This window comes from Callospermophilus lateralis, chromosome 10 (genome assembly GCF_048772815.1).
Source record: "Callospermophilus lateralis isolate mCalLat2 chromosome 10, mCalLat2.hap1, whole genome shotgun sequence".
NCBI classification, from domain to species: domain Eukaryota; kingdom Metazoa; phylum Chordata; class Mammalia; order Rodentia; family Sciuridae; genus Callospermophilus; species Callospermophilus lateralis.
Genome location: NC_135314.1, coordinates 2,770,306 through 2,832,260, shown reverse-complemented (window position 1 = coordinate 2,832,260; position 61,955 = coordinate 2,770,306). Strand labels below are relative to the sequence as shown.

Below are 61,955 nucleotides of genomic sequence, written 5' to 3'. Positions count from 1 at the left end.
GAAATTCTTGATAATTTTTAAGACCTTACACTTCCATTTTGCACTAGGCCCTGCAAATTTTGTAGTGGTCTTGATTACTGAACTTTCTGTGTCCCCTTGTAATTCTGCAAAAATACACTGGCCGGGCTGGGGATGTGGCTCAAGCGGTAGCGTGCTCGCCTGGCATGCGTGCGGCCCGGGTTGGATCCTCAGCACCACATACAAACAAAGATGTTGTGTCCACCGATAAGTAAATAATAAAATTCTCTCTCTCTCTCTCTTTCTAAAAAAAAAAAAAAAAAAAAAAAAAATTCAGGGAGCCTAAAAAAAAAAAAAAAAAAAAAAATACACTGGCCTCCCCCTAGTGCCTGCTGGAAGCCTTTCCACCCCAGCTACCCTCCAGCCCCGAGTTCTGGCCCTAGGTCTGGTTTCCTCCTGGGGGAGCATGGGGTCAGCAAAGCTGCCCTCCTTCAAGCTGTGTGTGGACTCAGTGCCCGACCTCACGGGGTGAGCCACTGCATAAGTGAATGTCAGCAACTGCGTGTAACCTGTCAGACCAACCACGCGCTTCTTTGAGCGCTGTTCCTACATCTTTGAGTAAAACCACGGGTGGGACTCGTGGGTACACTGCGACAGATGATCTGATTAGGACGATTTTCTTAAGTGCAGCAAGAAATGGAGACGACAATGTCCAACCCTCCTTAGGCTGACATTTCCTGGAGCTGGGGTCACCTGGGCAGGAGGGTGCACTCCAGGGGGACCAGGCGGACTAAAAGGCAGCCCGCAGTCACAAGTGAACTTCACGGTTGGGGGGCGCCTTGGTGTGGAGTCCTTACACCAAGGGGAGAGAGGGCGCACGGGATTAGGTCCATGGTCAGAGACCCAGGCTTGGGGCACACCCGCCGCCAAAGATTGTTGTGCACATTTGCATCCCTGGCATTGTCCTAGCCCGAACCCACCTGGGCGGCAGAACTCCGGCAGCGAGGCGCCGGGAAGGGCGGGAGTCTGCACCCAAAGAGCGTCTAACCGCGCGCGGATAGTCTGCGCCTGACGCCCTGCTCGGCCGGGGCCTCAGATGGTACATTCCTCATCCCCTGCCTAGACCACAGATGGTTCCGACCGGTTCCGCGCACTTCTCGCCGGTCGCCGCGGAGCGCGCAGAGGGACGTGGCCACGCCTCACTGAATAGTCATGAGGTGGGAAGCTCGGCCTCCGGGGCGGGGCAGGCCACTCCTCGCGCCCCTACGCGACCGGCCGGGGCGGGGCCTGGCTGCGGACGCGAGGGGCGGGGCCGGGGTCCGCCCCGCCCCCGCGCAGGCCCCACCCCGCGCCCGCCGCCGCGCAGGGCGGGGGCGGGGCCCGTCGCCAGCAGGCCCCGCCCCCGCGGTGAATATTGATGCGGCGCGCGTCGGCGTCGCCCTCCTCCCATTGAGCGAGGCTGTGTCGCGTGGCCCGGCGTCGGCGTGACGGTTGGACGCGGGCGCGGCACTGCGGGTCCCGATTGCTGCAGCCGCTTGTCAGTGTGATGAAGATTGGCACCCAGGTAAGCTGTCACTCAACCGCTCCGCCGCCGCCGCCGCCGCTCTCGCCGCCGCCGTCCCTATCAATCACACCGGCCGCGGCGGCCGCTGCCGCACCGCTGCGCCGCCTCGGGTCGGGCGGGCGGCGCCCGGGGCCCGCACTTGCCCCGCCGCCCGGGGCTGGGGGCGGGCGCGGGGGAGGGGAGCGCGGCCGGGGGAGGGGGCGCCGTCCGCCCGCGGCGCGGGGGCGCGCCCGGCCTGTTTTCCTGTGTGGGCTCAGGGACGCGGAAATTTCTGGAAGGCGCCGCGGCCGCCGCGCAGGGCCCGCTCGAGGCGCGCGCTGCTAACCGTCCCTTTCGGAGTGCGGCGCGTGCCCCTGCGCGGGCGGCGGGGGTGGCGGGGGCGCGCCGAGCCGCGGGCGGGGTGCGGGCGGGGGCGCGCGGGCCGGGCCGGGGCGGGCCGAGGGTCGGAGCGGGTGCGGCGGGCCGGGCCTGGCCCGGGGACGCGGCGGAAGATGGCGGCGGGGTCCCGGCGCGGTGCGGGGTCCCGGTGCGGGGTCCCGGCGCGGTGCGGGGTGGCGCGGCGAGGTCCCGGGCCGGTGCTGGGTGGCGGGGCCCCGGCCGCGGCGCGGGGGCGGGCGGGTCGCGGTGTAGAGTGGCGAGGGTCCCGGGCGCGGCCGAGGGGTCCCGCGGGCGGCCGGTGGGGGTTCCGGGAGGGGTTCCAGTGTGCGCTGGACGCAGCCGGTCCGAGTAGCTCCTGGGGAAGAGTTTGGCACGGTGTCCCCGCGGTGGACCGCACGTTCCTTGTGAGAGAACTCGCCTGCTTGGTTCCGCGGTGCCCTGCGATGCCCGCCTTGGAGAGTGGCCCCGGAGCGACCGCCGGGCCCCGCCTAGGACCCTCGGATCCTCTACCCCGTAGACGGTGCTGCGCGTAGAGCGGTACGAGCCCGGGAGCGGCGCCTGCACTTCGCTAAATTTGATCGCAGACTTGCAGCCGTTCAAGATGGATTTGTCATAGACCAGGGGCTCTAACGTCATCATTTAGGTAGCTTGTGAGAGTGGCTTATTGTAAAAGTAACCGATTTTTCCTGAAGATGTTGGTACTTTTCGTCAAAGGATAGAAGAAAACCCCAGCTTTAGGCCTCATCTCATGATACTGAAAAAAGGAATGTTCTGTTGGTATTATAAAGATAAGTTTAAATGAATTGCCAACGAGTTTGCCGGCACAATTACTGGTGATGCAGTCGAATCTGGTTGACTTGGAAGGTGGCACATTGACTCTCATCTTCTTCATCTCTTGTTCTTTAATGTATTTAGGTGGAGAGTGATGTGTGGATCATCTAGCTGCAATAGTTGATGGATCTAAAATGTACCCTTGTGTTAGGTACCACTGCTCACAATTCCTATGGCTGCACTGCTTTCTTAGCGGGCCAGTTGAAGTTAAAGTATTGAAGAGTTAAGTGTGCTTTAGAATTGAGTAAACTTGTCCCATGGAGGATGGCCAGTTCTAAAGATTAACAATCTCTGTTTATAATTTTAAGTGTCAGCAAGTTACCTGGTTAATGATCTGAGGTTCCTGTTCTCTAGCTTACATTTAGTTACATTTCTGTGACAGTGTAACCTAATTTTAGGGAAGTCCTAATTGTGAATAGCAGAATTGGTCTTTACTTGAGTAGTAACATTCTGTTTACAATTTTCATTTTTGTTTCTAATTGTTAACTGTCTGAAACTTTAAAAGAAAAGCCTGAAGGTGAGAAAGTGATGCAGAGTGTAGACCTCAGAGACTTTGACTCTCCCAGGCCAAAATAAAAATTTCAAGAATAGAACCAATGATTTTGAAATAGTCATCAAAACATTGAACCAAATTATTGATAGAGTCCAATCTGAGCCTTCTGTTAACACAGTACATCACCCATCAGTGGCTCTGATAAGTCTTTTGGAGTAGTAGTGAGATTTCCCCGATAACCTATGCTTTGTGAACATGTCTGTCACTGACCTGCTGAAACTCCAGGGCTTATTATCTGCTTTCATCATTGAAGAAGTGCTAAATTTCAGCTAGAAGTTATTACAGATAAATATTTTTTCCCTTAGGTTCACATAGCAAGTTCTTCAATAGAAGTTCATGTACTCTGAGCCCCTCCTTTATTAGGAATATGGATGGATGTGTTCTTTTTCCCACTTCCTGACACAGTTTTGTTGATGGCAGAGGTGACTAGGAATTCAAATAGCAGGGCAAGGGAAACAGCCTAGCTGTGTAGGCTCATGGTGAGGCAAGTCTGTGAGGGTGAGAGAAGTAGGAAAGGCTGTCTCCCACTGGTTGTACTGACTGAGTAGCTGTTATGGGTCTGTCTTCAGCTGTTTAAGAAGAAATGTAAAGTGGATGTATGGTGTGCAAAAAGTTCAGTTTGGAGATGGATGAACATTTGAGGACTAGAAGGCATGGTCGGTCATTTGTTGAGAAGTGTCTGTAGGCCTGGCCACCAAAGGTGGCCAAGTGTCCTGCAGATGAGAGTGAGTGCCAGTTACCTAGCTTGCTGCCTGCTCTCTGCAGGTGGGTGTTAGACTTTGTCAGTCGCTGCCAGTTTATTGTTTCTGAAAAATTCACACAGAGAGCAAGCAGTGTGATATTATAACAAATAAGTTGTTAAATCTGTATTTAAAAACTGTTGTTCCTTTGAAGCTGTGTGAGTCTAAGGACTTGCCTTAGGGACTTGCGAAGAGGATGGAGCAGCCTCTTAATTCTAAGAAATTTTTGGGATAAAGGTCTACAGCTTAATCTTGAAAACTGCCAATCTGCCAGGTTGAGAGACTGAGGGTCTGTGAACTAGTACAGCATTTGGATTTATTGTGCCAGGGGTGTTGCTTGGTGGCAGAGTGCATGCTTAGCAGGCGCAAAGCCCCAGATTTGATCCCTGCATTTACACATACGTACTCAAATGGGATTCATTTTACCATCTGAGGCCTTTCCCTAAAATGATGTGGGGTGATCATGCTGACAGGTCAAGCCATGAGGCTGTACCTTTCTTCCCTCCTTGGATTAAGCTGCTCAGCATGAATTGTTAGTGTCCCTGCCTGAGGGAGATTATTTGTGCCCAGGGTGATATTGCTACTCTAAAGGTCTGTGTTCCTTAGCTTATCCTCTAGCAAGCATAAAGCTGTTTCTAGGTGAGGCTGCAGAGGGAGGTCTGCTGTGGTCACCAGGAGTAAGCATAAAGAAATCTAATGGGACCCCTGGAATCAACATATTGCTGAATGTCTGGGCAAGTGGAGCCATGGTTCAGCTCTGTGTTAGCTTTTCATCACTGTGACCAAAATACCTTACGACAACTTAGAGGTGGAAAAGTATTTGGGGTTCACAGTTTCAGAGATTCAGTCCATGGTTGGCAGATTCCTTTGCCCCAGACCTGAGGTGAGGCAGACCTTATGATGAAAGAGTGTGGGAGGCAAGCTGCTTAACTCTTGACAGCCAGGAAACAGAGAGAGTTGTGGGGTGGGGAGAAGATATGCTAGGGACAAAATATAAACCCCAAAGGCATACCCCTACTTCCTGAAGCCATGTACCATCTATCTATAGTTGCCACCCTATTAGTCCATTCAAATTATTAATCCACTGTTAGATTACAGCTTTCATAATTTAATCATTTCTCTGCTGAACATTCCTGCATTAACACAGCAGGAGCTTTGGGGAACACCTTATACAAGTCATAATAGGCTCTGATGGGATCCACCTGCCCACCAGGGATCTTGGCTGCCTTCAGGAAATTAGACTGTTACTCTCAGCTCTGTCCTCCTTTCTGTACACTTGACTTCCTCTAGCTTGGGCCCCACCCAGCTCTACCTTGCAGCCTCTCAGTCCCCAGTGCTACCTGCCTGATCCTCTTCCCTTTCCCAGCACACCTCAGAGAGAGACTGACCAAGCTCTTTTCTCTAACACCCCACACTCAGGCGCTGACCTGTGAGCAGGGGGCTGCCTGGTGCAGTGAGGAATGTTGGGCTTCTGCATCTATCTACACAGTGCCCCTCCTTACAACAGGAGTTGTAAGGGTGGGTTGGGGTGGGTCGCTCAGGTTGTGGATTGCTAGGTACCATGATTGCAATTCTAAAACAGTCTGATCAGATTTGTGCAAAAATAATGCCTTTATAAGAGCTTAGTAGACTCTCAATATATTTAGTTATATGTTCTCCAAGATGTTTTATTAAGATTTGCATTTTTGTGTGTATGCTAGAAGAAATTAAGGTTATAACTATAGGAAAAAGGAAAATTATAAACATTAAATTGTCAAACTTCACATTTAAAAAAATTCAGTTATATGTTTATGGGTACTTTCCCCAAACTTTTATTGTAGAGCTCTATTTGTATAGTTGTATAGATTTTACTGTCTTAATTAATTTTAAGTGCACTGCTCAGTGGCATTTAGTTCATTCATGTTCTGCATCCATCTACCTCCAGAACTGTTTTCATCTTCTTAAACTGAAATTCCTCATGGTTAAACAAACTCCTCTTTCACCCTCTCCCTAGCCCCTTGGCAACCACCTTTCTACTGTCTCTCTCGGAATTTGCCTGTTGTAGGTACTTCAGATAAGTGTAATCACATAATACTTGTCTTTTTGTGATTAACTGTTTCATTTAGCAAATGTTCATCCACATTTCAGCATGTGTCAGAATTTCCACATTTTTAAAAGCTGACCAATCTTCCATTATATGTACCACATTTTTGTTTATTCATCCATTGTCTGGGTACTTGAGTTCTTCCACTGTTTGGTTATTGTGAATAATGTGGCTACAAACACAGGTGTGCAAATAACTAAGTTCCTCTGGGTGTAGATTAAGAATTAGAATTCTATATCATATATTAGTTATATGTTTAACTTATTTCCCCACCACGCCCTCCCCACACCCTCCCACCCCCAGTACTGGGGATTGAACCCAGGGTGTTCTACCACTGAGCTCCATCCCCACCCCTTTTTATTTTATTTCAAGACTGGGTCTTGCTAAGTTGCTGGGGCTGGCCTTGAACTTGGCTTTCTTACCTCAGTCTCCTGAGTTGCCAGAATTACAGGTATGTGCCACTACACATTGCTCTTTTTAATTTTTTGAGGAACTACCATACTGTTTTCCTATAGTGTTTGTTCCATTTTATATTCTTATCAACAATGCATGGAGGTTCCAGTTTGTTCAGATCCTTGACATCACCAGCACCATCACCATCATCATTATTTATGGTGCTAGTGGTCAAACCTAGGTCTCCCGCAGTCTAGGCAGGTGATCTACTATTGAGCTACATCCCCAGCTCCAATTTTCTATTTTTTGATAGTAGCCATCCTAGTGGGTGTGAAATTTTTTGATTTGCATTTCCCTATGATCAGTGTGATGTTGAGCATCAAGTCCTTCGTCCATTTTTGAGGCCAGTGGTTTATGTGCATACATTTTGCAAATTGATCTGTTAAGGTATTTCATGTTGTATTACTAGTCCACATTATGTTTTTCTGTGTATATTTACATAAATATTTCTCATTAAACATTTAAGATCTTAACAGTTTTGCCATTTTTTTTTAATGTGTATACACACACATATATTTTATTTATAGTCAGGTCCAGTATCTCAAAGTCTTTAGCATTTAGGTTTTTTACATTCTCTGTTTTGCCATCTGAAAGCTGACTTGCTGCTAGTCAGGTTGAAAGGGAGTGTGGATCTGAAGGGCAGCAACTGCTGGAAAGAGGGTCTGATAGGGCCATTTCTGTACTACTGCATCCCTGAGCACAGGCAATGCAATGGGAGAAAGACTGCCTTTGGGAAAGAGTTCCTTGATTAAAGGGTTAAGGATCCTATTTTATTTCCTTTTTGGTGGTGGGGATTGAACTTAGGGCTTCATGCCTGCTAAGCACATCCTCTACCACTGAGCCATATCCCCAGCTCCCTAGTTCTCATAAAAAACTCATGCATTGATCTTTAATAATTAGGACGTATGAAAGTGTTGCATGCCAGTTTGTAATGATGTGAGAGTCAAGTTTTAATGTGAATGTAAATTTACCATAATAGGTGTCATCTAAAACAAATTATAAAACCAATAAAATGTTTTTATTAAATTTTGCTTTGTCTTCACTGGACATATATGGACTTTTGGATTAGAGATACTTTTTTGTACAAGTTTTAAAACAATTTAATATCTGTGATTTTATTTGGTATTAAATTTCAGGTGGGACCTCTCCAAACCTTGTTTGAAAAATAAAGTGATTTCTTGGCAAAAGTTTTTCCTTGAATGAATTATTTGATTGAACATCTCTCTGGGGTGGGAAATGAAGGGCTTTTGTCTTTTGAACCCTGATTGGCAAAAACTTGTAAAAGACATGAAAAGTCCCTGAACTGTAATGATGGATAATTAATGTCCCGAAAGGTAGGTTAGAGAAGGTGTCCTTTATGAGTGTGGAGTTTGGGCAATTTTCTTGGTGCCTTGATAGTTTCTGTAGGTTTGTTAATAGACAGTTTGGAAAAAGATCATCAATTAAGTGTTTTAGGGAAAAATAATGAGAAGAAAATCTAGAGAACTAGCCCCAGAACTTTTGCCCTTGTTTCTAGTCCTTTTCTGGTTCCATAATTATCTGACTTAATAATGCCTCTGATCTCTGCAGATACTAGAACTGAGCTTACCCTAGAATCTCCAGTCCTTCTGTGTTGGGATTTTGCCTGCTGGCTTTCAACAGCAGCAGGGAGGTGCACTGCTAGAGTGCTAGTCCTTCCCTGGGTGTGGCAGCTGGAGAGGGGCACAGAAGCTTGGACTTATCAGGTGGCAATGCTGACTATTGCAGTGCATGAGATATGTCATCAGAATGAGTAGAGAGCCTTTCCAAAGGGCTGAAAGAAGTCCATTTGATGTTTTTTTTTTTTTTTTTTTTTTAAGACCTGTTTTTAAATAGCCATACTTGAGGCCAGGGATTGGCAGATGTCAGGCCTGTGGATTCAATCTCAGTGCTCTCTGGTTTTATATGCTTACAGCTGAGAATGGCTCATATGTTTTTAAAGAGCTATAAAGAAAGAGAAAGAATATGTAATAGAAGGAGTGTGTGGTCCTGATGGCACGGGGGCTTGACAGCTCTGCACACAGGGAGGGACTTCCGTAACCCAGAGTCGAAATGGAGTTCTCAGCCTGGCACCAGGAACATGGGCCAGATCACGCTCCATCGAGATTGCCCTCAGAGTAATCTCCAGAAATGCCTCCATCTGAGAACTGCTGATAAGAGGGATTTAAGTAATATTAACATGGTGGCTATGTGGAACTAATGGACATATGCAGAAATTTGTGCCCAATAAACATAAAATGTCGATTCTCATCAGTCTCATAAGACACTGAACAAAATCGGCTGTATTTTAGGCCATAAAGAAAAGTAGATGGGGTAGAGAGAGAAGAGGGGAGGGGAGGGGAGGGGATGGGGGATAGTAGAGGATAGGAAAGGCAGCAGAATACAGCAGACACTAGTATAGCAATATGTAAAACAGTGGATGTGTAACCGATGTGATGCTGCAATCTGTATATGGGGTAAAAATGGGAGTTCATAGCCCACTTGAATCAAAGTGTGAAATATGATATGTCAAGAACTATGTAATATTTTGAACAACCAACAATAAGAATTAAAAAATTAAAAAAAAAATTATCCCAAGTTTTCAAAAATAAATCCTGCTGGTCAGAATCTCAGACTGCAGTGACACAAGCTGCTTGGAATTTCGGAGTAAAAGGATAGCTTGCAGGGTGCAGTGACCATGCCTATTAAGAGACTCGGAGTCTGAGGCAGGCTGGCAACTTAGCAAGATCCTGTCTCAATAATTAAAAAGGGGCTGAGGATGTAGCCCAGTGGTAGAGCACACCTGTCTTCAATCCCCAGTACCACAAAGAGTGAACAGACATCTAAAGGTGTCTATTCTACCTGGACATTTTAAGATCTGTCTATCTCTGGATTAAAGAGGGAACTATCACAAACTGTTTTCTGACTATAAGTGGATGACAGTAAAGGTTTTATATCCTGACCAGTGGGGTGAGGCACAAACTGCTTTCAGGAGAAAGAAACTCTGGAGCCTAGAGTGCATTTATTAGAGAACAAGAAAGTAAGTGAATTGAGTGTTCAGCATAAAACACTAGAAAAATAAAATCACCCCCAAAAGAACAGGCAAATAGATGAAGAAGGAGCAAGGACACAGTATTTTTAAAGGAATGTAATGGGAGACTGGAAGGTACACGTAAGAACGTGCTGTGTATGGGCTGGGGCTGGGGCTGGGGCTGGGGCTCAGCGGTAGACCGTTCACCTAGCACGTGTGGGGCACTGGGCTCGATCCTCAGCACCACATAAAAATAAAATAAAGGTATTGTGTTCAACTACAACTAAAAATCAAAATATATAAAAAAGAAGTGCCTTGTACAGTTTGATGACTTAAGGAGTTCTGGGTAGTTTATGACTGGGCTATAATTAGTCAGAGTTGACCTTGAGGTAGAATACCTGTATAGACCAGAAGTTTGAGACAGAATTGAGAAGGGGATCAAGACGTAGCTCCTCCAGAAGTCTCTAGGCACAGATGGGTGAGTGAGATTGAGTTTTCATGAAACAGGTAATTCCTGTGTTGTACAGATTGTAGCAAGGATTTGCTAAACCAAAAATCTTGAGCACCTGCTAAATTTGAGCACCCCACATTGTGATAGTGGCTGGGCATAATGGTAAACAAAAACAGGGATAAGGTTTCTGCCTGGTCAGAGATCCCTCAGAATAATGGTTGTTCACAGCTGTGCTGAGGACTGAATGGGAGGCCAGTTTGCAGTGAGCTGTGGGTCAGAGATCAAGGGTGTTTCCTCCTTGGGATGGTGGGGGAGTGAAGCCATTCCAGAGAGAGGTGGGAGCTGGAGCTCAGAGGGACCCCAAGAGGCTGGTGTGACTATGGTGCCACAAGGGGCTGCTATTCCTGCATGGGGGACTGGCTAGGTAGACAGTGGTCAATTTAGGGGCAGCTGAGCTCGCTGCAGCTCTAAGCAGGTGTGAAGGTGACCTCCACCTGCCAAGAGGCATCCATCCATAGGCCAAGTGAGGAGATCAAGGCCCAGGGTGTGAGGACTATGCCCTTTACCTAGAGGCCCCAGGCCAGTCAACACAAGGTCCTTGCAGAGGAGGCAGCTGGGGTGGTTTTCCTCCTTCCCACTGTAGGATTATTGCTAGGTCCCCTGGAATCAAGAATAGCAAGAAAAAGGCACATAATTTATTTGATCTAAGTTTTGTGTGACATGGGAACCTTCTCAAGGAAATGAGGACCCAGCAGAGTGTTTAAACCTGAGTGTTTTGGGCTAAGTTTGATTAAGAGTGGAAAGCTGTGGAGAAACACGAGAGGACCAAGGGACTAAATTGTGATCCACTGGGGAAACTGAGCAGGGGCGGTGTACCCAGGTTCCTCTCTGTGTCCCTGCTGTGGGGATAAGGCTGTGCTCTTCCTCCAGTGTAGGCAGGGCACCACTCACTGCCCTAGGGAAGACATGGGGAGGACAATAGTAGACTCCCTTACGTGCATTTTCTCAAATTGCTCAGCTTAAAAAAGTCAATATGCCGGGGTGCCACATTTAGGATAGCATAGCATGTCCTGAGCTCTATCAAAGCCATATGATATTTATGTATGGTTCTTTTTTTAATATTTTTTAATTTATTTTTAGTTGTACTTGGACACAATACTTTTATTTATTTTTACATGGTGCTGAGAATCGAACCCAGGGCCTTGCACATGCTAGGGGAGCACTCTACCTCTGAGCCACAACTCCAGCCCTATGTATGTATGGTTCTTTAAAAATTAGAACAAAAAGAACCTAGGCCGTTTTTTAGTACTTATATTTTTAGTAATAATGTTTGTTTTAGTTTGAAACTATATATCATACAATAAATCATTATGTTGCTGTCATTAGGAAATAAGAGTTCAAGGGTGGGAGAAAAGACATACAGATATGAAGTTGAAGCAAGAAAATAAATACCCTGTAATCCCAAGTTTGAATTGGAGATATCAGTGTTAACTAATTTTAAAGAATTTTTTATGAGAAATATTTTCTGTCTCTGTTCACTAGAAGCTACTCTAAAGGGGGATATGCTTGGGAATAGGAGCCACCCAGTAGCAGATGTGGATTGTGCTCTCTGTCTCACCCTGAGGAGTCAGCCTCTGGGGTCAGTGACAGCATCTAAGTTTGGTGCAAGATAAACCTGGATTATCTCATTTATCTAAAAGCAAGAAAGTTATTAATTACTAGCATTGTGGTAAAGGCTATAGCGGCTGGCTGAAGAGGCTTGTGTTGGCTGTGATGGGATAATTTGTAGGATTAAAAATTATATATGCAGCTATGATCTCAGCCACTTGGGAGGCTGAAGCAGGAGGATCCCCAGTTTTAGACCAGCCTGTGCAACTTGGCAAGATCCTGTCTCAAAATAAAATTAAAAGGGCTGGGGATGTAGCTCAGTGATAGAGCACTTGCCTAACACGTATATGAGGCCCTGAGTTCATCCCCAATACAAAAAGAAAAAAAGAGGAATGTATATATTAAGAAGGTCTGTTCATTTAACAAAATGTTCAAAACCCATGAGATCATAACGTGCTAAAAACAGCCTCACTTGTCACTGTTTGGAAACACCAGGGAACCAGTATATTGATCTGAAAATCAAAGGGAAATATACAAGCATTTAAAAACTCCTGTATTGCTGGGCATAGTGGTGCAGTCCTGTAACACCAGCAATGTGGGAGGCTCAGTCAGGAGGATTCCAAGTTCAAGACCAGCATCAGCAACTTAGTGAGACTCTGTCTCAAAAAAAAAGAAAGGCTGGAGATGTAGCTCAGTGGTAGAGTGCCTCTGGGTTCAATCCCCAGTATCGAAACAAAAGGAACAAACAATCCAAGAAGTCCATTGTTGAGGCTGCCAAGTGGAGAATGGCCTTGGGGTTGTTGGAGCGGCATGGAAGAAAGGCCAGTGGCTGATCTGGTGTTCAGAGATGGAGAGGTGGTGGGGAGCCTCACCTGCTCTGCAGTGAAATGATGGGGTGACCAGTAAACTTGGTATCAAGTTACAGCTGACTCTTCTCTAGAGTGTGAATCTAGAGAATACCCTGTAATTGCAGTCAGGGTCTTGGTCATCCAGAGCAAGCCTTTCTCTTCTCTCGAGCAGTGTCCAGTGTCCTTCGTGGCCATTGGTATTTGGTGCTGCACCTGTGTTTATTATGTGAACAGGTTAGGTGGAAGGAATGCCCCTTCCTTTTCAGGAACTGTGTTCGGCTGTGGAGATGCCCTACCTCCAGGTGACCTTCCCAGTTCCAACAGATGAGCCTGTTATTCTCCTGGGAGCAGAATCACATGTGGGTGCAGCGCTGAAAATTCGTCCCGGTCCTGATGGAATCAGTCATGTTGTTTACCTGATGGGTCACCTTTAGCTGCTCCCTGTTTATAGATGGAACAGAAGTCAATAGGCACCAAAGTTGTGCTGATAGTTGAATATGCTCCTGATTTCCCCGTGAGTCCCACATACTCTTAGAAGCAAGTCCATCTTATTCTCTGACACAGTGTCGTGTAGGAAAAAGACAGGGCTTTGGTGCTGGCAACCTGAGCTGAGACATCGCTCAGCCTTGGCGCCACTCTCCTCTGCAGAGTGAATGTGTGTCTCAGAGCACCTTCTAGAGGGCCCGGTCCTTCCCACTGTGAGACCAATAACCCCATCAGTGGCATAAAACAGCCCTTTTATCTTGTGTGCCTGGAGAAAGGAGGGGATATGAGGAAGTAGCCTTTCTCTCCTCCACCATGTTTGGTTCCTTGGCTGGGAATACAGGGGCCAGGGTGGCTTGAGGACTGAGGGACAGAATCTTTTAATCTAGGATTACAGGTGTGCGCCACTGTGCCCAACAAGGGACAGAATCTTTAACAGGCATTTTCTCAAGTTTGGCAGTTGATGGCTATAAGCTGGAAGATGAGTGGGCATGTTGAACAGAGCAACTGCGCGACTTGAGTTTCTCACAGCCTTGGGATCCTCCTTAAGCATTTGGGTATTCCTCAGGGCTTGGGGTCTCCCTCACAGCCTTGGGGGTCTGCTTCATAGCCTGAGGATCTCCCTCATAGCCAAGGGGTCTCCCTTACAGCCTGGGGGTCTCCCTCCCAGCCTGGGGGTTTCCCTCACAGCCTGGGGGTCTTCCTCATAGTCAAGGGCTCTCCCTTACAGCCTGGGGGGTCTCCCTTATAGTCTGGGGGTCTCCCTCACAGCCTGGTGGGTCTTCCTCACAGCCTAGGAGTCTTCCTTACAGCCTGGGGGTCTCCCTCACAGCCTGGGGTCTTCCTTACAGCTCTGGTCTCCCTCACAGCATTCTGGGCCTCCTGGCAACTAGATGCCCTCCTCACACTGTACGGCCTGCGTGTGGTCAGTCTTCTTTCCAGGGGTCAAGAAGTGAGTCCTCTTGCTAATAAGGAGCTGCATCCCCATGTGGCCCAGGCTGGAGTCTCGGCTTGGCCTGGCTTCTGCCGTAGCTGAGTGCCACTGAGCTGGTTTGGAGGAGTGATGTCCTCCAAGGCTCCCACATTGATGACTTGGTGCTCAGTGCATCTGGGCTCCTGGGTGAGTCTTTGGGAATCTTTGGATTGTGTGGATTCTGATCCCCTGGATGGAGTGCTGGAGAAAGGGGGCCTGCTGGCTTTGGCACGTATACAGTAGGCACTCCAACACAGCTCTCCTCCTGCTCCCCTCCTCCACTCCCTTCACTAAGCCCCCTTCTCCTGACACAGGACACGAAGATGTGGCCTCTTGGGAAACTCCTCTCTGAGTCTGTCATCCATATGAGCTGTGTCACCAAGACTGTGCTGGAGGCCTTAGAGACACGTTCCTTCCGAGCCTCAGGAGTTCACTTCTCCGGCGCCTGTGCTGTGCACAGCCGAGGCCAGGACATGGCCGGTATCCATGATTAAAGAGAGGAAGTGGGCCTGGCCTGCTTGGTGCAAGTGCAGACAGCACCAGACCTGTCTCACCAGAGCCTTAGTTGTGCTGGAGTTGGTTGCATTCAGTGGGATTTTTTCTAGGGGATGGGGTAGATTGGGGATTGAACTCAGGGCACCTGACCACTGAGCCCCATCCCCAGCCCTGTTTTGTATTTTATTTATAGACAGGGTCTCACTGAGTTGCTTACTGCCTTGGCATTTCTAAGGCTGGCTTTGAACTTGTGATCCTTCTGCCTCAGCCTACCAAGCTGCTGGGTCAATGGGATTTTTTGTAAAAACAAAAATTTCAAAGTTGTGTGTATTTTAAATACTTATAAAAGCTCTCCCAAGTCCAGTGTCTCATTTCTTCATTTCTCTTGACTTTTTCTCTGTTCTTATGCTATTACTTTTTGTTGTTGTTACTATGGTCTTATGTTTTGAAATCTGGTATTTTTAAACTGGTTTTTTTTTTTTTTTTTTTTTTTTTTTTTAGCAATTTAGCTACTCATGGATCTTTGCTCTGTTTACATTTGAGAATAGTTGGAGTTTGTCAAATACAACAGGATTTTTGGGGTGGGGGAGCAGTGCTAGGATGGAGCCAGGGTCCTGAGCATCTTAGGCCAGCACTCTTAGCTCTGAGCTAGGCCCTGAGCCCAGCAGCAGGAGTGTGGATGGGGATCACATCTGCATGACTTACAGATGATGATATCTACTGAGAAAAACCAGCAGAATGTGCACCTACTGCTAGAATTAAAGGAGAGTTCAGCAAAATTGGCAAGTGCATTGTGCGTATGCCAAAAAGTGACATATCTCATTAATAACCCACCAAAAAGTGTGATCTCACTGAGGTACTTAAGACAGCCACAAGAAAACCCATAGGTGTTGAGGGACTGAGCATCTCGAAGGCCTCCCTACAGAAGACCTCGGACTTCACAGTGGGGAGGTGGTGGCCCTGAGTAACAGAGAAGACTCTGCGGTCTTGGGGAAGACGACTGGGGTCGAAGACGCCTCTTCTCCCCATGGCCCATAAGTAAGCCTCGCAGCAGTGCTGTTTCTTGACAGCAGAGACTGCGTCTGTCTGCTGCTCTACGTCAGCACTAGGATGGACCCTGGCAAGGAGAGAGCTGCAAGAGAGCGGTGGCGCTGCCGAGGGCACAGACATGCTCGTGGGGCTACGCACCTGCCTTTCACTTGCAGGCCACCACTTGCTTCTCGGTGCCGCCTGCGGGTCTGGCCCTCGCGTGTCACGATGGCGTGACGATGGTCATTGCTGACTTCACTGTTCCCCCGAGGAGAGGGGTCTACAGGCTCTGGTTCCATTCTTTATTACTGTGAATTAAAAGGTATCTGGCATCCAGCTTTTCTTGTCATGGTGTTTCTTGTTTTGCTTTTGGTGCTAAGGATGGAGCCCAGGGCTTCCAGTGAGCTAAGCACATGCTCTACCACCGAGCTCCACCCCAGCCCCTGGCCATGATTTTTAAATGCCCTTTGGAATGAGGCTTTTAAGCACAGAAAAGATTGCTCTACTTTCAAATTAGTATTTCTTAGGGGTACACTTATAGGCCTGGTTTTTCCCTATGTTTTTATGTAGGTTTTATAAATTTTATAATTTTTGTAAATTCAATAAGTTTGAACTTTTAAGATGACATTTGAATAACTCAAGTTTATCATATTAGATACTCTCTTTAGAGTATCATTAGAAAATGATCAGTTCCCTTTACAACTTGAACTTTAAACATTTTTTTAATAGAGATTGAGAATTTTTTAATATTTATTTTTTTCTTAGTTTTTGGCGGACACAACATCTTTGTTTTTTGTGTGTGGTGCTGAGGATCGAACCCCGGCCATATGCATACCAGGCGAGTGCGCTACTGCTTGAGCCACATCCCCAGCCCGAACTTTACACATTTGAACTATATTTTTTTGTTGTTGTTGTTTTGTTTTGGTATCAGGAATTGAACTCAGGGGCACTTGACCACTGAGCCACATCCCCAGCCCTATTCTGTATTTTATTTAGAGACAGGGTCTCACTGAGTTGCTTAGTGCCTCGCCATTGCTGAGGCTGGTTTTGAATTCGCGATCCTCCTGCCTCAGGCTTCCCAAGCCACTGGGATTATGCACCATGGTGCCCATCTTGAACTATAGTTTTAAGTTTAGTAGGCATAATTGTTTTTTAAAAAAATGCCTTAGTATCTGACTAAAGAAAAGTGGATATAATAATTTGGAAATACACGTACAGTGGATCTCAGTTCTCAGACTTTGTAAACCCATTTACCAGAAAGTGAGCTCTGTGGAACCACTTCCTGGCCCTGCCCACTGGGCACCCCCAGTTTGAGAGGAGTGCTTGTCAGTCTTATCAGCTTGGAAAAGTAAGGGGAAGTAAGCAGTCTTAGTAAGTTTCTCTCAAATCTTTTGACTGAAAAAGAGCTAATTTCTAAAATTTAGTAATACAAGTTCTCTTAGTCTTTTTTTCTATTGCTAAAACAAAGTATCTGAGATCAGGTAATTTATGAAGAATAGAGGGGTTTCTTTGCTTACAGTTCTGAAGGTTAGGAAGTCCAGAGTGTGGCACCTGCCTCAGCTGGGCACTGGCGGGCCCTTCTTGCTGCATCATGCCATGGCAGAGGGCGTCACATGGGAGATAGCAGGTGTGCCAACTTGGGTCTCTTCCTCTTCCTATAGAGTCACTGATGCCATTATGGTGCCACCTTCATGACCTCATCTAATCCTAATGGCCTCCCAAATTCCCTCTCCATATATCATGAAAATATGGATTAGGGATTACTTATAATACATGGACTTTGGGGGAACACATTCAAACCAGAGTGTACCTGCAATACCAAATACATTGACTATTCTGAAACTAAAGACTAAAATGTTAAAATTGAAACCTTCCATTAGAGTTAAAGACACCACTAAGATAATTACTAAATCATTCAGACAAGTAGAGGTTCCCCTCTGAGACTCCCAGTAGGCCCCGTGGTGTAGGGATGAGCAGGGATGGGGCACTGCCACGTCCAGCCTTCCCACCCGTGTTGGGCTTCATCTCTCTGGGACTTTATTGAGTCAAACCTGAGCAAAGTGCGGACTTCATGGCTGGACTAAATCAGTCTGGTCACATTTCAGTTCTGGAAAACTTGCTGTGTGCTTCCAGTTGGCCGGACTAGCATGCTTAAAAACAGTAAATGGCAGCCTGCTAGAGCCGGCCCGCATTCCGCGTTTCTGTCAGCCTTGAAGGTCACAACCCCAGAGCTCTGTTCTTGGGTGGATTATGAGACGTGCAACATTTTCCATGGCTAAGCATGTAGGTGGTCAGTATGCTTTCCAAACCAGTGCACCGTATGATCTGGGGCCAACTCCCTTGAGTTCCAGGTTTTACTTCAACTTTGCTTTAAACATATTAATTGGCAGATGAAAAAGGACATGTCTGTATCTATATCTATAGCACTCTTCCACTGAACTGTATCCCCAGTCCCCGATTCATTCATATTCTTTTTCTCTTTTGGGGTACTGGGGATTGAACCCAGGGATGCTTCACCATTGAGCTTCATCCCTAGTCCTGTTTTTTGAGTCTGGGTCTCTCTAAGTTGCTGAGATCCTCCAGTCTCCCAAATCTCTGAGATTACAGATGTGTACCACTGCCCTGGCCTCGATTGTCTCTTAATCTGAAATCAGCATTGAGTTTGTTTTTTTAAATAAACATGAGATACTCTTTATATATGTGGTGCTGAGGATCCAACCCAGTGCCTCATACGTGCTAGGCAAGTGCGCTACAACTGAGCCACAACCCCAGCCCAGCATTGGGTTTTGATGTAATGCCTGATAGAATAGTTTTTGGTGAAGGTGAGCCGGCTTACCACCTTTGTAGGTTGGGTGCTTTTAGTCCTTTCCCAGTTAATGATAGGTTTCACTTCATGACTCGGGTTCTGTGTTGGGCCCTGCCCTGAGTTGATGGACAGAGGTGATGGCCTGAGTTTAATTAAGATCACGGCCTCTTACAGACTAAGAAGGGGAGCTGCAGCAAGAACTGGGATTCTGCGGGAGCTGTTGGCGCCCAATTGGAGGATGGAGGAACAGGCAGCATTGCTACCAAAAGGTGGTGTGTCATTCTGCTGGGGAGTGGGGTTTAATGAGCAGTTCCACAAATGATGAACAACTTTGCAAATGGCTTTTATGAGTGGGGCCATCTTGAGTGGGAGGTGCCATCTGCAGGCACTTTCTCTCTGGCTTCCTTTGTTGGTGTCTAGCAGGAGTGTTGTCCATCTTGGTACTCTGCTCCTCTGTATTTACTCACAATATTTGTTATAAGGAGTTGCCTTTAAAAAAAATTCTTTGCATGGTCTTCTGATGTAGGGAGAACACATGCTTTCAGAGCTTTTGACACAAATTTCAAAATTTTGCTTTAGAATATTTTAATAACTATATCAAATTTAGAAAAATTTTTAAATATTTTTTAGTTATAGTTGGACACAACATATTTATTTTATTTATTTACTTTTATGTGGTGCTGAGAATTGAACCCAGGGCCTTGTACATGCTAGGCGAGCACTCTACCACTGAGCTACAATCCCAGTGTTACAGTTAAAGCTTTGTCCCAGGGTTTCATAAACTGACTTCCAGACCACTCACGTATAATCGAATCAAGCCTTTATTGAAGCACACCGGTGGCGACGGACCAGAACATGAAGCTGTTCCCCTGATCAGCCCCGAACAATTGCAAGGGCACTCCTTATAAGCCTGAAAACCGCAAAAGGGATGTTCGGGGGGTCTAGCCAATGCAAGCAAGTCAGGTTACAGAAGGGGACAGTGCAGTCAAGCAGAGGGAAGCCTAACCAATCACAGTTAGCCAGTCACCCCAGTTACAGAAACAGAGCCCCGTTACCCTAGTTACAGAAACAATACCCCATTAGGTAGTTCCGTGTTCTTAAAGGTTTCTATGCAAAAGGAAAAGAACATCTTGCTCCAGTCATGACTCTTCTACTTGGCCTGGTTGTTTTACAGGATGAAGTCATAAAACAAAATGGAGTCACATTTGCTCCTACTATCACACCAGCCCCAAATTTAGAAATTTTTAACCAGTTTTAAAAGAGAGGATCACAAATATTTAAGCTTTAGAAATAAAATTCTGACTTTCCCTTAATATTTATTATGAACATTTGGAAACAAAGTGTTGAAAGAGAAGAAGTGTGATTCCCTGCCACCTGGAGTCCACCGTGGTTGATGTCTGGCCCAAGTGTACTTAGTTATGTGTGTATTTTTGTTGACCCAGATGAAATAAGTTGTGGCTATCATAACCTAAATCGACATGCCTCAGCCCAACCCCTCAGAGTTAGAGGATCATGCAGTGAACACACAGCATTATCAAACTGTCAAGGTAACACTCTCTAATACTGACTTTATTTCATATCTCCCCAAATGTCCTCAAATTGTCTTTTACAGCATTTTCCTCTCCTTTCTTTTCTTTTGTTATGGTGGGTTGTGTGTTTTTGGATTTTTGAGACAGGGTCTTATTACGTTGCCCAGACTGTTGTCCAACTTCTGGACTCAGGTGATCCTCCTCCCTCCGCCTCCTGATTAGCTGGGACAGGAGGCATGCACCACTGTTTCTGGTCAGCTTTTGTTTTGTTTCTTTAGTTTCTTTTAACCCCAGACACTTCCCATACCTTTTATAGAATTTGAAACTTTAAAAAGCTCTGTTTTGAATTTCAGACACACAAAGAAGTCGCAGAAATCATACAAAGATTTTCTGTATGCTTTCTCCAAATTGCAGCGTTACCAAACTCTAGCTTTATTGTGCTTGCTTTCTCCATCTCTGATATTCTCTCTCTCTGTATAAACACACTTTGTCTCTCCCTCTCCAACATTTGAGAAAGTAAGGCATAGGCATGATGCCCCTCTTGGCTACATACTTGACCATGCATCCCAAAACCAGAAGACTCCACTAACTGACCCTAGTACAGTGGTCAGGTAAGGAAAGTAGCACTAATACAGTACTAAAATCCACTCTGACTTTGTTTGGGGATTCTGCCATTTGTTTTACTAATGAGCTTTACAGAAAGAAAAGAACATTGGGGGCCCAGACCCAGTTCAGAGTCACACTGTGGTGGTGTTCCTCTCTGATCTTTTGTGATCTTGACACTTCTCTGGCCACTGGCTGTCTGCTTTGTAAAATGCCCTTGCTTTCATCAGCTTCTTCACTGCCATGACCAACAGACCTGACAAGAACAGTTTTAAGGAGGAAAAGTACTTGGGGCCTGAGGTGGTGAGATGGATGTGGTGGAGGAAGGCAGTGAAGACAGGGTGCTGGGAGGAAGAGAGACTAAGCTCAGCTCGCACAGTCGTGCCCAAAGGCACACCCGCAGTGACCCGCTCCTCTAGGCACATCCCACCTGTCTGCAGCCACCTGTCAGTAACCCTGTCTTGCAGCTTGGGGTCCCAGGTGATGAGGGTCTCAGGGGTGATGCTGGGCTGGAGTCCACAGGGGTCAGAGGGGCAGGTGGAAGTGAAATTGGAGAGAAGACAGGATTTGAAGGAGGGCCAAGTTTTGATCAAGGAGAAACCAGTAAGAGACACTCGGGAAAGTTTGCACATGTGTGGTGTCTCTGCCCTGAGAGTGGGATTGAGGGTGGGTGGAGCACAGCGTGGTGACCACACAGTCCGTGGTGCATGAGCCTTTCCCTGTGTCTTCACCATTACACACACTGTTCCCTAGTGTGAGTGGCTCTTGCTGTTGGTAGGATTGTTCCCAGGGGCAGAGTTTCAGGTGACAGCGCTTCTTCCCGTCCTGCTCCCCTTTGCACTCACCAGCTGTGGTGCTCAGCCGCCTTCTCCTTGACCCTCAGCTGTTCTTTGTGTGATTGGTACCCCGCCTCCAGGGCTTCAGTGGCGCTGCCTAGTTCTTCTCTTGTCCCCTGGCTGCTGCTCCTTGTCCTGTACTGCGTCCCGTCTTCCTGACCTCCAGACTGACCTGGCATAGCTGCCTCCTGACTCTTCCTGGTGGTTTTCTCTAGTCTGGGGGTTTACACACTGCATTTGTTGGCAAGAGCAGCTGTGACAAACTGCCACAAACTGGAAGGCTGAGAGCAGTGTGCTCTCCTGGCAAATGTGAGGCCTCGGATGCCATCCCAGGCCCTGTAAAACCAAACCAAACCAGAATACCGTTCTGGAGACCAGAAGTTCAGGGCTTTGCTGCCCCTGCAGTCTCCAAGGGAGGGTCCTTCCTTCCCTGTTTGACCTTCTGGTGGCGCCAGTCATCTTTAGGCTCGTGTTGCTTGCAGATGCCACCACAGTCCCTGCTTCTGTCTTCTGTGGGGTCCCTGGGGTGCCTCAGATCTCCTCCTCTCTTCTGAGATGGCCAATCCCTGGGCTCTAAAACCTGGGATGCTCTTACCTTGAGACCCAAAGTCATCCCATTGTAGTTCATCTCTCTCTTTTTTTTAAGTGTTTATTTTTTTAGTTGTAGTTAGACACAATATCTTTATTTTATTTTTATGTAGTGCTGAGGATCGAACCCAGGGCCTTGTACGTGCTAGGCGAGCGCTCTACCGCTGAGCCCCAGCCCCAGCCCTATAGTTCATTTCTTTTTTTTTTTTTAATGTTTTAAAAAAATGTTTATTTTTTAGTTTTAGGTGGACACAATATCTTTATTTTATTTTTATGTGGTGCTGAGCATCGAACCCAGTGCCTCACGCATGCCAGACAAATGCGCTACCATTTGAGCCACATCCCCAGCCCCCTATAGTTCATTTCTAAATCGGGTCCCACATGCAGTTCCTGGGCGTAGGGAGTTAGACATGTCCACACGTACTAGCTGTACCCTGATGGTGACCAAGTGTGTTTTCAGCCCAGATGTCTGGGTGGTTCTGAGAAGCCTCTCCAACCTGAAATGTCTCGTCTTGTTTTCCTTCCCAGGCTAAGAAGCTGCTCTTTACCTGTCTACTTGTCCTGGGACCTACATATCTGCTCCTCCAGGTGCTCAGGTGGGAAGCTCAGCCTGTTCTGATCCCTTCTTCCACACTCCGGACTGCCCACAGCCCCCTTGGCTCACCTCTGTCTGGATTCCCAGTGCCTACACCCCAACCCCAGCTCTCCTGGGCTCCAAAGGTACACAGTCTGTTTTACTCATGAAGTCAGAGCTTGAGTCACATCATCAGCTGTGTTTTCCATCCTGTGTGGGACACCAGCATCCTCACTGTGGCCATAGTCATCTCTCATGTACCTCCCTGCTTCCTCCTCTGCTCTGTCCAGTCACCCTGTTTCCTGCCTTCTTTTGGCCCCGTCACTTCCTGAGTGTACTTGTGTGCATATCAAGGCCTGTCTTGCCATCAGTTTGTGCCTGTGCCCCTGCCTGTGTCTTGTTGGCCTATTTGTTTCTGTGTCCCAGTGCCCAGAACTGCCCAACACAAGAAGCATTTGCTGAAGGAGGGAAGGAGTGGCCTCATGTACCCCATGGTTTTCGTGAAGTCCTGTCTTAGCCCTTCCACACACTAGCTCCTCAGCCTGGGACAAGCCCTGTCCCTGTGACAGCTGCAGAGCCATGCTGCTGAGGCTGAGACCAGCAAACCTTTGGCTAGCTCTGTGGGCCTGGCCACATTACTCGATGCTCAGCTCTAAGTGGGCATTATGTGAAGAATCCCTCCTGGGGTAGCTTGTCAGGAGGTGGCCTGGCTGCCGAGTTAGTGGTCAGAAGACAGAGACAGAGACACCTGTCACCTGTCTCCATTAAGGCTGCTGCTGATTCCTTCCCTGGCTTGCTTGGCTCACGCTTAGCATCGTCCCTGAAGTGCTGCTGGACTTCCCCTGGTGACTTTATGGTCCTGCTAGTGCAAGACAAGTGGCATGACTATGCTTGACTTGCGTGTGGCCTTCTTGGCAAGCCCCAGCCCGCCCGACTCTCAGTGGCCACATTGTACCCGAGCAGATCTCGCTGACTGGTTGGACCCACACTCCTGTGCAGCTCTGCAGTGCCTCTCGCAGCCCCACTGCAGGTACTCCTTACAGCCACACATCCTTCCAGCTCATCAGGGTGGAGGTTTTATGTATCTTGAGGCAAGTGGCCATTATTTACGTATTTGTGTTACATGTGCAGCTTTATAGCAGTGCCATTTTGGCCACCTTCATCCTGTCCTTTCATTCCTTGTTCACTGTTCCTCCCTTTCTCAGTGCATCAGGGCTGGTTTAAATGGCCTTCCCTGGGGCCTGCATGAGCACATGGCTGTGAGCCACTCCCACCTCTGCGCTTCACCCTGTGCCCACGTGTCCTTGCTGCCCTCCTGTTGCTCTTCTCCTCCACACCTGTCTACTCCCAGAAGATAAGGGCTCTCGAGCCAACTTGCTCCTTGCTGCATCTCAGGCCTCCTGTGTTAGTTGGCTTTTGGTCACTGTGACTGAAATACCTGATTAGGACAACTTAGAGGAGGAAACTTTATTTTGGCTCCCAGTTTCAGAGGTTCGCTCCTTAGCTCTGGACTCAAGATGAGGTAGCACATCATGACGGAAGGGCATGGTAGAGAAAAGCAACCCAGGACAGGGTGACCAAGAGGGAAAAGAGAGAGGGGGAGAAAGAAGGCAGGTGCGGGGAGGAGGGAGAAGAGAGAGAGACAGGGAGATTATAAACCCAAAGATATATCCCCAGGCTCTACCTGCCTACAGTTACTGCCCAGTTAATCTATCAGTGGATCAATCCTCTGATTAGGTCAAGCATCTCATAATCTAATCATTTCACTTCTGAAAATTCCTGCATTATCTCACACATGAGCTTTTGGGGGACACCTCATATCTAAACCATAATAGCCCCTAACACTTGTCTTGCATACGAGGCAAATGCTGGTATCTTTGGGTGGTGGGCCAGCTGGTTGACAATGCAAGGGCAAATCAGGGACCAGTGCAGGTGGTTGATGGCTCAGCAAGTGAAGTGCTATCCAGGAGGGTCTTGGTCATAGCAGGGTGTCAGGGTCAGAGTGTTTTTTCTATATAAAAATACGTGTGCACAGGTGGTGTAGAATAAAGAACATTAGCCAGGTGTAGTGGCACATGCCTGTAATCCTAGCGGCTTTGGAGGCTGAGGCAGGAGGATCACAATTTCAAAGCCAGCCTCAGCAAAAGTGAGGTGCTAAGCAACTCAGTGAGACCTTATTTCTAAATAAAATACAAAATAGGGCTGGGGATATGCCTCAGTGACCAACTGCCCCTGAGTTCAATCAATCCCTGGTACCAAAATCAAAAACAAAAAAACATGTTGCATAACTGTTAATGCTCCTCTAATGCTCTTCTCCTTTTGTTTTCCCAGATATCATTTGCTTCTGACTCAAGATGATCTGATGTCTTAAATAAAACTCTTTTGTCAACCATGATGGCCACACAGACGTTGAGTATAGACAGCTATCAAGATGGGCAGCAAGTGAGAACTTGAGCTTTATTCTGCATTCTGATTATTGCCAGTCATTCAGTTTCTGTGAGGTTGCACATTCAATTTTAAATATATTATGCATTTATTATATATTGGTGTTCAGAAAGATAAGCCATAGAATTATTCACATTATATCCTTAAGTGATACATTTGGAGTCTCCCTCCATCATATGAATTCTTTGGGAATTTACTTTTTTAAGGTCAGTGTTAATTAGTTATGTGACTTTTAAAGAAAAGCTGGGTGCTTGCCTAGCATATGTGAGGCCTCCACCAGCTCCACAAAAATAAAAATAAAAAGAGAGCTGGATGTGCTGGCATGTGCCTATAATCCCAGCCACTCAGAAGGCTGAGGTAGGAGGATTCCAAGTTCCGGGCTAGCTTCAGCAACTTAGCGAGGCTGTGAGCAACCTAGTGAGAGTCTGTCTCAAAATATATTAAAATAAAAGGGCTAGAGATATGGCTCAGTGACAAAGTGCCCCTGGCTTCAATCCCTGGTACCAAAAAATAAAATAATATTAATTAAAAAAAAGAAAAAAGAAAACCCAGGTGTTTTTTTTTTTTTTTTATTTGTTTGTTTATAATTCTGGGGATCAAACCCAGGGTCTTCTGAATGTTAGGCAGCTGCTCTGCCATCAAGCTACAGGTCTGTTTTGACAACCAGATTCCTACATTGACAGTCACTAATCTGAGTTCACTGGATTAACTTCCCTAGTTTCATCTCCCCACTTACAGGTGTGGGAGGGCACTGACCCAGTAACCAGCCCTCCCAGCAGAGCTTCAGAGCAGACCCGTGTATCTGGTGCATGCTGCCACGGGCGCTTCTTGACTGTCCTCCCAGTTGGAGGAGTCTTCCCCCTTAGAGCTGCAGTGTATGTGTTTGTGTATCTGGTGGTGTGTGCTCTGTGACCAGCAAGGGTTGGGGAGGGAAGGAGGCCAGCTGAGGCATAGGCTGAGAACTTCCCAAGTGCCCTGCATGCTCCACATCCTGCTGGGGTTTGGCGCATTCTCCATTGCGTTCCTGCCCATCAGAGGGGAAATGGAATACACGCGCTGGATGCCCCTGCTCCCCATGAGGCTCCATGCAGCTGGGGAGGCTTCTGGCGGTGAGGCGAGTCGTGCCTCCCTTATCCTGGTGGCCAGTTTTGTACCATTTTTATTTGGTTCCTGTTGCAGAGACTTTGTTTTTTGTTTTTTTTAAAGAGAGAGAGAAGAGAGAGAGAGAATTTTTTAATATTTATTTTTCAGTTTTTGGTGGACACAACATCTTTATTTTATGTGGTGCTGAGGATCGAACCCAGTACCCCGTGCACGCCAGGCGAGCTCGTTACCGCCTGAGCCACATCCCCAGCCCAAGAGACTTTGTTTTTTGTTGCATGTTTTTGCATCTTGCAGGCATCGAAAGAGGGTCATCCTGGATAGAGTTTCAGCCTGCTTAATCTTGACCTGGAAATCCTTGGATATTTCCACTTGATTTTTTTTCCCCCTTGAAGTGCAAATCTGACAATATGCCCCCTTCTTAACCCCTCCAGGGACTCCCCATGGATTTTAGGTAAAGTCCAAGCTGCCCCCCGACCCACATGGCCTGGTTTCCGTGGACCCTCAGGTCACCCTCAGCCCCTCATCCACACTCACCTCTGCCAGGCCCACCTTGGCACCTCTTGCCGGCTGGGGGGCTGGCCCTGGCTATTCCTGGCAGTCTTCCCCTCTCATTCTTCAGTTTGGGCTCAGATGAGCCTTGCCACCTGCCTCCCATTGTGTGTTCTGTCAGAAGGAGCAGTGATGGTCCCCTGGCCTGGCCTGGGCACACTGCTTCATCCTGCCCCCATGTGTGGTGCTCTTTCAGTAGCTGAAAGTATCCCCAGGACTTGAAGGGCCTGTCATGAGCATTATTTTAAATTAACATTTCATTGTTTCTAGTATAGACATATCATAATTACTTAGCCATTTCTTTAAGGTCAAACTCTTAGATTTCTCTTTTTTCACTCATTAATAAGAAAATACTGAGGGCTGGGGTTGTGCTTTAGTGGTAGAGCACTTGCCCAGCATGTGTTGAGTGCTGGGTTTGATCCTCAGCCCACATAAAAATAAATAAATAAAATAAAGGTATTGTGTTCAACTACAACTAAAAAAGAAAAAAAAAAAAAAAAAGGAAGAACAAAAAAGGGCTGGGGCTGGGGCTTAGTGGAATTGCACTTGCCTGGCATGTGTGAGGTTCTGGGTCTGATTCTCAGCACCAGTGTAAATAATAAAAGTCTATCAACAACTAAAAAAATTTTAAAAAAGAAAAAATATTGAAATAAACCTTTTAAGGCTTTTTATACTACTGTGAGATTGCCCTCCAGAAGGATTGTATTTGATTGTACTTTAGTTGCTTTTTTTTTTTTTTTTTTTTAAGAGAGAAAAATACATTCTCAAGATGTAAACTTATCTTAAAGGCAGCAGAATGGACATCCTAGAGCACCTTTCTGGACTGAGAGAAGAGAGCAAAGGGCCAAAGAGAATTCCATGGGGGTGGGCATGCCTGGCCACCTTGGAGGGGCAGAAGCCTGGCAGGCTCCTCAGAATTTCTCAGACCCCTGGTCCTGAAGAAGCTAGGTTGGGTAGTCCAAAGTTTACTGCAGCAATTTTGGTTTTTTGTAACGTGGAATTCTTTGAGGATTTAACTATATTTTACGCAAGTGACAAACACATGGCTTATCTAAAGCAATCTATGTCTCTAAGCTTTCAGTAAGCATGGCTGGTCTTTACTTTCTAAATGCATGACATTTTATAAATTTGCATCGTGTGTGTGTGTGTGTGTGTGTATGTATGTGTGTGTACGTGCTCAGGGATCAAGCATGTGCTCTACCACGGAGCTATACCCAGAGCTTGGGTTAAATTTTCATAGCTTATGTATTCCTGAGGGATAGGGTGGACATGAGAAAATTTAGTCCTTTCACAAATATGTAGCATATTGGTTGAGTCTGAGTCATTCGTGTGAGAAGGTAAGAACTTGTACTATTTGTTTATCCCTCTCATTATTTTATTAAATATGGGGATATATATATAGTAAGAAGTTACAGAAGAGTAAGGTTGCATATGTATAATTACTTCAATTGTACGTGGTCATTATGATTTTTTTAAATCCTAAGCCTTTCACAGATTTAGAAAATCTCAGTTCTTAGGCACTTTGGAGATTTGGCTTTTATGTTATTCACTTTTAAAGCATTTTAAATTAAAAGGAGTTTTCTTGAAGGTATTCTTTATGTATAATTTGCCAGTCTGAAAGCATTTCTGTTTGACAATAGAATACTTGGTAGCAGTGTGTTTTGTGTTTGATAACAAAATTCTCCTTTTATAGATGCAAGTGGTAACAGAATTAAAAACGGAGCAAGATCCAAACTGCTCTGAACCCGATGCAGAAGGAGTGAGCCCTCCTCCTGTAGAGTCGCAGACCCCAATGGACGCAGACAAGCAGGCCATTTACAGGTAGCTCCTGGGCGTGGAGGGGTAGGTTTCCAGAGGACTGAGAGAACACAAACCTGTGAGGTGGAACACCAGAAGTGGTACCTGGGCAAAGTGGGGGGCACCATCCTGATGCTATCACTGCATCAGGAGTGAGATCTTTTCAGTTTAAGATGTCATTTCTTAAAATTAAAAGAGAACATTTTGTACTATAAATCATTTTGGGTAATCTTGCAAAAACAAATCTTCAAGCCCAGATGATTTTTGGTAGTCTGTATATACCATATGTTGTTTATCTGTCTGTCAGTGGATACCTGGGTTGCACCTGTAGTTTGACTGTTATTTTGGGAGATTTTTGTTCTTTTGTGGTGCTTGGGATGGAACCTAGAGCCTTACATGCCAGCCAAGCGCTCTACCACTGAGCACATCCCCAGTTGCTAAACATAGGTGTACAAATACCTGTTCAACTCTATGCTGATGTAAATAGAGTCTTTATTCACAATTGTCAGAAACTATAAACAGCCTAGGAGTTTCTTGGCTGATGAACTGATAGACACACAATGATATATCCATACCATAGAATGTTATTGCAACTGGAAGGAAGGGATATGGGTATGTGAACATCTAAGTCAGTCTAGCTGCAGTGTGCTGAGTGAATGAAGCCTCAGAAGATCACATACTGTATGATTTCATTTGCTTTTATATGGATATAACACTGGTGATGATGACCAGGTCAGTCATCTGGGGGTAGGGGCTGGGCTGAATAAAATTATGTAACAGCCAGGTGTGGAGGATCACAGGGTTGAGTCCAGCCTCAACAACTTAGCAAGACTCTGTCTCAAAAAATAAAAAGGTCTAGGGATGTGGATGTACCTCAGTGGTAGAGCATTCCTGAGTTCAATCCTTAGTATTAAAAAAAGAAAGAAAGAAGTAAATAAGAAGTTTGGAGAAAACATAGAAAGGTATGGGAGTAACCTCCAGTCCAGGATACCTTCTTAAATAAGCACAAACTCACAAGACAAAGCAAAAAAGACTAATAAATTTAATCACCACAAATCAAACCCTGTATGTGAACAAAGATGGCATAATAAATAAGAAAAAGACAAATAGCCGAAAGTAAAAATGACAAAGTAGGGGCTGGGGATGTGGCTCAAGCGGTAGCGCGCTCGCCTGGCATGCGTGCGGCCCAGGTTCGATCCTCAGCACCACATACCAACAAAGATGTTGTGTCCGCCAAATACTGAGAAATGAATATTGAAGAAATTCTCTCTCTCCCTCTCCCTCCCTCCCCACCCCTCTCTCTTTCTCTCTCTCTCCCTCTCCCTCTCCCTCTTTCAAAAAAAAAAAAAAAAAAGACAAAGTAGGCAGATTCCTAAAGGGGTCAGCAGATGATGAATGTGAAAACAGCACAACAGTGAGATTTGTCTTCTGGCTCTTGGGTTTACAAATGAAAAGCTGAGTAGCCAGTGGTGACAGCAGGTCTGGGGCGCTGATGATGCCTTGTCACCCCTAGTGAGCAGGTAATTAGGATACTCCTTTTTGGAAATTAGTTGGCCCTTGAATAACTTCTTTTTATGGTTAATTACTGACTTTTTAAGATTGTAGTTAAAAAAGAAACCAAATATATAACATACAATTCATTTGTTTTTTGTGTGTTGATGCTGGGAATTGGACTCATACCAAGCACATGCTCTACCACTGAGCTTCATCCTAAGCCCCTACAGTTTATTTATCATCTTAATTTTTAAGTGTATGGTTTGGTAGTGTGAAGTATATTTGCATTGTTGGGAAACAGATCTTCAGAAATTTTTCATCTTCCAAATCTGAGACTCTACCCATTAAATAACAAATCATCTTTCCCCTGTCTTTGCTTTCAGTCTGGTGATCACCATTCTCCTTTGTTTTTATGGATTTACTTTGGTAAATAACTTATATAATGCTTGGTAAATAACTTACATAATGATGGTAATAGTAACTTTCACAGTGTTAGTGCAGTTCTATTCTAGGCAGCTTCCTAACAGGTGAATGCAAGTGTACCTTAAGGCTCTCCTACACTGCAGATACTGTTAACTTCAAACAACCTAAATGGTCAACAGGCAAGTGGCCACACTGTTGAGATTTCATATTACAGGTTACCATCTATCATTTAAAGAATAACAAGATTACCATACACTGACATGGATGGTATCTCTTTTAATTTAATTTTAAAATTATTACTATTATTATTACTTTTTTGCAGGACTAGGAATGAAACCCAGGGCCTTGTTCACACTAGACAAGCACTCCACCACTGAGCTACATTCCCAGCCCAGCCCATGGACAGTCTCTTAAGCAACATTGGCTGCATAATTTGTGAGGCTCAGTAAAAAAGAAAACACAGGGCTCCTTGTGTTGGTCATCTTTTTGTCACTGTAATTGTAACACCTGACAAGGACAATTCAGATAGGAAAATTTATTTTGGCTCATAGTTTCAGAGGTTCAGTACATGGTGGGAAAACCTATTATTCTGGACCCAGGTGAGACAGAACATCATGGTGGAAGGTATAGCGGAGGAGCCTTTCTCTCTATTCATGGTGGCCAAGAAGCAGAGAGAGAGACAGACAGACAGACAGATGGCAAGAGGCCACAGGGAAGATGTGCCCTTCCAGGGTATGCCTGCAGTGATCCAGCCATGCCCCAACTACCTGTAGTTACCACCCTGTTAGCCCAGTGAAATCAGAAGGCACTGATCAGGCTACATCTCTCATAATCTCATAGTTCCACCTCGGTAGATTTCTGCGTTAACATAGGAGTTTGGGGGGCACTTTATATCCAAACCACAGCATTCCTTGTTCCAAACTAAGAGTTTTAATCTAGCACTAGCAGGGCATTGAACTAATGGGGCCCTGGGCAGCTGTCCAAACCATATACCCTTGTAGCATTTGTTTGTGTGACAGAATTCAGAGGTCAAAGCAAGTTTCCAGAACCATGTGAGGGTACAGTGTACTCTGAAGAAGGGTACACACCAAAACATCAACACCTTTGGGGAGAGCAAGGAAGGATCACAGTGTCGTATCCCAGAGGGCTACGGTTGATCAGGTGGTCTGAATTTTTTCCAAGAGGTATTTATTCAGTTATTATGTAATTAAAAATAAATACCAGAGATACACACTTTGCACCCATTAGGATGACTATGATTAAAAAGAAAAACAGAAACTAGAAGGTGTTGATGAGAAGGTAGAGAAATTAGAATCCTCTTACGTTGCTGTCATGTATGCGGTGCAGCCGCTTTGGAAAACTTCGGCAATTCCTCAGAATGTTGAACATAGAGTTCCATTTGACCCAGGAATTTCACTCCTGTGCATATACCCAAGAGAAATAACAGTGTATGTTCCCACAAAAACCTGTACATGAATGTTCATGGCAGCATTATCCATAATAGTCAAAAGGAAGAAACAACCAGATGTCCATCAACTGGAAAAACTAAGTGTGGTATCACCTTACAATAGGATACTATTCAGCCGTGAAGGAATGAAGGACCGATACTTGTTACAACATTGGTAAGTCCTTGAAACATGCTAAGTGACAGACACCAGAGACTTCATGAGTCCCTTTATGTGAAATGTCTAGTAAGCATAAAGATAGAAAGTAGGTCTGTGGTGGGCTGAGGTTTGTAGAAATGGAGCGACTGCTAGTGGGCATCAGATTTCTTTTGGGGATGATGATGCTCTAAAATTGTGGTTATGGTTGTCCTACTCTAGAATATACTAAACCCCACTGAATGGTACACTTTAAATAGCAACTTCTGTGGCATGTGGATTAGGCTCCCCAGAGTCACTCTCTGAGGCTGTGCACCCTGAGAGCCCGAGCATTCTTGTGGAGATGGAGAACGTACCTATATTCTTTGTTCTTTTCTCCCCTAGGCATCCACTGTTTCCATTATTAGCTTTGTTGTTTGAAAAATGTGAGCAGTCCACACAGGGCTCAGAAGGCACAACTTCTGCCAGTTTTGATGTGGACATTGAGAACTTCGTCAGAAAGCAAGAGAAGGAAGGGAAACCCTTCTTTTGTGAAGATCCAGAAACTGACAACTTAGTAAGTAAAGTGACTGCTTTTTTAAAATTTATTTTTAATAATTTAAAATCAGATCATGAAATTTTAAACTTCTCATTATAGCTTTAAGCTGCTTGTGGTTCTGCTAAAGGGGAGAATAGTGTAACTGTGAAGTAGCTTGTCTTCCAGTGTGTGTAACTTGAATGTCCCCAGGTCTTCCCCTCTAGTTACATTTCCTTTAACAAGCCAGTGAAGCAATCCCTGCCTCTGTCCTAAATGCCTGGGGGCCAGTTCTCTCCTGAAGGTCTAAAGGCTCCCCAGAGCTAGGGTGTTCCCTGACATGTCTGTGCCCAACTTCTACTCTTGGCATACTCCTAATCATGGATACAGGACTTGGACTATATCCTTTTTTTTTTTTTTTTTAAGAAAGAGGGAGAGAGGCAGAGGGAGGGAGAGAGGCAGAGAGAGAGAGAGAGAGAGAGAGAGAGAGAGAGAATTTTAATATTTAGTTTTTTAGTTATTGGTGGACACAACATCTTTGTTTGTGTGTGGTGCTGAGGATCGAACCTGGGCCGCACGTATGCCAGGCGAGCGCGCTACCGCTTGAGCCACATCCCCAGCCCTGGACTATATCCTTAAGACAACTTTGAGTCTTGAGGCTCATGCCAACTTCCTCCTGTTTTCAGGGCTCCAAAATCCAGGGATTTCCGAACTCTGTAGAGGAAGTGAAGAAGTTCTTGTGGCTAATGTCCCTGGTGCACCCACAGCCAGCCATCCCTTACAGGACTTGGGTGGTACTGGCAGTCTTTGTTAGGCTCTTGCTCCCTTGGCCTTCTCACCTTAGCATGCTACTTGTTTTCATCCCTCCCAGATTCAGATTGACATGGATCCGGCATCAGGGTACCATTGCTGGGTCACAAATGCCTTCTAGGACCTGTATCAAACCTTAGTCAGGCTCTGAGCATAGAAGGGTCTTTGGAAAACTGCTTCTTTCCTAGGTAAATTGCCCATTCATAGCTTTCCTAAGGTTTTCATTGTGTGTTTCCTCTTTACCACCTCATAGATTCTGTAAGTGGTCAGGCTTTGACCTTTGACCCTGCCTGCTCAACTCTGAAAGGAGACACATGCCCTTTTGGGTAAGGGTCGCAGCTCTCTCTGCTCCTGGGACTGGGATGCAGTCATCTCTCTGGCCTGGCTCAGTGAGTGGGGAGTGGGCATCCTCCACACCCCCCTGGCTGCAGGGAACACAGTCCTCCCACCCTGTCTTTAGCACTGGCAGAGCTTGTTGCTTGGTAATTACTGGTATTAGTTGATTGATTCTTTTGTTCCATGAATATGTATGAATTATTTTATGTTAGCTTAGCACTGAACTTTGGAGTTGTTGATTCACAGGCATATAGTACTAATGAAAACAGATTCATTATTGGCATTAATGATCTATTGTTTTGGGGCAGATTACCTCAAAACTTAGTGACTTCATATAAAACTACAAAACTCTTGGAAAAGTCACAAGAGGAAATCTTTGGGATTTAGGGATAGGAAAGCGTTCTTAGACTTGACCCCAGAAATATGATCCAGAAAAGATGGAATTAGTTGATAAGTCTAACTTCATCAAAATTAAAAACTGCTGCTGGGTGTGGTGGCACATGCCTGTAATCCCAGTGACTCAGGAGGCTGAGGCAAGAGGATTGCAAGTTCAAGCCCAGCCTTAGTAACTTAGCAAGACCTTAAGCAACTTTGTGAGACCCTGTCCTAAAATTGAAAAATAAGAAAGAAAAAGGGCTGGGGATGTGGCTCAATGGTAAAGTGCCCCTGGGTTCAATCCCTAGTACCAAAAAAAGAAAAAGAAAAAGAAAAAATTTAAACCACCTATATAGATTTGTCCCTACTTATAGAAATAGAGTGAGGGTAAGAAACCTCCTAGGCCACAGAGTGATCTGGTGGCTGGTGAGACAGCCCAGCCATCTTCAGGCAGAGCTTCACTGCCAGCACAGCCTTACCAGCGCCGGTCCAGGGCTCCCCTGTCCCTATACACCAGGATGGCCAAAGCCCAGGTTAGCAGTGCTGTGGCAGTCACCTCTTTGATTTCTGACATCATTTCACTTCTCTTGCTGTCACTGAAGAGGTTTCTGATAACTAGGAACCAAATATGTATGATAATGATGACTATACTAGTACCTTTTTCTTATATAAGTCTTCATTTTCTCTGTTTCTAGATGGTGAAAGCAATCCAAGTCTTGCGTATTCATCTTCTTGAGCTGGAAAAAGTTAACGAACTCTGCAAAGATTTCTGTAGTCGGTACATTGCTTGTTTGAAGACGAAAATGAACAGTGAGACTCTGTTGAGTGGAGAGCCTGGAAGTCCATACTCGCCCGTGCAATCCCAGGTACCTGCCTTTGGGGGGTTATTGTGCCTTTGGCATCAACCCCAGATCACCAACCCTTTCAGAATTGCTGGGGCTGTCTCCATGACTGTCTTGCTTGAAGGACCTTCTAGGTCTCTGAAGCTGGCTTATTTTAGGAGTAAATTCAGGCCAGAGAAAATCTTTCTGGACTTCATGTAGGGAATGGGTGAGTCCTCAGTCTGCATTCTGGTTCCCGCCGACCCCACTCCATGTTTATGGAGAGTAGAGTACCATTCATTCCTTTTTTTTTATTGGGGAAAAACACACAGTATTTTTTTATAAGTTATAAATGGAAACAATGCCTGTATTTTGCTATATTTTGTTTATGTGTTTTTATGTGGTGCTAAGGATTGAACCCAGTGCCTCACGTGTGCTAGGCAAGCTCTCTACCACTGAGCCACAACCCTAGCCCAACGCATTCTTTTTTGGGGGGTGGGAATAACTGGAAATTGAACTCAGGGGCATTCGACCACTGAGTCATATCCCTAGCCCTATTTTGAATTAGTGACAGGGTCTCACTGAGTTGCTTAGCACCTTGCTTTTGCTGAGGCTGGCTTTAAACTCACAACCCTCCTGTCTCAGCTTCCCTAGCCGCTGGGATTATAGGCATGTACCCACTGCACCTGGCAAAAAAATTTGAATTTTTAAAAATTGAATAATATATACATAAATTTTACCATCTTAACCATGTTTTTTAATTGCAACCATTTTAAAATGCACATTGTAGTGGTTTAGTTCATTCCATTGTTATGCATCCCTCAGCACCATCCACCTCCAGAACTTCCTCTGAGCTCTGTCCTCAGGAAACCTATCCCTCGTTCTCCTTCCTAGCCCTGGCACCCACCAGCCCACACTTTGTCTCCACGACTTAGACTTCTCTGGGGACCTTGTATCAGTAGAATCATGTAGTATTTTGTCCTTTGTGCCTGGCTCGTTCACTGGGTACAGTGCTCTGAAGGTCTGTGTGTGATGAAGCAGTGTTCTATTTCAGCCATTCTAATGACGTGTAGTGGTAATCCATTGGGGTTTTTATTTTGTGTCCCTGCTGACTAACAGTGTTGATCTGTGTATGTCCACCACCTGTTTATCAGCTCTGGTGAAAAGGTCTGTTCGTGTCTTTTGCCTGTTTTCTAATTTGATTTTCTTTAAACTGCTGTGTTTTGAGAGTCCGGCCCTATTCTAGATACTAGTCCTTTTTTGGATATAGAGTTTGCAAATATATTTTCCAAATTTGTAGCTAAGTGTCCTCTTAACATCCTCTTAATATGTCTTTTGTAGAGCAAACATTTTTAATTTTGATGAAGTTTAATTTTTCAGTACTTCCTTGTATGGATTGTGCTTTGGGTATCAAGTCTAAGAACTCTGCCTACCTTTAGATCCCAAAGATGTTGTCTTTCTTTCTTTTTTTATCTCTGAATGTTTTGTAGTCTTTTTTACATTTTACATTTTACATTTAAGTTCACTATCAGTTTTGAGTTAGCTTGTGCAGAAAGTGGGAGATTTAATTGAGGTTTTTTTGTCGATGATGTTTGTCGGCACCAGGACCTTTGGTTGTAAAGCTTTCCTACTTCCACTACATTGCTTTCTGCACCTGTGTCAACATCAGGTGGGCATGTTGGGGGCCTGTCTCCTGTGTTTTCTGTTCTGCTCCATTGATCTGTGTGTCAACCACTATATAGTTTTGATTGCCATATCATATGATGAATCTCCAACTTGAGTAGATAGTTTCCTTCCACTTCAATGCTTCTTCTCAAGATTGTTTTAGTTGTTCTGGTTCCTTTGCCTTTTCATATAAATTTTAGAATGACTTTGTCTAGGTCCATTTTTTAAAAATCTTATTGGGATTTTGATAGGAATTTCATCAAATCTGTATATTGATTTGGGAAGAATTGACAGCTTTACTATATTGAGTCCTCCAACCCACACATATGGTTATGTCTCTCCATTTATTTTTCATCTTCTATGGTTTTTTTCCCACCAGTTTTCAAATACAGGTCCTGTGCGTGTGCTTTTAGAGTTAGGCCTAAGTGTAACCATTTTTTGAGTGATTGTGAATAGATTATTTTTTTAGTTTTTGTTTCCATGTATTCATTGCTGGTCTACAGAAATACAGTTGATTTCTGTATGTTTATTGTATGTGCTGTGACCTTGCTGAACTCATTTATTAGTTCTAGGAGCTTTGCTTTTGTGGGCTATTTGGATTTTCTACCTGTTGAGCAAGTGGCACACCAGCGGGGACAGTGCTGTTTGCCTCCTTTCTGACCCCCTGCCTTTTACTTCCTGTTCTTGTGTCACTGCATTGACTGGACCATCCAGCGTCATCTTTGAGAGTATGGAGAGCAGACTCCCCAGCCTTTCTCCAGCCTTAGGGAACCTGTCAGTCAGTACCTTGCTCATATTGGTTGAGGTATTTAAAGATGCTCTTACCTGTTGGAGGACACTCCTCTCTGAGAGTTGTTTGGCTTTTGTGGGGGACGGAATTCAGGGGAACTCGACCACTGAGCCACATCCCCAGTCCTATTTTATATTTTATTTAGAGACAGGGTCTCACTGAGTTCCTTAGTGCCTCGCTGTGCTCAGGCTGTCTTTGAACTCACGATCCTCCTGCCTCCCAAGCTGCTGGGATTTCAGGCCTGCACCACTATGCCTGGCTGTTTTGGTTTTTTTTTTCTTTCCCCAGTACTGGGGATTGAATCTAGGAGTGCTTAACCACTGAGCCACTTTCCCAGCCCTATTTTTTATTTTGAGACAGGGTCTTGCTAAGTTTCTTAAGGCCTCACTAAGTTACTGAGGATGTCTCCAACTTGTGATCCTCCTGCCTCAATCTCCTAAGTTGCTGGAATTACGGGAATGTGCCACCTTCCCTGACATTCTGAGAGTTTTTATTAGGTTGAACTTTTTCAGATGCTTTCTCTGTATCAGTTGGTATGGTCGTGTGATTTTCCTTATTGGTCTTGTTGGGAGATTACATGGGTTGGTTTTTCTAATATTGAACAAGTCTTGCACTCTTGGAATAAATTCCATTGGCTGTGGCACATAATTATATATATTCCTCAATTGTGTTTGCTAGTATTTTGTAAAGCATTTTTGTGTCTATTCATAAGGGATTATGGTGTGAGTTTTGTTTCTGTAGTTTCTTTGGCTTTGGTATCAGGAAAATACAGGATTCATAAAGTGTTTGTGGCTCTTGTTTTCTGGGAGATTATAGAAGAGGTGTGGATTTTTCTTTAGATATTTGATAGATAGAAGTCCTTATTGAAAATGCACAAACCTCTAGAATTCTTTTCTGGGAGATTTAAATTACAAGTTTAGTTTCCTTAATAGGTGCAGGGCTGCTCAGAAGGTTCCATCCATGCTGCGTGAGCTGTGGTGGCTGAGCTTTGGGCTGCCGGTCTGCCTCCCTTGCACCAGGCTTAGGTGTGAGGCTGTGTTCACTTCTTCTGACCTCTGGCATCTGCAGGATTGTAGCTATCCCATCGTTGGGAATCTGGGTCTCCCCTCCCTTTCCCCCACCCCCTTTTCTCCTTCTCCCTCTCTTTTTGTGTCTTACTAGAGGTTTGCTTGCTCTTTTTAATAAGCAAGCATTTCATTTCTTTTATTTCTTCTTTTTTTTTTTTTTTGGTGGAGGTGGGTGTCATAATGGCAAAAGGTGCAACTTACGCAGTCAAGGAGAGAGATGAAGAATGCCTATGTGCTTCTGCCTTTGTCAATGCTCTATTCACTCAAATCACTCAATACAATTTCATTCTATAGGTTCTTAATCAAGAAAATGACAATCCTTAACTCTGGGCATGGCAATAGACATAACCAATTCACAGCAAACAATTCTAGATTAATTCCAAGCACTGCAAACACACTTCATCATGACAGGCTCATGACAGGCATTCCCTCTGCATGCTAAGCTCAAGTGTCAGATCAAAGGTCTCAAGTCTTAGGCTCTGAGACCAGCAGATGCACAGTCAGACCATGGTGACCAGGTCAGGCTTCTCCTGGGATGGAGCCAACGGCTGATTAAGGAGAGGGTTGTGGGGAGAAGTTGTGTTCTCACAGGGTCAATATGTGGCTGTAGAGTTTGAGAGTGGTGAGGAAGATGCCGAGGATCAGGCAGATGAGAAGATTTGGGATATCAGTCCAGGTCCTTATCAGGCTCTCAGGCTTGTGTGAATGTCTGTTCATCTGCTCCATCACTTATACTAAATTTGGGGGCTTTTGACCACCTTTCAGTCCCTGTGAGCTGCCACTCGGTTCTCAGTGAGGTCATTTACCCTGGGGTTAAAGCATCTGGTCTGGTGGTCCCCACCCTGATTTTCTTGCCTTTCCCCTTTATGGGGAGAGGTCAACATGCCAGAAACTTCACTCTGAGTTTGTCAGGGTGAGGAGAAGTGACTTGTTTGTGCCTGAGGGCCACAATGGAGGGCTCCACTAGGTGGTGAGACTGCAGGTTAAGACTGCATCCTTACAGTGGGGGTGTGCCAGGGATTGAACTCAGGAGCACTCACCACTGAGCCACATCTCCAGCCCTATTTTGTGTTTTATTTAGAGATAGGATCTCACTGAGTTGCTTAGTGCCTCATTGTTGCTGAGGCTGGCCTTGAAATCTCGATCCTCCTGCCTCAGCCTCCTGAGCCTCTGGGATTACAGGTGTGTGCTATCTTGCCTGGTGGGAGCTTGGGTTATTGATTTTTTTTTTTAAATATTTATTTGTTAGTTGTAGTTGGACACAATACCTTTATTTATTTTTAAGTGATGCTGAGGATTGAACCCAGGGCCTTACACGTGCTAGACAAGTGCTCTACCGCTGAGCCACAACCCCAGCCCTTGTTTTTGTTTTAGTTTTTTAGGTGGATACAATATTTTTTTTTTTTTTTTTAATTTTCATGTGGTGCTGAGGATTGAACCCAGGGCCTTGCACATGCTAGGCAAGCACTCTACCACTGAGCCACAACCCCAGCCCTAGGTTATTGATTTGGATGGCTTAACTTCTGTTATGACCAAATTAATGTGTCTAACTTTTAAGTGTACCTACCAGTTGCTTCCAGTCACCTCTAAGCCCATGGTATGATCTGATGTGTACGTCCTGTCCAAGAGGCTTTAGTTTTGGAGAACTCAGTTATCTTAGCAAGATCTAAGGAAAAAGGTGTGTGAATAGGTAGCAGGGTTTTCCTGGTCCCTCCTGGGCTTTAGGGAATGTAGATAAAGGTGATCTTTTGGAAAGCACATTGCTACCTAACATCTCAGCCTCGGTCTTGTGTCGAGCAGTCAGCCTTGCTGCTCTTGGTTTCTGTCTGTGAAAGCCTTGGCATCTGACTTGGCATCTGACCTTTCCTGACATGTCATCATGCTGCTTGCTTTGAGGTTTCCACAGGGGTTCCCGTTTTCTAATAATTCCCACGACATGTGTGTTCTGATTTCAGCAGATTCAAAGTGCCATCACAGGCACACTCAGCCCACAGGGGATTGTGGTTCCTGCCTCCGCCCTGCAACAGGGAAATGTGACCATGGCGACAGTGGCAGGTAGGGCCGTGGCAAAGCAGGTGCTTTCTACACGAGCTTGTGCAGAAAACAGGTCTATTGTATTAGAATGAGTATATAATTTTTAAATGTTTAATTTTGTTCTTGATTTCACAGTATTTTAACTAATGTTGGTTCCTGATTTGGTAGTGTTAGAATATAGAGCTTCTTGAATGCCTATTTCTTGTTAATTCTCCACAAATACATTATGCAAAATGTGCCTTGGAAAGGAAAAAGGTTTTATATCAGAGTTGGAAATATAAGGAAAAACCAACTATGATTTCCGGATAACATAGTTTTTAATTGTGCTTGTAGCAGCACCTGGAAAATCCTAAGTTATAGCATGAATTGATGACAGTCAAGTGAAAATTTAGCCTTGATCTCAGTATTATTTGTATAACAAAAGCATTACAGGAGGGTGCAGATTCCAGTGTTCCTTGGTATGTGTAGAATATTAGAAAAACAAAACATCATGAACATGAAAAGGGCATATAGAAAGAGAGAGCATTGTACTCACAATGGTGTTGTGAAAAACTTCACAACGCCATTGGTGGGAACCTCCGGAGCAGAGCTAGGATGAAAATGTATTATCGGCACCTTTGGCCAAGTCCTTAATACGTGCAATTATAGGAGAAAGCAGAAAGCCATGGCCACCCGGCAGAGGGAAAGGGTGCCTAGCTGTTCGTCGGCTAGTGCTTCCCGACACTGCAGGACCCAAGGCACCTGAGCGTGGCCTGTCAGTGAACTTGGGTGATCATGTATAGTGACAAGTCAACTTGCAAAGTATTTTTGACTGTTTGAAATGATTACAACCTCCTCAAACTAAAGATTTTATTCCATAAGTTATATTCCATAAGCATATCAATAAAAATGTTTTAAATCTCTAAGACTTGAAAGTAGTTTAACTTTTAAATTTTCTTCTCCCTTTTGAGGAGGCACAGTGTACCAGCCTGTCACAGTCGTGACTCCACAAGGCCAAGTGGTCACACAGGCCTTGTCACCTGGGACAATTAGGATCCAGAACTCCCAGGTATGTCTGCCCTCCTCTGGAGGGTTTGTGGGTAGGTGCTGCCCTATGTGCCGCATGGTACAGCAGGCTGCGCTGGCCCTTCTGGGTGAGCATCATCCTCCTGGAGCCCTCTCTAGTTGGTCTGCACATCAGTGTTTCTTTTCATTCCTCATCTCCCTCAGAGGAAAATTTGCAGAACTCAGGAGAGTCCAGAGAAGCAAGAAAGTCATTCATGACCCCAGAAGCAGCCCGTGGCCCCGTGCTGAGGCAGGCTTGTGTGCAGGTTTACTTTGCATATCTATCTGGGGTCCGAGGCCCAGCAGGTGCAGAAGAGGTGGGCAAGGTTTTCACCCCTGCAGGGCGCGGCCTACACCTCCAGCAGGGGACCTCCAGTAGAGGCTGCTCGTGTGGTCCCAAGCACAGGAGTTCTTCAGGCCTCTCTGTTGTACATCTTCAGTGTGTCTGATGAGAGATGGAGGGGTCTTCTCGGGTGGCTCTCAACCCCTCCTCTCCCAGGGCTCCTGCCTTCGGGTGTTCAGCTCCCAGAACACTGAAGGTGACTGTGCAAGCAATGGGGTCAGAGCAGAGATGACTCTGACATAGTGTGACCTTGAGTCATGCTGCCTTTTCCTGTGCCTTTGTGGTAAAGTAAGGAGTTTAGATCTACTAGGCTGAAGTATCCCTTTAAATTCTGCCGATGCATACACATTTTTTACTTTGATCAAGTTAGGTAATCAGAAAGACCAAGTTTAATTTACAGTTCTTATTTTAAGAGCATTGATTCTTTCTTTGTGTTAGATCTTTGTGACCTGCATGGACATTTTCCACATCCTTGTTAAGAGCTATCTGTGTCTAGCCTTAGGGATGTTGGTGTTTTACTGAATGCACAAAAGCAAGTTCGAGCAGCCCTGGGCAGCACCCAGCAGCGTAGGCAGTCTGGGGCTGCCTTCTTGAACTTAACTGGTCTTGTTGGACATAGTGGACTAGAGCCATAGGCCATGAGAAAGGGACCACTGTGAGGCTGGGGGACTTCAGGGACCATCTGGGCTGTGGTGGCTGCCCTGGTCCAGACCTGCCTAGGGGAGGAGCTAGATCCCACTGGGGCTGCTCCTTGATTCTCTGGCCAGTCCTCTTTCCCTCTGGTTTTCTTTAAGATGTCTGTGACAGTAAAACTGTGTCTGTTTGCAGAATAGTTTCCTAGGATCACATTATTGTTTTTTTATTTGTAGATGGACACAATACCTTTATTTTATGTGTTTTTATGTGGTGCTGAGGATCAAACCCAGTGCCTCACACATGCTAAGCGCGCGCTCTGCCGTTGAGCCCCAGCCCCCTGGATCACATTATTTTTTAGAGGAAAACGTTTTCAGGTCCAGTGCCTTGTCTTGTTATTTAAGAAGGATGTTTTCTATTTAACTGAGTTTTTTTCAGCAACAATTTAAATAGCAAACTGCACAGTGTGTAGTGCTTCAGTAGAACTCTCCGATCTTTCAGCTAGACTTTGGGGACTGTGACTCCCTTTTAGTTCCAATTGCAGAGCCCCTCTGTCCATGACATTGCTTGTTCTCTACTTCTGCTTACACCCCCTTGTTAGTTTTCCACCACTGTGACCAAATACCCAATGAGATCAACTTGAAGGAGGAAAGGTTTATTTTGGTTCATTGTTTCAGAGATTTTGGTCCATTGTTTGGGCCCCTCACTGAGGGTTTGTGGTGAGGCAGAACATCATGGCAGGGAGGGCGTTGAAGAACTCAGCTGCTCATCTCCTGGCACAGGAAGTACAGAGAGAGACAGGAAGGGGCTGAGGACATAGCATAGTCACGAAAGGCATGCCCCCCAGGACCCACTTCCTTCAGCTGGGCCCCGCCATCTGCCAGGAGTCCATTTGGTTAGCAGTCCATCCATGGATTAATTCATTGATGAGCCTCAAGCCCCCATGATCCAGGCACTTCCCAAAAGCCCCACCTCTCAACATGGCTGCACTGGGGACTGGTCTTCAACACCTTTGGAGTCTTTGGGTTGGGGGACATTCCAGGTCAGAACTATAACATTCTAACCCTGACCCCAAGACTCATTCCTCTCATAATGCAGAATACATTTGATCCATCTCCAAGAGTCCTCAAGTCTCCAGAACAGTTCCAACATTTCTCAAAAAGTCCCAAGTTTCAAATCTCCTCTGAGGCTTACAGCAACCTCTTAGCTGTGAACCCCTGTGAAAATCAAAAAGCCAGCTACATGCATCCAGTATACAATGTCACAGTGTAAACATCCTTATTCTGAAAAGTAGGAATAGAATACCTAGGAAACATCAGACCAAGATAAGAGTGAAACCCAGCGGAACAAACATTAAATCCTCTAGTTCCATCCAGTAGCCAGAGCATGTGTTGGTGTAATGTTCTCTCCAGAGGGCTTAGATAGGCCTGCCCTGTGGCCTTCCCTGGGCAGTTCACATGCTCTCTCTTTTGAATTGGATCTGCTCACTGCCTGCCGCTTTCCTTGACAGATGCTGCATGCTCTTGGCATTTTTTATCTTCTGGGGTCTCCATTGCAGCTCTGACTTTACTCTCATGGCTTTATGCACCGTTCTCTCAGGAGCTTACGATAGGGATTCTTACCCTGCCACACATCACTTGTCCCCCAGACATCCCTTTAAAGTCTCAATGGAAGCCTCTGTGATCCCACAACTTGTGTTTTATATGCCTGCAAATCCAGCACCACACGGACAGTGCCAAAGACTGCTCCTAGTGAGAGCAGTAGCCAGTCCCACTGGCCCGTAGCTGCAGTGACCTCTGAGTGCCAGGATGGCTGAACGGGGGGGACAACTTCCTCTGTGGCTCTCTGAGAGCCGGATGCGTTGGCTATCTCCTCTCAGAGGAAGGTCCTTCCGATCACTTTATACTTTCATGTCCTTTAGTCTGCAGTGGTTGGGGCCTGGCCAATTCTGAAATGCCTTCAAGGCCTCTTTCCTACAGTTTCTGTGCACAGTACTTGATTTTTCTTTATGGTACTAATCTCTTTAATGGCAACCACATCTTCCTTGGCTCCAATTTTTCATGGATTTTTTGGCTAAACTGTAAGTTTTCCACCTATTAACACTCTGCTTCTTGTTCCTGATTCTTACTACAAACCTGGCTAAAAGCTGCCACCAATACATGTGCCACATCCTAGATGCTGTGCAGATGACCCTGGGACCCTCTTTCCACATTGCTGTCCACTGTCATACAGGGCTCCCTGCCTGGGGCAGCATGTCCAGGCTTAGGTAGTCTGACATTCTCTGCTCATGTGAGGCGCTGGTGATGTGCAGTGCTGGTCCCCAGGAGGGAGGGAGTCATCGCGTGCAGGACGTGCTGGCCTGTTCACACGGGGCCTAGTAGGCAGGCTGCAGTTGGATCTGTCCTTGTGTTCACTGAAATCCTTCGATTATGCTGCTCACAAGGACCCACCTGAAGACATGCTTGATTAAGGGAGGAGTGGTCGGGATGAGATTGTTGTCCGCCCTCCCTTTCTACCGCAGGGTCATTTGCACAGCTCCACCTATCTGCAGGGTTGCCCCTTGCCCTCTCGGTTACTTTCAGTGTTTCTGTGGGTCGCGCAGCTCAGGCCATCCACACCTGCCCCGTAGGTCACCTGCAAACCCTTTGTAGTTTCTTCTGCTGTTTTCTTCTGTTTCTAAGTAAAATCCTGTCACGTAACATTCTTTCAGATGCCTGGCTTTGCCTTTTGTCCGGGAAGGGAGCCTCATTCTCGTGCCCTCTTCCTCGCCCTGTCCTCGTGGTATTTGGCACTGTCTGTGTGGTGCTGGATTTGCAGGCATATAAAATACACGGTTGCCCAAGTCCATGTCAGGGTCAGTGTTGTCAGGACTGGTCCTGCAGAGATAAGTTGGTGACCATGGTCACAGTACTGCCATGGTCACAGGCTATTTTGGTTTGTCCCATGGAGTGTCTGGATCGGTGCTGCTAAGACCTCCCTGGAGCTCTCTGGCTGAGGGGCTGTCTTCCAGGCCTGGGCCTCTTCTGCCGTGTGGGCCATTGTGGCTCCCCCTCTGCTCAGCCCGCACATTCCTCTCAAGTGGTGCTTTGTAGCATCCCTGTCCATTCTTTTTGGTGGCCTGGAATCTCTCCTGGGCCAGGCAGTGGTGTGTTGTTGCTGTTCCCCTGCAGGAGGCACAGGTGGGAACGGGGGTTGGGTGTGGTATCCCTGGGCTTCACCTGCCTGAGGAACACTGGCTCAGGCTCGAAGGCCCTCTTGGCCTCTGTCCCCTCTGCCTTCTCAGGCCAGGGGTCCCTGCCGAGCCGAGTCCCCACGTGGAGTGAGGATGTGGAGAACCACATCCTGGAGACAGAGAAACCAGCTGCTTTTGCTCGGCACTCACACCATAGCAGTCGACACAGAAGGTTCTGGGAGCTCGCAGCAAGGGGTCTTCTCCCCACCAGCAGGCAGTTGATGTCAGCTGGGCATCCTCTTATTCAGTGTAGCTCAGACACAGTCTACCTAGATAGTGGCGTCAGATCCCACAGGTCCCCAAGATGGCCCCCACGTCGGAGGCCAGTCACAGGCCCCATGTTGTGACCTATGCTTCTGACCAGACAGCTGTAGATTGGGGTGCCCATGACCCCTCCTCAGATTGAATTACCTTGAGTGGCTCCCAGAACTCAGGGAAAAACCTGGGGGCGTATCAGATTATTATAAAGGCCATGAGGAGATGCCACAGATGAAGGCTTCCTGGTGCAGGCTGAGGAAGGGAGGAGCTCCCATGCCCTCTCGGGGTACAGCACCTTCCAGGAGCCTCCACACACTCAGCAACCTGGAAGGACGCTGAGCCCTGTCTTTGGGTTTTCACGCAGGCCTCGTTACATAGGCATAGTTGTTGAATCATTGGCCATTGGCCATCAGCTTAACCTTCTCCCCAGCCCCCTCCCCAGTGGTTGAGGCTGAAAGTCCCTGGGATCCTGCCTTGGTCTTTCCCATGCCCTCCCCCATCCTGAAGTCCCCCGGGGGCTGCCAGCCAGCAGTCAGCTCACTGGTACACAGAAAGTCTTCACTTACCCCTTGGGAGATGCCGGGAGGGAGATTACTTCACAACACCACACAATCCCAGTGTGAATCCTGTTAGTGTGCCCCATCACACAGCCTGGAAGCCCTCAGCTGTCCCTCTAGCTGAAGTCGTAGCGCAGCCTGCTTGCCTGTGTCATTGCTTGGTGTCTCTAACGTCAGCTTTCAATTGTGCAAAAGCTTCAGTTACAGTTGAACCAAGACCTCAGCATCCTGCACCAAGATGATAGCTCATCCAAGAACAAGAGAGGTGTCCTGCCAAAGCACGCCACCAACGTGATGCGGTCCTGGCTCTTTCAGCACATAGGGGTAAGATCAGTGGGCTGGTGCTGTGGGCAGCTCTCTGAAGTCTTTCCTCCTGGCTGTGTGTCATGGAAAAGTTCATGTATGTGTCTCGAAGACCTGATCCTAAGTATCAGTGTTTTGTTGAGTGTCATAATGGGTTGAGCATAGGACAGGGGGTTCCCAAACAAATGGCTCCAAGAAACTTAAAATACAGTAAGGATCTCATTGGTGGACAGGAAATCGAGTACACTTGGGCTGGTTATGTATGTGATGTAGACCTCAACCCACGAGAGGGACGGGGGTGAACGGGTGGAGAAGTGGGGTGAGAAGAGATGCCAGGAGGCCAGACCTCTGGAAGTGGCAGTGCTTTTATGTTGGATTTGGAAAGAAGACAGACAAGGTTGAGGAGAAGACCCTACTGACAAGGCAGCAGCACATGGGCTCGTGTACCTGGATGTGAGTCTGACCCAGCAGGGAGCACAGCTTGTCCAGTGTTACGTGTGCACCTCATTGCCTCCGAGTCCCCAGGACATCGCAGGAAGCATGGTGACACACCTGTCCAGCTGGCAACATAATGGGTTGTGGCCAGTCACCTACCCAGGGAGCAGCCAGAGTGACTCCCTGGTCGAGTGCCAGGGGCAGGAGTGATCAGGCTCGGCTCTCTGAGGAGAGTGCATGAGGCCCCCTGTCCTATGAGGGGTGCATATGGCCAGCACACACAGGGAGGAGGGCCAGAGGCGGTGGGCACATGGGGAACAGCAGCGAGTGAGGAAGTGTGTCCTGGGGTCCCCACAGCCAGGGTGCGGGCTTGCAACAGCAGCCACAGCTCGGCAGAAGTGGGGGTTGGCACCTTCTTTCCTCTGCACTTGCCCTGCTCCTGGGAGCCATTAGGGTGATGTTTCGGCTTGCACTGCCTTTCCTGTCCCTTGCCCTGTTTCTATGGGGCACCTTCTCCCTTGAGCAGCAGTGGGTGCTCTTTGTTTATGGCTGTGTGCTCATGTTTTCTGCCTCATTTCTGTGTCATGGACTTTTTAAAAAACAAAAAGAATGTTTGTTTCCACAACCTTGAACTCAGAGCCACATACTCATCTGTTGAATCAGCTTGAATTATCCTACTGATCAGTTTCCAGAAATAAGCTGGCTGCCAAGTGAGGCTGATGTGGATTCATTCCTACCTCAGTGTGCAGGGACTTTTGCAGATTTCGTCAAGTGTTTAAAGTCAAACCACAACAAATACCCGTCTCCTACTGTGAGTGCCATTCACGCCTGGGGACCCAGTGGTCCAAAATAAGGGATCTTTGCGTGCAGTTTTAGAAGAAAGTCTTCTTGGTCTCCATGCACAGACACCTATTGGCGAGAAGTACCAAAAGAGAGATTTTTCTCCTTTGATACTTCTGGGAGTTCTGATATTTGCTCTGGTTTAACTCTGTTTTGTTTTATCTAGTAAGTGGAGTGTTTCTATCATACCTAAGAGAGGGATGCTGCCTGCAGTGGACCCTCTCAGCCACAGCCCCAGATTTGGTTCTTCGTGGACAGCATAGGTGTGTTAGTCAGTTTTCCCTCACTATAAAAGTATACCTGAGATAGTCACCTTACAAAGAAGAAAAGGTTTATTCTGGCTCACAGATGCAGAGGTTCTGAGGCATGACTGAGCAGACCAACAGCTCTGGGCCTCTGGCAGGAGTGTTGGGTAGCAGACAAAGAATGACTGGCACAGCAAGTGCTCACCTCAGGACCAGGAAGCAAAGAGAAAGAGCAGGGGGCCGAGGCCCCACAAGCCCCATAACCTTGAGGTTCTCTCCCAGAGGTCCAAGGACCTGCCAGGAGGCCCCATGTCCTGAAGGTTGCACCACTTCCCAGTAGCACCAGCCTGCGACACACGGCCTTTGTCAACATACAGACTGTGGTGCCAGGTCAGTCCAGCAGGACTGGATCCTGAGAGAGCCTTAGATAACAGCACATCCCCAGTTCATTCTCCTGTCACCTGCCATGTGACAGGCCCTGGAGCAGCCTGCTTCCACCCATCCACAGCTGAGATGTGACAGTGTTTGTCTCAAAGGGTGCAGTGGGGCCTCCAGGAGTGGCAGGGGACGTGCAGGGTCATAGAAGTGTGTGTGTTTGTGCTGTGGCAGGGGTCTCATGGGCCCCACTGCCCACTCACCTCTTGTAGTGGATGTGGCTTATTGTTCATAAACAGAGCCACAGTGGGCTCCCTGCAGGTCTGTGGCGGTGTCGTGTGCTCCCCTGGGTGGCACAGCACACCTCACAGCAGGCTGCTGCTCCTGCTGCCTCGTCCTCCCCTGAGCACCTGAGGGCGTGTGGCTGGCCATATCCGGGCACTGATCAGCGTCTGCAGCCCTGGATGTTCTTGGGCAGCAAGGAGAAATGATTCATTCTGTCCTGGGTTATTTCCAAAAAAGTTATTTGTAAGTTAAAAGCATTGTCAACACCATTTTTTTAAAAATATTTATTTATTTATTTTAGTTTTCAGTGGGCACCAACATCTTTATTTTTATGTGGTGCTGAGGATCGAACTCAGCGCCCCGCACATGCCAGGCGAGCACATTACCACTTGAGCCACATCCCCAGCCCGACCATTTTTTTTTAATACTTATTTGCATGCTTGTATTTTGCCTAGATAATCTTGGTTTCCTTTTCAAAAATCAAAGTCCATGGCAATCCTTTTTATTTTTAGCATCCTTACCCAACAGAAGATGAGAAGAAACAGATTGCCGCTCAGACAAACTTGACACTACTCCAAGTCAACAACTGGTAAGACGCACCACTTTCTGAAATTGCCTTTATCACCAGAGGGCCTTGGAAGGGCCGGCACTGGTAAACAGAAACTCTGCTGAACAAGTGTGCGTGCTCTTAACTGGCAGCAGTCTGTCAGCAGTGCTGCAATCAGTGGCTGGTACCTGGGAATAAGCCAGCCCAGATTTCAATCCTGCTTGTAATTGTCACTTCTCACTGTGAGTACATCCCACTCTCCTGATTAGAGGGTTTCTCTGTGGTGTTGCTGCCCAGTCCTACATTCCTTCAAAACTGGGATGTTTTAGTGGATGACTTCAATGGCAAGAGTGGTGACAGTGAGGTGTGCTAACCCTGGGGGACCCTGTGTTCTCCTTTTGGAAACTGCTGTCACTTTCCACCTGCAGCTTAAGGACACAGTCCCTCTACTGTCTGTTCCTGCAGCTGTTCTACTGCACAGCAGAGCCAAGAGCTGTCCCCAGAGTCACACCCAGGGCAGGGTGGGATCTGTGTTTATGAAAGAAATGTCCCTTCTGATCCTGGGGTCACAGTTGTGGTGGGCAGTGGGGTCCTGACCACGTTCCCCTCCACAAGAGCTTCCACTCCTACCTCCAGGGCTCGCACAGGAGTGTCGCAGCACTCAGGGTCTAGTCAGTGGTCTCATTTTTCTTGTTCAGCTGTAGGAAGCAAGGTCAGCTTCCTACATGTAATCCTATTGTAGCACAAGTGCTACTTTTTAAAAAGTAACAAACACTACTATTTACTATTTACTTTATGCTGAAATGTAGACTTATCTAAGTTCCAATATAAACAATTAAATTTTCCTGTTTATACAATCATATATGTAGAGGAATGCTTTGGTGTTGCGTTAAATATTTCTGTTTTCTTGTGTTTGTGCTGTTGTTTTTTATTTGAATAGTAATGTAGAACATACTGCTTGAGTCATTTCCTATGAAGTCTCTTAAACAGAGTGCTAACAAAACTGTAAAGGTTTCAAGTGTGTTGTTGCTAAGACGCCTGTCACTTGCCAAGCCTGTCTTAGTTATGTCCACGCAGGCGTGCTGGAGTGTCCCGTTGAGTCTTATCGCGGGTGATGGTGGGCAAACCATGCCAGAGGCACTGGGCCTGCCCTAGGGTGTTCCCTGCTGTGTGCTCCCTGCTTTCACCCATTTGTGACTTTCTCATGTCCCCCAACATGCTACTGTTGAGTTCCAGGACTATTTAGAAGGCCTTATATTAGCTTTTAGTTTTTAAAATTAGTAACATGACTTTTTTAAATTCTAAAATTTCTAAAATCCTTTAATATTTGAGCTATTTTTAATTTCTGGGGCTTTCTTTCCTTTTATTTACAAAACTTACATTTTGAATGGATGGAACGTGGCCATTATTATCATGGGCCTCTGCTAATATCAGTATGAGTAGGGAGACAGAAAGGAGGGCTGAGAAGCAACTAGGGGCCTTCCCGCTGAGGCAGGGCTCTAGGACCAAGTGGCACCAGGTGCCACCCTCAAATTCTGGCGATGCAGGGACCAGCCATTTCCCCAAGTGCAGTCCAATCCTGGTGAGAGCATGTCCTCAGATCGTTTTGAGTGGTCCTCATCTTAAAGCCTCAGGTGGAGCAGCCTTGGAGCTGATGTTCTTCTGGCCCTGGTGTTTTACAGATGAGGGCATCTAAAGAGGGAAGCTGGGTCGAAAGCAGTGCTTTAGTTTCTGTGACACCTGTGAATGGCTGCCCATCGTCCACCAGGTCTAGCTCATAGAGGTGGCATGTGTGGATATAGCAAGGGGTTAACTGCCTGACCCTCATACCACTGAAACGGAAGCTCATTTACTCTAGCGTTTCTACATTAGATTAGATACACTGTGTGAACCTAAGTGCTGGGGAGTGACATTGGCCACATTGTAATTGTGTACGTGTATGAATGCCTAACAACAAATCCCATCATTACGTTCAATTATAATGCACCAATAAAAAAAAGTGGGGAAAAAAGAAATAGTGTTCGAACCTGAATAGGTTCCATTTAATTGGGCATCAATGGTTTTCTTTCCATTGCAGCTGGCTCTGTAGCCAAGCAGCTCTGTGAGCACTGGGAGCAGGACCAGGAGGGGGTTCAGGAAGGGGGTCATCTGTCCTCCTGCGCCAGCAGCCCAGGAGGAGGAGTGGTTTGGGGCGAGCTCCTTCTTGCTCTCCCCTTCTTAGATTTGAAGACATAACTTGGTGTATTTGAGGATGCTGTGGGAAGCAGCAGCCCTTTCTCAGTCGTACTTGGCTTGAGGCCAGGTCCACTGCCTTGCCACCTTGTAGTTTTTGCTGAAGTCTCAGTGGGAGTCCAGCTCGGCTGTGAGGTCTGAGTCTTACAGAGCAGCCAGAGTCCATCAGGGATCGCCCCCCTACCCGGCATAGGTATCCTGTCAGCTGGGGTTCAGGGTAGTTGAAAAAGAGGGGCTCGTCATTTAGAGTCATTTAGAACGGGTCTTTTCGAGATGATGAAGGTCTGACCTCAGGCTTCTGCTTTATGGACCAGGACACTTCCCTGGAGGCTTGACTGACGGCTGCCAGAGGCACCATGCTGAAAAGGGCAGGCAGATCAGGCTGCCGTGTAGCCCCAGGCGTAAGGAGATGTCAGTCCCTACTGCAGCAGTCTTCCTCCTTAGAGAAAATAATGTCAATTATATCGGATTCACAGACACTAAGCAAAAAACCAAAAAAGTGGCCTTCTTATTTAAATGGTCCTCAAATAGTAATTTTTAAACCAGCAGGTTTTTTTTTTTCTGGAAATGTAAATAATTAATATGCTTGTCATTCCTCTGACATGTTTATTCTAGTGGGAGATTAGGAGTCAGTCTTTTTGGCATGGTTCATAAAGCTGTGTTTGTTGTCAGGAGCAGAGGCCACACCTGTAATCCCAGTGACTTGGGAGACTGAGGCAAGAGGATCACAGATTCAAGGCCAGCCTGTGCAACGTAGTGAGGCCCTAAGCAATTTAGATTCTGCCTCAAAATAAAAATATAAAAAGGGCTGGGGATGTAGCTGAGTGGTAAAGCAATCCGAGTTCAATCCCAGTACTCCCCACTCCCCAAAAGTACTTGTTGGTTCTGCACAGGTCTTTACAAAGGTCACTTTGGCCTGAGTTTCATTTTGTCTACACACAGGTTCATCAATGCCAGAAGACGAATTCTCCAGCCAATGTTGGATTCCAGTTGTTCAGAGACCCCCAAAACAAAGAAAAAAACTGCTCAGAACAGGCCAGTCCAAAGGTTCTGGCCCGACTCCATCGCGTCGGGAGTGGCACAGCCAGCGCCGAGCGAGCTCAGCATGTCAGAAGGTGGGCAGCGCCACGGGTAGAGTGAGAGTGTAGAGGGAGAGGCTCCCACAGGGCACTTTGGGACATTCGACTTACACATTTGAAACCATTGTGTCTCAAAGACACAGTTGTCGGCAAGGTGTCCTGTCCTGTGTGTCCGTCTTTGCTTTCTTCTCAACTTCAGTGCAGATGGTGGAGTTGATCTTGTTCTCCTCACCAGCCATCTTACCTTTTAGGCCACGTGCCCACCTCTTGCTTCTGTTTATTCCCTTGGACCTCCATCCTCCTCTCCCTGTCACGGGCCACCATGCTCATGCGTCATAATATCTTTCTGGTTACATGAGCTCTTCAAGTTCAGGGTGCATTTGTTATTATTATCATCATCATCATCACTGGTTTTTTTTTGGTTTTTTTTCAGTATTGGGGATTGAACCCTGGGTGCTCTACCCCTGAGCCACATCTTCAGCATCCCCGCTTCTTCTTGTTTTTTTCTGTTGAGTCAAAGACCCACTAAGTTGGTGAGGGTCTTCTTTAGTTGCTCACTTTGAATCTGAGATCCTCCTGCCTCAGCCTCTCAGATTGCTGGGACTACAGGTGTGCACTACCACCCTCAGCTCCATTTTTTCTTGAAGTATAAGAACATCAATTGCCTATGTATTAGGTAGTTTAAATTGATACTTCTTCAATTTCTTTATTTTATTGTGTATAGTTTTTACTGCTCTCCTTTTACTTCACTAACCTTTCTTCTCCAGTGCTTCATCTGACCTGAATCCCATACAGTTGGGTTATTAAGATGATAATGATGATTATGATCTTAGACACTGTACTTTTCATCTTTCCACAAGTTCTGCTTGAGCTTTGTGTGGTATATGTGCCTTCTCACTTTTGAACACAGCACGCAGTTGTGGTGCGTGTCAGTGCCTGGTCTACTCCACGTCTGTCGGTTCTGGGTAGGTTTTCTGCCTGTCTGCCTCCTGCTCATCTCTCTGCCTTGGTCTTTATCCCTGTGAGTCTTCCTGAGCATTGTTCTGGACTCCAGCTAGACTACTTGGGGACAGTCTGATCCTTCTGGGTCTGGCTCTCACTATTTCTGTGGTGTCCACAGGAGTTCTTGGTGAGGGCTGAGCTCCGGAGTCTCACCCAGGGCCTGTGGGTGGTTTTTCAGGACCGGCTCTGTGAGCCCGGAGACTCTTTCCAGTGATCCCTCAGGTGATTCTTCTGACGGGTTCCCTGCTGAGTGCTCAAGGCGGGTTTCGGTGGTGGCGTGCTAGTCCTGGGGTTAGGATCCACTAACGTGTAAAGCTACGTTCTCCCAGATAAAGCTTTGGCTCCCTCATTTAGGTTTTCATGTATAGGAGTCTTATATGCACACTTGAAGAATTTTCTATTGGCAGGTTGTTGTTTTTTTCGCCTTCAGCCCAGCAATTAGTTTGAAAGGTACTCTTGGACTAGTTAGCTTTCCATCACCATAATGAAATACCGAAGGCAGTTAACTTACAAAGACAAAAAGTTGATATGGTTTCATGGTTCTACATCAGCTGGCCCTGTTGGTATAGCCTCTGGCTGTGGTGGCACATCATAGCAAGAGCATGTAATAGACCAGCTACTGACAGCGTGACCCAGGAATTGGAGAGAAAGGAAGAAGAAGGGACCCGGGTCCCACAGTCCTTTTAAGGCATGCCCCCATGACATCAGGACCTCCCACAAGGCCCCACCTGTCAAATGTTCTGCCACCTTCCAGTGGTGTCCCCTGGGGACCATTGAGCACATGGGCCTTTGGGGTGACTCAGCCACACCACAGCAATTATTATTTTTCTCCCCCTTCCCCCCCCCTCAGAAAAGGCAGCATCTGTCTACTGGGAAAGGCATTTAAATCAAGAATATCCAGTGAGGAGAAGCCTCTTCCACCCTGGTGTCGGTCTCCAGGATGGCCACGCCCCTCCCGTGCCCTCCAGTGCCTAGACAGGCAGGAACAGACGCATCCTACAGTGTCCCCCAGACATGGCGTAGCCCATCTTGTCTTCCTTGTGTCGTTACTAGTACATCCTGGGTGCTCGCAGATGACTGAGTCGTGACCACTCGCAGCCCTGTGCCACGGCTGTGGGGGCAGGCGCCCCGATTCCCTCCGCTGTGTTGGCTGCTTGGCGAGGATGTGCTTGTCCCAAGGTCCCTCCTCCCCTTCCCAGGCACCCTTTGGCTGCTCTGCTCTTCCCACTTGCCTCCTGTCTGTCGTCTCCTCGTGTACCTTTCTCCTCGTTTCCAGCTCCTGTTGCTCTCCTTCAATACATTTTTGCTGTGGAAATCTGCTCCCAATTGTCCTGAGCCCCACCGAGACTGTCTTCAGATCAACCTCTTACTAGCAGCTGGGCATTAGTACTTGTAGATTCACTATGTCATGGTTACCCACAGCTCAGGTCCCACTGCTAAGTGTGTGTCATTTGGGTCCTATTCATGCATATTTGGGACTTGGGAGGCTAAGGCAGGAAGACCACCAGTTTGAGGCCAGCCTTAGCAACTTAGTGAGGCCCTAAGCAATTCAGCAAGACTTTGTCTCAAAATAAAAAATAAATAAATAAAAAGGGCTAGGGATGTGGCTCAGTGGTTAGGCATCCCAGGTTCAATCCCTAGTACCAAAAAAAAAAAAAAAAAGGTTGTTCCTCCCCAGGTTCCTAAATTCCTGTGGAACTTTTCCTAAATATACGTAGGTGTCTTGTCTTTAGGTCATAAAGCTAGCAGCGCCCAACTAATTCATAAAGTGCTTCTTCCCGAGTGTGGGCTGGAACAGTGACACACTGTGCTCTGCCCCAGGTGCCGTTGTGACCATCACCACCCCTGTGAACATGAACGTGGACAGCCTCCAGTCCCTGTCCTCAGATGGGGCCACCCTGGCCGTGCAACAGGTCATGATGGCCGGGCAGAGTGAGGACGAGTCTGTGGACAGCACAGAGGACGACGGGGGTGCCCTGGCGCCCACCCACATCGGCGGGCTGGTGCTGGAGAACAGCGACTCCCTGCAGTAGGAGCAGGCGCACCAGCTCGGGAGCCGGCACACCTGACTTTTTATAGTTTGCACAGCAAACATTTTACACAGTTTTATTTCTAATATGTTTTATATGTAGATATAGAAGAGTGCACTTTTGTATTTCATAGTAAGCTTAAAGAGCGTCTTTGCCAGTGCAGCGACTTCTTTCAGATGTGTGTGTGGGTTTTTAAAGAAATTCTTTAAAGGTTTAACGCTAGAAATGTGATGAATGACCCCCTGCCCCGAGTTTCTGATTAGATTAAGGAGTAGTGCTGCCATTTTCTAAAAGAATTCTTCAGTTGTAATTCTGTTCTGTGGTTAATAGCAGGTCTTGGGGGCTGCTCCGTTTGTGCAGCCCACGGACCTGAGAGAAGCTCTGCCTGAGACTGCCTTGTGCGGAGCAAGAACACTCAGCCGACTACGTGTGGTTTCATAGTGAGTGGATGGCAATTTCAGCAAGTTTAAGTTCTCTCATGGTCAGCGAGCCTGTTTCATTTGCTATATATAAAAAGAAACTCCTATTTTTACCTTGCTGGAATTATTGGATAAAAAGCTATTTTTATAAATTCGTTATGAATTGGATTATGACTATATTGAGGATAAAATTTCTAGAGAAGGAACAATATGTGATTATATTTCGATTTCGAATGTTCTGAATTGCCCAAATTTAATGACCTGCCCACAGCTAGCTACCGTTGCATGGTCTCCTGCTCCCCAGGGGGTTTACGTTTACTGCTGAAAAGAAACAGCTCTAGTGGGATTTTGATATCTCCAGATTTGTGCTGATATGTCACGCTCAGATTGCGTCTTACACTTGACCTACACAAGTGTCTAAAGGTGTGTGCTAAGTAGGACTTCAGGTAAGTGAGGTAGAGTGTAGCCCTGATCAGTTGAAAGCTCTCACCCACGTACTCCAGTCTGATTCGAATCTGACTTCAGTTACATGGTTCCTTTACTGTGTTAACTGTATTGTTTTAGAGCTTTTTTAGTCAAAATATATTATGCATAGAACGTGTAATGTAAACTAGTGTAAAAAGTGCTCAACCCCACGGCTCAGAGCTGGGGTGCATAGGAAACATCCAGGCCACCTTATGCAATTGGCAACATCCGCAAAGCCACGCAGTGACCTGAATTGTGACAGGTCGGGACAGCGCACCCCGTGGCTCACACCTGTGGGCCTTGGTCCCTGTTGTTGACATCCTGTCGTTGTGTGTTGCTTCAGAGTTCCCAGAGCCCTCCCACCTCACCTGATCACATGGGTGTGGAATGATTTGGGGACTTCCATTTCCTGGTGATGAGAAATTAAGAGTTGGTGGCTTTGGTTCTTTGGCATGATTTGGTTTGACTTAGAAATGGAGACTTTTCCTCAGAGAGAACCAGCCACTGCTTCATGTAGTGTCTTCTTTTATCCTAGATGGGTGCCCACAGTGCATCTGCTGACCAGGGCAGCTGCGGCTGGCCCCGCCTCCAGTTCTTGAGATCCAGCAATGTGATTGGTTAAGGACCAAGACTACACTGAGGACACTTTTAGCTAATGCAGATTTTCCTAGAACTGACCACCCCCACTCTGCCACCCAGTTGTGTTAGAGTCAGCCATGGGGGGAGTATGTCCTGGACAACCTACGTCAGCAGGAAGCACAGAGGTTTCTTTAAAACTTTTTTAAGAGCTTCAACTAAAAGAAAAACTTGATGATCAACTCTTTTGGGGAGAATAACATTTTAAAGCTGCCATGGAATTCTTTGTTTTCTTTTTATAGTGTTTTAAGCCAGGTCTGCACACACTTAAGAGATCATTTTAACTTTCCTTAAGTGCCAACTTTGTTGGACTTGGTACAACTTGGGCCTGTGGGAACCACCAGCCCTTCTTCCTTCCTCCTGCCCTGACTCCCTGAGGCCCTCAGCTGCCCCGCTCTTTGGCAGAGCAGGGAACATATTCACAGAATGTGGACTCCTGCATGGGCATTGTTTCTTCCCTACAGAAATCATGGTCCCACATGTGGTGGGTTGTGTCTGAGAGGTGGGGTGAGCCATGTCTGCGTGAGGCCTCATGTTGGGCTGCTCTAGCTGAGGGCTGAATATCCCACTGAAGGACTCCGTATACGTTCTGTCCAGCTGAAATTGGTTTCCTTCACCCCTAAGCTTCCACTCGCTAAGTTCAGAGGGTTAGAAAGAGGGCACTTAAGGTTGTAACCTGGGTTTCCTTCACCCTTTTCCTAAGAACTGAGGTTGTTTTGAGTAGCTTCCACCTGGCAAGCTGTTCTGGTTCCTAAAATCACCACCCAGCTTTATGTGTTATCAGTTTGCACCTTAAAAACACTGGTTTCCTAGCCCTCGGTTGGTGGAGAGTATCTGAAAGTGCATCCACTCGAGCTTTCATTCTAAATGGTCAGACTGGATCCCAACTTGGTTCTTGTTAAATTCCTCACTGTGGTGGAGCCTTTGGAATGTGCCCGAGATACGCAGTGAGCCTGCCGATCCTGCTGTCGCTGCTGAGCAGAAGCTGGACTGGCTGCTGTACAGCAAGCTCCATCTGGCGGGCTCAGCGCTCCATTTTTAAATCCCAGATGGTCAAATCAGTATGAGCACCTGTCCAGCACGCGGAGTGGCCTTTATGGCCAAGGCTGCAGGGCGTTCTCTGGGTAACCTTGAGTGGGGGAGCAAGGGAGCTTCCTCCTATGGACAAGTGCGGCGTGCCAGCAGGTGTGCGCTGTCCCCAAGGACATCTCTGGCTGTCGGTGACACCACTAACTCAGCAACCTGCCTTTTTTAGTTATGTTCGGTCTTTGAAACTGACAATCTTTAAAATGTGAATACTGTAACAATATGTTTTCTTGGATTGTTGTCTTTAAAAAGGATTTTTGTGAAGCAATTGATTTATCAAAGCAAAAAATTAAAAATAGAAACATGCCTTATGGATGTTTTATTTTTATAGGGTTCATGTCACCAAGAGCTGCTTCTCACACATGGTTATGTGCTGTGTAGTGATGTTCAGGGTCCGTAGTGACGCCTGCACATCTTGAAACCCAGGCTGGCTCTGACGGCCCAGATCTGTTTACATTCGCAGGCATCTTTTCTCAAATTGCTTACTTCTGCCAACCATTGTTTTCCAGGAGAAAAGCAAATAGGTTTTTTGTTGACATTTTCCATATACTATTTTGATGTTAATGAGGAGAAAATGATTTATCCAAGAGGCAGCATGTAGCCTTCAGTCACTCACGTTGTCAAACATCACAGTGAGGCGGCTCCTGGCCACGTTCACAGGTGCATAATGACACCTGATGGTTCTTCTCTCTTTTCCATAGTGTTGTGACTTCCCAATAGCTGCTGTGCTTAGAAGCTAAAGCATGTCAGCAGATTGAGGGATTTTAAAAAGTGCATCCCAAATTGTGGTGCTGGTAGTAATCAAAGCAAGAGCTGAGTGTGTTGTTTCAAGAAATGTTTTGATGGATTTATAGAAAATGGAGGCGCTGGGTTGCTCCAGCTCCCCAGGTGAGAGCAGGGGCATGAGCACAGGCCAGCCCCACGCCCTCATGCTGCACAGGCTTTGCTTATTAAGAAGGAGAGTTTGGCTTTTGAGGTTTATTGTAGCACTGAAATGATGTGGATGATTAATGAGACTCTGCCTGAGTAGACAGAGATGAGGAATGGTCTAGCAAATTCTAAGAATAAGAAATACATTTGGTTTAAAAGTTCAGTGTTTTGCATTTGGTTGAATTATGCAGACATCATAAACAACATATTAGGTTTAGCATGCGGCCCTTTTGTGTACTCCAGGAAGCCCTTGGTACAAAGCACCTTCGCCCTCAGACAGTTAGGTCTTTCTGCCTGCATCAAGACCTGGGGTCAGTATGCCACCTTATACATGCACAGAGCAGGCACCCCGGCACCGTGCTGAGAGGGACATGCTGGCCTGAAGGCCAACTGCCCACTAGAGTCTAAGCTAATGTTTCTGCCTCCTCCACAGAGTGGCTCCAACTGCTCCTCCCGCCAGGCCTCTTCCAGCTCTGAGGGACAAGCTCGGCCTGGCTGTCCCCTGGTGAGTGCTTGGTGTACAGTGATCAGAATCTGTCCTCTGGCAATCATTACCACTCTTTGTCTTGTTCTTTGAATGGACCCAAGAATTCTGCAATTCAAACCAACAGTGGCTTTAATATAAGTTAGAGATTCTTCCAACATGTTTGGAGAGAACCATTTTAAGGGTAGTAATGGCTTTAATTGCTACTTTCAGAAAATGCTCATAGAAAAATCATTGTAATGGAAGAGGAACTTTAAAATAGGTTGCTTGTGTTAACTCCGTTTTCTTCTGTTGTCTAGCAGTCCAATCCAGAGATAAGCTCTGATCCTCTTCCTAGATTCTGCTGCCTCGTCTGTTAGTGGAGGCTGCCCTGTCAGTAGAGCTGGAGGAGGGCTCAGCTTGATTGTGCCCTGAAGCCAAGATAGGAGTGGCCCGCAAGAGGACCTTGGGGACTGTGATGGGAGGCCAGAGAGGCGACTTAGGCTTAGGTCGAGCAGGTTCAGAGAAAGGGCTAGGGCAGAAGCCAGGTGCCATGGGTTCCCTGGGGAGTGACTGAAGCTAGTGGGAAATGATATGGGAGATCACCTCTGTTACCCAGGGCAAGGAAGACCTTCTTTAAGACCCCAGATGCACATGTGCCAGGAAAAGCCTTGGTAGTTGGGGCCAAATCAGATCTAAGGATTGTTCTGTGTACTAAAGGACACCATGGGTTGACAGGTGAGAATCGAAAAAGGCATCTTCTCTTTCTTCCTTTTTTTTGTGCTTATTTTTTTATGTGTTCTTTTTGGATCTCTTTCTTCCTCTTTTAATATGTAAATCTGGCAATTTAATTATGGGAGGATTCCTCCAAATCAATAAGCGGAAGATTAGAAATCAGTAGTAAAACTGCAGGCTGTTAATAGACAGCACTGAAGGGAAAGCGGATGGCAGCGTGCAGAGTGCCCGTCCCCACCAGTGCCCTGGACGCCCAGATGGGAACCACAGCACACCACGGCCTCTGTCAGGCAGCTTCTGGCCCAGCGCACAGGTGGAGCTTCGCCGAGGTGAGAACTGCAGCTTGGGACAGCCAGAGGGGCTGCGTGCCCTGGTCCTAACCCTTGGCCGCGGTCATGCAGAGATCTGAGAGAGGCGCTGCTGCAGCCCTTGGTGACAGATGCGGCAGCCAGGCACCGTGCCCCATAGAGTGTAAGCAAAGTCGGTGCTGCTGCAGATGATCTTTGGCTTCTGGGTTGGGGCACCTGGGTGACAGGGCAACTATTCTTGGGTCTAGTTCTGTTGGCGGCTCTATTCCTTGGTCGTGAGCTGACTTTTCTTTGTCACGTACCTCATGCCTCTTGAGGGCTAGATATTTTTTTGTAGGATGGTGTAGAGACCAAGGTAAATGGTCCTCATTCCCAGCAGTGGTCACGCCCCTCTGGGCAGGCTGCGAGTGGGTCTGTTTGCCGGTTGGCTGCTGGCTGTAGGTCTGGGTGTGGTTTTCCTCACTTGCAGCACCAGGTCCTCCAGTCCTCCAGCTGTGGCCGCAACTGGCCTATGCTCAGTCTGGGGCCCCAGGGGATTTTTCCATGTTGCTGTCCTGCTCCAGAAGGGCATACCCGTGCCACCATGTGGCATCTCTGTTCTTGGCCCCACCCCAGCAGAAGAGTGACACAGTTCTGGGTTCTCTTTGACCTCAGTCATAGGCAGGCTTCGTCCCCGTGGGGCGAAGCTCATGCCCACTCCTGCCTCTGCTCCCACAGCTTGCCTGACATCTGGGCAGCACTAGAGCTGGGAAGTACCTGGGGCAGGACAGCCTGTGGGTCTGACAGGTGCTGTTCCTCCCGGGCGATGCACCCTGAGTGTTCCTGGGCCCCCTCGAGCTCTCCGCCTCACCCACAGCCACCACCACTCACTGTTGAGCATTTCTTGGCATCTGAGGTGCCTGGGCTGTCTGCTGCCCAGCCCATGGCGCTGCCCCTTCCTCCCGTGTTCTGCCCTGCAGCAGCTGAGTCCCCTCCCTCCTAGGAGGAGCTCGTCCTCTCTGGGATTTAGTCCCTCAGTGGTCTTGCAGCTGTGACTGGCCATGCCTGTCCTTGCTAAGGGGAGGTGGTGTTCTGGTGACCTTGTGCGTTACGGTGGAAGTGGAGCTGCAACAGTGGTAATTAGGTTTGAGAAGAGCAAAAAGCCGCAGAGACAGACAGCACCCTCCTGTGGAGCTGCCAAGGCTGGGCCAGCACAGGCTTCCTCCAGGACGCACAGAGCTGTGCAGGCTGGGGTCCC

General features: G+C 46.8%; 1 protein-coding gene across 6 annotated transcripts; it reads left to right on the top strand.

The window, feature by feature from the left end:
- Nucleotides 1–1,439: 1,439 nt before the first annotated feature.
- Pknox1 (PBX/knotted 1 homeobox 1) lies at nt 1,440–58,724 on the top strand. Of its 6 annotated transcripts, none has more exons than XM_076868367.1 (13): nt 1,447–1,522; nt 18,456–18,550; nt 22,366–22,557; nt 24,743–24,853; nt 28,203–28,330; nt 32,209–32,380; nt 34,555–34,725; nt 40,158–40,257; nt 41,187–41,284; nt 46,499–46,627; nt 49,299–49,375; nt 52,508–52,680; nt 55,468–58,724. In XM_076868367.1, exons 4-13 carry the CDS (start codon nt 24,803–24,805, stop codon nt 55,677–55,679), a joined length of 1,311 nt encoding a protein of 436 aa, XP_076724482.1. In that variant the 5' UTR covers nt 1,447–1,522; nt 18,456–18,550; nt 22,366–22,557; nt 24,743–24,802; the 3' UTR covers nt 55,680–58,724. The 6 variants fall into 6 exon arrangements, with proteins under 6 accessions (XP_076724485.1, XP_076724482.1, XP_076724483.1 ...); XM_076868369.1 differs by lacking the exon at nt 1,447–1,522 and adding an exon at nt 2,021–2,437 and having other exon boundaries at nt 22,366–22,433; XM_076868371.1 differs by lacking the exon at nt 1,447–1,522 and adding an exon at nt 2,021–2,437 and having other exon boundaries at nt 40,161–40,257.
- The last annotated feature ends 3,231 nt before the right edge of the window (nt 58,725–61,955 follow it).

Coding starts and splice junctions, on each gene's coding strand:
- Pknox1 (XM_076868370.1), top strand. CDS start 24,803: ATGATGGCCACACAGACGTTGAGTATAGACAGCTATCAAGATGGGCAG. Junction 32,381..34,554: donor ATCCAGAAACTGACAACTTA/GTAAGTAAAGTG, acceptor CTCTGTTTCTAG/ATGGTGAAAGCAATCCAAGT. Junction 49,376..52,507: donor CTACTCCAAGTCAACAACTG/GTAAGACGCACC, acceptor GTCTACACACAG/GTTCATCAATGCCAGAAGAC.